At 42.0% G+C, this 72,089-nt stretch overlaps 2 protein-coding genes across 2 annotated transcripts; one reads left to right on the top strand and one right to left on the bottom strand.

Moving 5' to 3' along the window:
• The first annotated feature begins 16,464 nt into the window (after positions 1-16,464).
• On the top strand, positions 16,465-50,336 carry LOC139367409 (zinc finger CCHC domain-containing protein 24-like). The gene is made up of 4 exons (XM_071105612.1): positions 16,465-16,944; positions 23,656-23,856; positions 46,411-46,575; positions 48,973-50,336. The coding sequence occupies exons 1-4, from the start codon at positions 16,705-16,707 to the stop codon at positions 49,084-49,086; spliced, it is 720 nt and encodes a 239-aa protein (XP_070961713.1). The 5' UTR covers positions 16,465-16,704; the 3' UTR covers positions 49,087-50,336.
• A 12,335-nt stretch (positions 50,337-62,671) lies between these two features.
• Positions 62,672-65,921, bottom strand: LOC139367877 (peptidyl-prolyl cis-trans isomerase A-like). The gene is made up of 6 exons (XM_071106228.1): positions 65,635-65,921; positions 65,283-65,313; positions 65,075-65,163; positions 64,851-64,947; positions 64,245-64,320; positions 62,672-63,459 (listed from the first exon to the last, which is right to left on the bottom strand). The coding sequence occupies exons 1-6, from the start codon at positions 65,794-65,796 to the stop codon at positions 63,324-63,326; spliced, it is 591 nt and encodes a 196-aa protein (XP_070962329.1). The 5' UTR covers positions 65,797-65,921; the 3' UTR covers positions 62,672-63,323.
• Between the last annotated feature and the right edge of the window lie 6,168 nt (positions 65,922-72,089).

The raw sequence follows: 72,089 nt of genomic DNA, 5'->3' as shown, positions 1-72,089 counted from the left end.
AGTCATGGCGATGATCCTAGAGCTTCCAAACTACTTGATCCTAATGTTCTATGAAACTGTGTTGACAGACACCCCCAGACTATGGGGTTGGGTATTGGGTACTATGGGGTTGGGTATTGGGTACTATGGGTTGGGTATTGGGTACTATGGGTTGGGTATTGGGTACTATGGGCTGGGTATTGGGTACTATGGGGTTTGGTATTGGGTACTATGGGTTGGGTATTGGGTACTATGGGTTGGGTATTGGGTACTATGGTTGGGTATTGGGTACTATGGTTGGGTATTGGGTACTATGGTTGGGTATTGGGTACTATTGGTTCTCTGGACTCTGGGGTGGGGAGTACTAGTCGTCATGGTGATGATCCTAGAGCTTCCAAACTACTTGATCCTAATGTTCTATGAAACTGTGTTGACAGACACCCCCATACTATGGGGGGGGGGGGGGGGGGCTTTAACAGAATGTGACTGGCAGCTACTATGGGGTTGGGTATTGGGTACTATCCTTTAACAGAATGTGACTGGCAGAACGGGTGTTGTCTGTGGAAGATGAGCACCAGGCAGAGCACGTACTCCAGGATGCTTGGTAAAGGGTCCAAAGTTGACCATGACAGGAGTAGACGGGTTACTGAGGGTCCAAAGTTGACCATGACAGGAGTAGACGGGTTACTGAGGGTCCAAAGTTGACCATGACAGGAGTAGACGGGTTACTGAGGGTCCAAAGTTGACCATGGCAGGAGTAGACGGGTTACTGAGGGTCCAAAGTTGACCATGACAGGAGTAGACGGGTTACTGAGGGTCCAAAGTTGACCATGGCAGGAGTAGACGGGTTACTGAGGGTCCAAAGTTGACCATGACAGGAGTAGACGGGTTACTGAGGGTCCAAAGTTGACCATGACAGGAGTAGACGGGTAACTGAGGGTCCAAAGTTGACCATGGCAGGAGTAGACGGGATACTGAGGGTCCAAAGTTGACCATGACAGGAGTAGACGGGTTACTGAGGGTCCAAAGTTGACCATGACAGGAGTAGACGGGTTACTGAGGGTCCAAAGTTGACCATGACAGGAGTAGACGGGTTACTGAGGGTCCAAAGTTGACCATGACAGGAGTAGACGGGTTACTGAGGGTCCAAAGTTGACCATGACAGGAGTAGACGGGTTACTGAGGGTCCAAAGTTGACCATGACAGGAGTAGACGGGTTACTGAGGGTCCAAAGTTGACCATGACAGGAGTAGACGGGATACTGAGGGTCCAAAGTTGACCATGACAGGAGTAGACGGGATACTGAGGGTCCAAAGTTGACCATGACAGGAGTAGACGGGATACTGAGGGTCCAAAGTTGACCAAGGTAATGTTTAAGGCCACATATTGGATGGTGTGAGGATTTAAAAATCAAATCAAATAAATTGTTATTTGTCACATACACATGCTTAGAAGATGTTAATGCGAGTGTAGAGAAATGCTTGTGCTTCTAGTTCCGACAATGCAGTAATAACCAACGAGTAATCTAACCTAACAATTCCAAAACTACTACCTTATAGACACAAGTGTAAAGGGATAAAGAATATGTACATAAAGATATATGAATGAGTGATGGTACAGAGCGGCATAGGCAAGATGCAGTAGATGGTATAGAGTACAGTATATACATATGAGATGAGTAATGTAGGGTATGTAAACATTATATAAAGTGGCATTGTTTAAAGTGGCTAGTGATACATTTATTACATAAAGATGGCAAGATGCAGTAGATGGTATAGAGGACAGTATATACATATGAGATGAGTAATGTAGGGTATGTAAACATTATATAAAGTGGCATTGTTTAAAGTGGCTAGTGATGCAGTAGATGATATAGAGTACAGTATATACATATGAGATGAGTAATGTAGGGTGTGTTAACATAATATTAAGTGGCAAATAGGGGGACGAAAGCCACAGGTTCCTGAAAAGACTAAACCAACCAAACCAACCAACGCTAATGCATAAAATGTGTAGGAGAGTTGGTGAAAGACACCGATTATTCAAACTCAAGGAAGAATACAGAACATATACCGTATAGGTACGGCCAAGTTTTCTGTACCCGATAGTGGCGGGTCTAGAGGAGACAGTCAGAGCGACAAGAGATCAGAAGGAGAGCCTTGCCACAGGAACAGAAACAGAATCTCACCAGCTATGAAAAGACAGCATATTATGTGTTGGAGCAGGAAGAGGCTGAGTTACCATGTCGCATGTAGCATATAGATTGGCGATACCGGGGCCGTGCCATCACCACACGTGTCCCCGGGCTTGTACTGTTTGAACAAGTTCAAGGCTTACAGTGATGGTGTGACGTGGACGGTAGAGATATGCGCGGTAAGGGGGGCACGACCACAAGGTCGTACCGGAGGAAGAATTGCCCCAAGTGTAGTCACAAGGCTTGCAAACCCCAAGACACAGACTCAGGAAGAGGTTGAGTACTTGAATGTGTTAACTAGAGAGTTGTGTGAGCATAAAGATGAGAGACTAGTAGCAAGGCTAGTTATGCAGAGAGAAATAGAGGATGGAGTGACTGGTACAAGGAGCATTTTGCAAACAGACAATCACCAAAAAAGACAGGGGAGGGAAGTTTCCGGTGGAGGTGAAGATGGAGAGGGGCAGAGGACCCCAGGGGGGGGGGGGGGGGGGGGGGGGGGGTTAGTGAGTCGTCTGCCACCTCATAGAGCAGGCTTTGTGGGAAAGGGAAACGTTGGGAAATGAGAGAGCAAAAGTTTGGGAAAGAACTAGGGTAAAGAGAGCTCTCTACGAAGACCATGGGATTAATGTAACTCTGTTACGGTTGCAATTAAATAATCCAACACATTGAATCAGATAACGTACATACATACATAAAATAACTGGAGATGATGACCCCATATCACCACGTCTGCCTAGAGATGGATATGGATAGATGGGAACATGTCAGATCTGGGGTGGGGATCTGGGAGCATTTTCTGGAAGTTTCTGAACCTAAGGCAGGAACCTGATGGGGAGGATGTACAGGTCACAGACACCCTGCTAGATGGCCTGGATCCACCGGGGGGAGGGGTGGGGGTTGTGCTACTGGGACCCTGATCCCAGTCCCGACTAAAAGTCCGCTGATTGGCTTGGACCCTCAGGTAACTGAGGATGGTGCTGTTGGAGCCTTCAACTGAACTATCACAGGAGAGCATCAGTTAAGGGAAAGGCCGAAGAGGACCTATCAGGAGATCAGTGTTGGTGGAAGGGAATAGATGGGCTAGGATAGAGGCTGACGAGCTAGAGGACCTATCAGGAGATCAGTGTTGGTGGAAGGTAATAGAAGGGCTAGGATAGAGGCTGACGAGCTAGAGGACCTATCAGTCAAAACAGCAGAAGCGTTGGAGATCTTAACAGAACTCCTGGCCTATAAGGCAAATAAAGGCCCTTGCTGAGCTAGACACTGAGACTCGGTTGGAGGGAGAAACTGAGGTTGAGTCACTGGATATACTGAGTTTTATTGACTCGTCAGGGGGAGGGCACGGGATAAGGTTGTGTTTTGTTTTGTTAGGGTTTTGAGTTACTTAAAACTGGCTATGTTTTGATTTTATGTTTAAGTTGAAAAGGGAGAAAAAAATGATGATAAAATGACAGGAAAAAATAGTATGTTTAGATGTTTTATATTTGTTATATTTTAAGGAAAAATAAATGAAAAAATAAAGACAAGAAAATGGTGAAAAATTTAATTAAATGATAATGTATGTGTACTGGACTCTTGCAAGGAGAATGTGGCCAATGTGGGAGATGGAAGATGGAAGTTTGGACAATATAGCTGACAGAGGATTAGGCCTATTTCAACGGATGCCGAGAGAACTATGAAAATCCCAGAGAGCCACCAATAGAGGGGCCCGGGGGACCTGTCAACAGGGGAAATTCGCAAGTACAACAGGATGCAGGTGGAAAGTTTCATGTTAGGTTTACCTAGTGTTCAGGGTATGTTCATTCTAATTTTGAATTTGTTTAAATTTTATTTTACCTTTAATTAACTAGGCAAGTCAGTTTAAGAACAAATTCTCATTTTCAATGACGGCCTAGGAACAGTGGGTTAACTGCCTGTTCTGTCCTGATCCAAACCAATTTGGCAGTGTTTACCCTGTGAGTGTATTTACTTGGGGCACACCCTATCATGTTAAAGTATGAACCGTACATGATGGAACAGGAAGAATGGTATATATTGATAACTCCAAGGGGAAACGTGTGTCCAGTGTGAGGGCAAGTCTAAAGAGAGTGAACGAGCAACAGGTCAAGGAAGAGGGTGTCGTGAATGAGCCTAGTCAATATGACCCGATTACTCCTCCAGAGCCCGGACAGAACTCTGGTAATGATGAAAACAAGAAAGATCAAGAAGAGGAAGAAGGGCAGGAAGAGGCCTCAACCACAAGCAGCTAGACAACAGCGAAACCCAGTCAATGGCAGAGAGGAAGTGACGGGTGTGGGTAGACTGTAAACAGATGGTCCTCTGTCAGAGGGTGAAGGTAGACTGTAAACAGATGATCCTCTGTCAGAGGGTGAAGGTAGACTGTAAACAGATGATCCTCTGTCAGAGGGTGAAGGTAGACTGTCAACAGATGATCCTCTGTCAGAGGGTGAAGGTAGACTGTCAACAGATGATCCTCTGTCAGAGGGTGAAGGTAGACTGTAAACAGATGATCCTCTGTCAGAGGGTGAAGGTAGACTGTAAACAGATGATCCTCTGTCAGAGGGTGAAGGTAGACTGTCAACAGATGATCCTCTGTCAGAGGGTGGTGGTTCATGAAAAATCTATAAAATCCATCAGTTGTGAAGCTATTGAACCAAAATACTTTAGAATTGTTGCTGGTTTTCATAATGAATTTATTTATTGAATAGAGGGTTAGTAGAAGTAAGTAAGTAAGAAAAGTAAGTAAGTAAGAAGTAAAGTAGCATTGTAACAACTACAGGCTCAGGGGGTTCACCTTAGGTGTCCTGGGGACAGACCATGTGACTCGTTTCAGGAAACTAGGCTATGTCGCAGGTCACTACTTTGGAGTAGACCAAAGCGCAGCGTGGTTAGAATACATTCTTCTTTATTGAAGGAAGAACACAAAGAACACTTGAACAAAAACGATAAGACGACCGTGACTGCTAACGAAACACAGCGCTAACGTGCAACATAACATAGACAATAACCCACCAAATACCCAAAAGAAGATGGCTGCCTAAATATGGTTCCCAATCAGAGACAACGATAAACACCTGCCTCTAATTGAGAACCAATCTAGGCAACCATAGACCAACATAAACACCTAGATTGTAAACAACCCCATAAATCTACAAAAAACCCTAGACAGTACAAAAACCTAGATGATAAAAAAACACACATACCACCCTCGTCACACCCTGACCTAACCAAAATATATAAAGAAAAACAAAGAATACTCAGGTCAGGGCGTGACACATGAGCCTAGTTGGTTTAGCCACAGAAAAAGTCTGCAACGTTCCCACTAGCCATGATTGGCTGAGATAATGAGTGGGCTGGACATGCCGAGAGATGAGTTCGGATTGGACTGCCATATAGAGGCTTCTGTCTCTTTGAACTGGTCAGTGTGTGTATTAGGTAATCCTGTCTAATGTGGCTTTTCATTTTTTTTATTATCTTGTAATAGAACTGCATAAGTGTTATTCTCCACTTTCTGGAGGACCGATTTTTGAAATCAGTGGAATTAGAGTATGACAGCTAAGGAAATGGAGAAAAAATGAAATCTTCAAACTAAGGCATCCGTGACAGGGAGAATCGTTCATTCATGATGCATACGGGTAAGAAAGTCTAGCTAGATATATTTTCAGATATTACACGTTTCTAATTTTGACAGAAAGTCGTTTTCATTTCAAGTTAAAGTGTACTGTTAGCTAGCTAGCTAATGTTACGTGTATGATATTATTATTCATATCTCAGAGCCATTTGCTTTGTAAATTATAGCTTAATGTTAGCTAGCTTACATTGAACCTGGTTGGTTAGCTAACTGCAGATTCATGCAGGGTAGTAACGTCATGAGTTGGGATTATGGTTCATTGTTAATCTAGCTAGCTAGCTACAGTGGGGCAAAAAAGTATTTAGTCAGCCACCAATTGTGCAAGTTCTCCCACTTAAAAAGATGAGAGAGGCCTGTAATTTTCATCATCGGTACACTTCAACTATGACAGACAAAATGAGAAAAAAAATCCAGAAATTCACATTGTAGGATTTTTTATGAATTTATTTGCAAATTATGGTGGAAAATAAGTATTTGGTCAATAACAAAAGTTTATCTCAATACTTTGTTATATACCCTTTGTTGGCAATGACAGAGGTCAAACGTTTTCTGTAAGTCTTCAGAAGGTTTTCACACACTGTTGCTGGTATTTTGGCCCATTCCTCCATGCAGATCTCCTCTAGAGCAGTGATGTTTTGGGGCTGTTTTGGGGCTGCTGCTGGGCAACATGGACTTTCAACTCCCTCCAAAGATTTTCTATGGGGTTGAGATCTGGAGACTGGCTAGTCCACTCCAGGACCTTGAAATGCTTCTTACAAAGCCACTCCTTCGTTGCCAGGGTGGTGTGTTTGGGATCATTGTCATGCTGAAAGACCCAGCCACGTTTCATCTTCAATGCCCTTGCTGATGGAAGGAGGTTTTCACTCAAAATCTCACGATACATGGCCCCATTCATTCTTTCTTTTACACGGATCAGTCATCCTGGTCCCTTTGCAGAAAAACAGCCCCAAAGCATGATGTTTCCACCCCATGCTTCACAGTAGGTATGGTGTTCTTTGGATGCAACTCAGCATTCTTTGTCCTCCAAACACGACGAGTTGAGTTTTCACCAAAAAGTATCTATTTTGGTTTCATCTGACCATATGACATTCTCCCAATCTTCTTCTGGATCATCCAAATGCTCTCTAGCAAACTTCAGACGGGCCTGGACATATACTTGCTTAAGCAGGGCGACACGTCTGGCACTGCAGGATTTGAGTACCTGGCGGCGTAGTTTGTTACTGATGGTAGGCTTTGTTACTTTGGTCCCAGCTCTCTGCAGGTCATTCACTAGGTCATGTGGTTCTGGGATTTTTGCTCACTGTTCTTGTGATCATTTTGACCCCACGGGGTGACACAATTTAATTTTATTGACTGCAATTTGAATGCACAGAAATAACGTGATGAGATCCTGCGGCTCATTGTTGTTCCATTCATCCACCGCCTTCACCTCATGGTTCAGCATGATAATGCACAGCCCCATGTCACAAAGATCTGTAGTCAATTCCTGGAAGCTGAAAATGTCCCAGTTCTTCCATGGCCTGCATACTCACCAGACATGACATCCCATTGACTGACTGGTTTTCTGATCCATGCCCCTACTTTTTGTTTTAAGGTATCTGTGACCAACAGAGGCATATGTGTATTCCCAGTCATGTGAAATCGATAGATTAGGGCCTAATTAATTTATTTAAATTGACTGATTTCCTTATATGAACTGTAACTCAGTGAAATCTTTGAAATTGTTGCATGCATATTTTTTGTTCAGTGTATAAGACTGCTAAATAGTTATTTAAATTGTTAACCAATAGCTACTCGGAATATCTGCACGGATAATTTTTGCACTAATCTCTCATCACAAATACTTAATGTTAATGTTTATTATATGTCCCGTTGCCTTGTCACCTTGTTTTTAGAAGCAAATAATATTTGGTTAGAGTCACCTGTGTCACTTTATCCCTACCTATATGTACATACAGAATCTAGTTAAAGTTATCTCTACCAATCAAATTGGTGTATAAAAGTCATATAACTTGTGTTTCTTGTATTATTATTTTTCTTTCATTCTATTTTCTCTACTATTTGTATTTTCTCTCTGCATTGTTGGTAAGGGCCCGTTAGTAAGGATTTCACTGTTAGTCTACACCTGTTGTTGTTTGTAAAGCATGTGACACACTTAGTGATTGGCAGCATACTATAGCAGCGACAGCCTATCAGGAGATTGCAGGTGTGGCTAATTGGGGGGTGTGGCTTTCATGAGAGGGAACGTCATCTCAGTTAATGTGCTCAGTTATATTCTGTTCATAACGATTACGCTTGTATACTGTTAGTTAAGTGCCTGTGATACCAAATATTTTATAGACAGACTGTCAGATCAGTGAATGTGATGGATTATCTACAGTAAATTACTGTGAATTTTACAGTAACCCACTTGCAACTAGTTGATAGTAAGTTATTGAAAATTAAACATTAACTTATTGTGAACCAACTGCCATTAGGCGACTGGAAAAGCAGAGAAACCTCTTAACAGTGCAGCTCTTGATTTTATTTAAGTTATTTTTTTCTTAGGTTCCCGTTCACGAAAATGGTTTGCTCCTACAGACAGTGAGTCACATGGCCATGGCTTGCGATATAAAACAGGCAAACAGGCATCGAGGCATTCAGTTACTGTTCGATTGAACGTTAGAATGGGCAAAACGAGTGACCTAAGCGACTTTGAGGATGGTATGATCGTCGGTGCCAGGCACGCCGGGTCAAGAATCGTGCAAACTAACAGGCGTGCCACAAACAGTCAAATAACAGCGTGTCATCTCGGAACGCACAACTCGTCGATCCTTGTCATGGATGGGCTATTGCAGCAGACGACCACACGGGGCTCCACTCCTATCAGCTAAACACAAGAAGAAGAAGCAGCAGCTACAGTGGACACGCCATCACCAACGCTGGACAATGAGGAGGAGAAATACATCTCCTGGTCTGACGAGTCCCACTTCCTGTTGCGTCATGCTGATGGCAGAGTCAGGTTTTGGCATCAGCAGCATGAGTCCATGGTCCCATCCTGCCTGGTGTCAACGGTACAGATTGGTGTTATAGCGCCAGGCACTATGAATCTGACAATGTTTATTTTATAGGCATTTTCCATGACGTTCGCAGAGATCATTTCATGGTAAACACTGTGCATGTAGTCGGCTGCGACATAACGCAACATAAAATTGAATCCCAGCCTATGTCTATAATATCTGTGTGTTTATTGGTAGATCATCTGTAGAGAATTTGATATCTGTGTGTTTTATCGGTAGGTCATCTATAGAGAATATGATATCTGTGTGTTTTATCGGTAGGTCATCTATAGAGAATGTGACATGGACAAGTCGGGATCCATGAGCTCCTATGAGATGTGACTTGCTGTGGAGTCGGCAGGTATAGTTACACACACACACACACACACACACTACTGACTCTGCCGTCTTCCCTCAAAGGTTTTAAACTGAACAACAGGCTGAATCAGGTCCTGGTGGCTCGCTATGCTGAGAACGAGGCCATAGACTTTGACAACTTCATCTGCTGTCTGGTGAAACTGGAAGCCTTGTTTAGTAAGTACTGTACTGGTAGTTAATCAAGATGGATGTACTGTGTGTAGACCTAATGTATGCTAAACCAGTTACCTGGGCAACCGTTAATGCTTTAAAACCCTTCTTCTCATTGCACAAGTCTAGGTAGTCCCTCCTTGTTTTCTTCCATTTGGTGTCTAATCGACATGACACTGGTCATATCCAACAAAGTCATCATTCATAAATGTACTTACTATTGTAACAGGATCTTTCCAGCAGCTAGACAAAGAGGGAGAAGGAGTGGCTGAGATGAACATCGCTGAGGTGAGTCCTTTATCTGAGATGGGTCCTTCATCTGAGATGAATATCTCTGAGGTGGGTCCTTCATCTGAGATTAATATCTCTGAGGTGGATCCTGGATCTGAGATTAATATCTCTGAGGTGGGTCCTGGATCTGAGATGAATCTCTCTGAGGTGGGTCCTGGATCTGAGATGAATCTCTCTGAGGTGGGTCCTGGATCTGAGATGAATCTCTCTGAGGTGGGTCCTGGATCTGAGATGAATCTCTCTGAGGTGGGTCCTTCATCTGAGATGAATCTCTCTGAGGTGGGTCCTGGATCTGAGATGAATCTCTCTTGAGACATTCGACAAACTGACTTTTTTGGAAAGGTGGCAGTCTATGGCGGTACCACGTTGAAAGTCACAGCTCTTCAGTAAGGCCATTCTACTGACAATGTTTGTCTGTGGAGATTACATGGCTGTGTGCTCGATTTTATACACCTGTCAGCAACGGGTGTGGCTGAAATAGCCGAATCCACTAATTTGAAGTAGTGTCCACATACTTTAGTGTAAATAGTACATATGTATATGTATATATATATATATCTTTCTAATATCATTATTAGTGAACTTTTATTTATGTATTATTTATTTTATTATTGATGCACACACCATCTAATTGGATGCTAATAAAATAATTTAATACAAAATAAAAATGTAAATTTTCATGAAATAACTGTCACTAACAAAATACCGTTCTTGAACCATCTTTGGAAAAATTAAGATCTATTCTTGTATTTTGTCTTTGTTATTCCAAATCAAATAAATATGAGGTGATATATTATGTTTATATACAATTAACTAGGATAGTAACGCTTGCTTATGGAAATTGGCTATTATATGGGGAATTGTATTTAGTTATATTTTAGGAGAAATTCAATGCCAACCTTTTCGAACACAGCATCCGACATGGTTGTGTTGGAAGCAGAATCGATGACGTCACTTCCTACACGATATCTTTCGCGTGAACAGTAGATGGCGGTCATTTCACGGCTGAGAGAAGTGTGTCTGTAGGCTTCTGTAAATTGAGTCACGAATTGAAATGCAACTTGTTTTTGAGTTATAATGAAAATATTTTATTGTACGGTGAGTCATTTGTTATTTAATTGTAAATTGTACAGGTTACATGTGTTTGCCCCTCTCAGTGGAAATGGCTTTGAAGCACGGCCCCACAGGTTTTCAGTCACTCAATACAATTTTCAAATGTTTCTAATTTGCAAATCTCTCATTTACAATTAACTTTTAATATAACACAGTCATATGAATACTGTGCAAACTTAAACTAAGTAATTTACTTCCTTTTATAGTTATTATTGTATCACTGTATTCAGTAGCTGATATGTTGGTTTTGCATCAGCAGTTTTTCTCTTGTTATGTCACTCACTCGCCAGGTTTCCATAGAAACGATGGCGACAGATTTTCATACGAATATTCTAACATATGCATTAATAAAATATGCACATTTTCCCCACCAGAGATGTGTTTCCATGCAAAATGACTTGGTGCGGATTTAAAACAAATCTGTGCGTAATGATGTAGTGCACATAGAATACCTTTTTGCAGTTAATGTCCCACGTGCCGAATAAAAAAACACAAGTTAAATGGGTTTCCATATAATTGTTAAATGTTTTCCATTATATAGTGAATGTGCCCACTCTGGTATTGGCAGGTGTGCTCGAGCCAACAGTTCGCAGATACGGTGTGGGTAGACTAGTCTACATGATGAGATTACTACGGACAAAAGAGCGAGATTATTTTTAATTTGTCAAACGGCAGCCAAGCATCGATCATCATGTCACCAGAATAAGACCATGGATATTTATTAGAAATCAGCATCAAGCTTGTCACCGTGCACTTTCACCACCCTGTGAAGTTCATCGTAATTTATTTCATAAGCCTAATAAACTGCATGGTTTCCTGAGTCGCAGTGGGACGACCACACAACATATCATCTCGTGACTCTATTTTACTTCGATATGATGGTTATTGTATCAACAGTCGTGCATAAAATCGTTTCCACCACCATTTATCGTATCATTTATTTTACTAACAGAAAAAAGTACTTTGGTTTGACAAAACGTTGAAAGTTTACCGAGAATTTAGCTGTTTCCATTAGGTTTATGACCTTGTTTAATCCGATATGTAGGTCTACTTTACTCGCATAAAAAGGTTGAATGGAAATCGGCCTATCCCATCCATATCATTCAATACCCACTACACAGGAATGGGAAAAGTACCCAATTGTCTTACTTGAGTAAAAGTAAAGATACCTTAATATAAAGTTACTCAAGTTATTGTGAAAGTCACCCAGTAAAATACTACTTGAGTAAAAGTTTAAAAGTATTTGGTTTTAAATATACTTAACGATGCACTATGCAGAAATCCCTCTGCTATTTCCTGTTTCCTAAAATTCAAATAGTTTGCTTAATTTCAGTTTATGTGGCAAAACAAGCAAGTACAGTGTTGAGAATCCTTATACCATCTAAATGGTATAAATATATTTTCCATAAACACAAATATTTTATTTTCTGTTGTTTTGAAGCTGGTGTACAAAACTGAAAGTAAAAGACACAAAAACAAAACTTAAGAACAGGGAAGCATAGAAATAGCGCACATAGAACAGATCTACCGCTTCGTACACTTGGTTTCAATGAGAACGACAGATCTATAACTCACATGTCTATATGAAATTTTGCAGCTTTAAGTATCCCGAAGTAAATGTAATTGCTCAAAAATACTTAAGTATCAAAAGTAAAAGTGTAAATAATTGGAAACCAGATGGCACAATTGTTGTCTCCCAACACAAAGTATTTGTGTTTAGTGAGTCTGCCAGATCAGAGGCAGTAGAGATGACCAGTGATGTTCTCTGTTTAGTGAGTCCGCCAGATCAGAGGCAGTAGAGATGACCAGTGATGTTCTCTGTTTAGTGAGTCTGCCAGATCAGAGGCAGTAGAGATGACCAGTGATGTTCTCTGTTTAGTGAGTCCGCCAGATCAGAGGCAGTAGAGATGACCAGTGATGTTCTCTGTTTAGTGAGTCTGCCAGATCAGAGGCAGTAGAGATGACCAGTAATGTTCTCTGTTTAGTGAGTCCTCCAGATCAGAGGCAGTAGAGATGACCAGTAATGTTCTCTGTTTAGTGAGTCTGCCAGATCAGAGGCAGTAGAGATGACCAGTGATGTTCTCTGTTTAGTGAGTCCGCCAGATCAGAGGCAGTAGAGATGACCAGTGATGTTCTCTGTTTAGTGAGTCTGCCAGATCAGAGGCAGTAGAGATGACCAGTGATGTTCTCTGTTTAGTGAGTCTGCCAGATCAGAGGCAGTAGAGATGACCAGTGATGTTCTCTTGATAAGTGTGTAAATGGGACCATTTCCCTGTCCTGCTAAGCGTTCATTCAAAATGAACTTTTGGGTGTCAGGGAAAATGTATGGAGTAAAATGTACGCTATTTTAATTAGGAATGTAGTGACGCAAAAGTCAAAGTTGTCCAAAAATTATAAATAGTGAAGTAATGTACAGAAAACTGCATAAGTACTAGTCTACTTTAAATTATTTTTTTGTTAATTAATTAGCCTACGTTATACCACTGCCACTACAACTCTCCAGCATCGGTCACGAAAACCTGACCCTACTGTAGCTATCGAGACTACTCTAGCATAGATTACAACATAATACCCATAAAACCTAGCGGTCAAACAAGGAAATGGTTCCAATCTTTTTTCCACCATACATTTTTCCCATTGGGGATATTAGAAACGCTTAAAATAAGGGACGTGTTTTGTGGAGTCTTACACTGGCGTGATGTTTTAATAACCGTGTAAATCTCTCTAGGACAAGGTGACTTTTATCAATATATTCATCTGTATTTACCCCCCCCCCCCAAAAAAAAAATGCTAATTAACTACTAATGTGGCTATCATAAAGAATTACATATGCCATGATGATCTGGATGAGACGGACGAATCGAGGCAAAGGTAAGAACCTCTGGATGAACTATCTAATGTTAGCTAAATGTAGTAGGGAATAAATAGGCTATATTTCTTTAAATTAACAATTCTGTGAACTGTCTTGTGCAAGTTTTAAATTGACACAATACCTGTTAGTAAAGGTGTCAGCTAGAGATGACATGCAGGAGCATGCTGGGATTTGTAGTTTTGCAAGATGTTTACTTTGATGCTAATTGGCATTTTCGAATCTGAGTGTAAATAGAGCTGAATATACTAAACAAAAGTCACCTTTGTCCGAAATAGATTTACATGGTTATCAAAACTACAGGCCAGGCCTACACGAAACACAGCCTTTATGTTAAATGTTTGTAAAATCCCCTATGGGAAAAATTATTGGAACCATTTTCCTGATTGACCGCAAGGTTTCATGGGTATTGTGACATCTCCACTGTGGGGCTCTATCAGACCTCCTAGCTATTCACAATGAAGCACTCCAATGACCGAGAGAGAATATGCAATGAGCTGAGCTCATCCCAGCTGTGGTCTACGGTGAGTGGAGATGGGCTACAGAGTGGAGTCCACATATATTTTGACTGGCACAAACGTTTTACCCTGACATGCCTTTATCACGGTTCTCCCGTGACCGTGAATGCAAGGATCTTTTTTTTATCAGGTTAAAGAGGTCGAAAGGATTTATTTTTGTATCAGGTTTAGGTGATTTGGTTTTGGTAGCCTAATTCTGCAGCAATAACTCCGGAGGCGCTTTAACTTCAAAGACGCGCTGTGCGTTCCTCTTCCAAAGATCAACATGATGTCTGCCATAGATACGGGTACATCTGTGTACCAACCAGCACAACTACTGAACTGGATCTATATGTCTCTACAAGACTCCCACCAGACCAATGACTTCGAAGCGTTCAGACCGGATTCTGAGAGTTCTCCACCGGACGAGAACAACTATAAACAACGGTCCGCTGCTGCTGTCGACCTGAGCTCTGCGCTCAACTCAAACTATCTTAACAATTTCTTGCAACTTCAGAGGAATGAGGTAAAGTTGTGAAAAGTTTATTTAAAAAAAAACAACTATGGAATATGTGATTTGCACAAACCGCACAGTGTGTCATGCCAAACAACTTTGATTGAATGAGAACGACAGATCTATAACTCACATGTCTATATGAAATTTTGCAGCTTTAAGTATCCCGAAGTAAATGTAATTGCTCAAAAATACTTAAGTATCAAAAGTAAAAGTGTAAATAATTGGAAACCAGATGGCACAATTGTTGTCTCCCAACACAAAGTATTTGTGTTTAGTGAGTCTGCCAGATCAGAGGCAGTAGAGATGACCAGTGATGTTCTCTGTTTAGTGAGTCCGCCAGATCAGAGGCAGTAGAGATGACCAGTGATGTTCTCTGTTTAGTGAGTCTGCCAGATCAGAGGCAGTAGAGATGACCAGTAATGTTCTCTGTTTAGTGAGTCTGCCAGATCAGAGGCAGTAGAGATGACCAGTGATGTTCTCTGTTTAGTGAGTCCGCCAGATCAGAGGCAGTAGAGATGACCAGTGATGTTCTCTGTTTAGTGAGTCTGCCAGATCAGAGGCAGTAGAGATGACCAGTGATGTTCTCTGTTTAGTGAGTCTGCCAGATCAGAGGCAGTAGAGATGACCAGTGATGTTCTCTTGATAAGTGTGTAAATGGGACCATTTCCCTGTCCTGCTAAGCGTTCATTCAAAATGAACTTTTGGGTGTCAGGGAAAATGTATGGAGTAAAATGTACGCTATTTTAATTAGGAATGTAGTGACGCAAAAGTCAAAGTTGTCCAAAAATTATAAATAGTGAAGTAATGTACAGAAAACTGCATAAGTACTAGTCTACTTTAAATTATTTTTTTGTTAATTAATTAGCCTACGTTATACCACTGCCACTACAACTCTCCAGCATCGGTCACGAAAACCTGACCCTACTGTAGCTATCGAGACTACTCTAGCATAGATTACAACATAATACCCATAAAACCTAGCGGTCAAACAAGGAAATGGTTCCAATCTTTTTTCCACCATTCATTTTTCCCATTGGGGATATTAGAAACGCTTAAAAAAGGGATGTGTTTTGTGGAGTCTTACACTGGCGTGATGTTTTAATAACCGTGTAAATCTCTCTAGGACAAGGTGGCTTTTATCAATATATTCATCTGTATTTACCCCCCCCCCCCAAAAAAAAAATGCTAATTAACTACTAATGTGGCTATCATAAAGAATTACATATGCCATGATGATCTGGATGAGACGGACGAATCGAGGCAAAGGTAAGAACCTCTGGATGAACTATCTAATGTTAGCTAAATGTAGTAGGGAATAAATAGGCTATATTTCTTTAAATTAACAATTCTGTGAACTGTCTTGTGCAAGTTTTAAATTGACACAATACCTGTTAGTAAAGGTGTCAGCTAGAGATGACATGCAGGAGCATGCTGGGATTTGTAGTTTTGCAAGATGTTTACTTTGATGCTAATTGGCATTTTCGAATCTGAGTGTAAATAGAGCTGAATATACTAAACAAAAGTCACCTTTGTCCGAAATAGATTTACATGGTTATCAAAACTACAGGCCAGGCCTACACGAAACACAGCCTTTATGTTAAATGTTTGTAAAATCCCCTATGGGAAAAATTATTGGAACCATTTTCCTGATTGACCGCAAGGTTTCATGGGTATTGTGACATCTCCACTGTGGGGCTCTATCAGACCTCCTAGCTATTCACAATGAAGCACTCCAATGACCGAGAGAGAATATGCAATGAGCTGAGCTCATCCCAGCTGTGGTCTACGGTGAGTGGAGATGGGCTACAGAGTGGAGTCCACATATATTTTGACTGGCACAAACGTTTTACCCTGACATGCCTTTATCACGGTTCTCCCGTGACCGTGAATGCAAGGATCTTTTTTTTATCAGGTTAAAGAGGTCGAAAGGATTTATTTTTGTATCAGGTTTAGGTGATTTGGTTTTGGTAGCCTAATTCTGCAGCAATAACTCCGGAGGCGCTTTAACTTCAAAGACGCGCTGTGCGTTCCTCTTCCAAAGATCAACATGATGTCTGCCATAGATACGGGTACATCTGTGTACCAACCAGCACAACTACTGAACTGGATCTATATGTCTCTACAAGACTCCCACCAGACCAATGACTTCGAAGCGTTCAGACCGGATTCTGAGAGTTCTCCACCGGACGAGAACAACTATAAACAACGGTCCGCTGCTGCTGTCGACCTGAGCTCTGCGCTCAACTCAAACTATCTTAACAATTTCTTGCAACTTCAGAGGAATGAGGTAAAGTTGTGAAAAGTTTATTTAAAAAAACAACAACTATGGAATATGTGATTTGCACAAACCGCACAGTGTGTCATGCCAAACAACTTTGATTGAACTTCATCCAATATTGTATTCTGTCATTCATAGAACAATTATAATGTTGTCATTGCAATGAACACTTTTAACCATATATTTTTGTTGTCTCAAGTTGAACATAAAAGCTGTATACTGTATGCTTACCCCATTCACTTGAAGCATGCACAGATATGTTCTTATATAATTTGCTTTTGATTATAATAATAATTATACTCAACCCATAAGGCTACAAATCTTACGGTCCCATTTTAAGAATGAAAGCAGAGCCCCTGCGGTCTAAGGCACTGCATCTCAGTGCTAGAGGCGTCACTGCAGACCCTGGTTCGAATCCAGGCTGTATCACAACCAGCTGTGATTGGGAGCCCCATAAGGCGGCGCACAGTTGGCACAGCGTCGTCTGGGTTTTCCCGGGGTAGGCCGTCATTGTAAATAAGAATTTGTTATTAACTGACTAGCCTAGTTAAATAAAGGTTCAATTTAGAAATAATTAGAATAATTTACCAATCCAATGTGCCATCCTACATATTTTAATGCATGACCCACTTACAATATTATTTTAGTTGGACGTACAGCAACGTACAGTAATATACAGTAACGTACAGTAACATACAGTAACGTACAGTAACGTAGAGTAATGTACAGTAAACGTACAGTAACATACAGTAAACGTACAGTAACGTACAGTAACACATTAAACGTACAGTAAACGTACAGTAACACAGTAAACGTACAGTAACAGAGTAACGTACAGTAAACGTACAGTAACGTACAGTAATGTACATTAAACGTTCAGTAAACGTACAGTAACGTACAGTAAACGTACAGTAACATACAGTAAACGTACAGTAAACGTACAGTTAACGTACAGTAACATACAGTAAACGTACAGTAACGTACAGTAATGTACATTAAACGTTCAGTAACGTACAGTAACGTTCAGGAAACGTACAGTAACGTACAGTAACGTACAGTAATGTACATTAAATGTTCAGTAAACGTACAGTAACGTACAGTAAACGTACAGTAACATACAGTAAACGTACAGTAAACGTACAATAACGTACAGTAACGTACAGTAACGTACATTAAACGTTCAGTAAACGTACAGTAATGTACAGTAACGTACAGTAACGTACATTAAACGTACAGTAAATGTACAGTAAACGTACAGTAACATACAGTAACATACATTAAACATTCAGTTAACGTACAGTAACGTACAGTAAACGTACAGTAACGTACAGTAACGTACATTAAACGTTCAGTAACGTACATTAAACGTACATTAAACGTTCAGTAACGTACATTAAAAGTACAGTAACGTACAGTAAAGTACAGTAACATATAGTAAACGTACAGTAAACGTACAGTAACGTACAGTAACGTTCAGTAAACGTACAGTAACGTTCAGTAAACGTACAGTAACGTACAGTAAAGTACAGTAACATACAGTAAACGTACAGTAAACGTACAGTAACGTACAGTAACGTACAGTAAAGTACAGTAACATACAGTAACGTTCAGTAACGTACATTAAACGTTCAGTAAACGTACAGTAACGTTCAGTAAACGTACAGTAACGTAAAGTAACGTAGAGTAACGTACAGTAAACGTACAGTAACATACAGTAACATACATTTAACGTACAGTAACGTACAGTAACGTACAGTAGCGTACAGTAAACGTACAGTAACGTACGGTAACGTAAAGTAACGTACAGTAACGTACATTAAACGTACAGTAACGTTCAGTAAACGTACAGTAACGTAAAGTAACGTACAGTAACGTACATTAAAAGTACAGTAACGTACAGTAACGTACAGTAACATACATTAAACATTCAGTAAACTTACAGTAACATTCAGTAAACGTACAGTAACGTAAAGTAACATACAGTAACGTACAGTAACGTACATTAAACGTACAGTAACATATAGTAACGTACAGTAACGTACATTAAACATACAGTAACATATAGTAACGTACAGTAACGTACAGTAACGTACATTAAACGTACATTAAACGTACAGTAACATATTGTAAACGTACAGTAACATATAGTAACGTACATTAAACGTACATTAAGCGTACAGTAACATATAGTAAACGTACAGTAACATATAGTAAACGTACAGTAACATATAGTAACGTACAGTAACATACAGTAAACGTACAGTAACATATAGTAACGTACAGCAACGTACAGTAAACGTACAGTAACGTACATTAAACGTTCAGTAAACGTTCAGTAAACGTACAGTAAACGTACAGTAAACGTTCAGTAAACGTACAGTAAATCCCTAGCTCTGACATACCTGCCTCCATTGGGCCACAACAGTGTGGTGACTGGTGATTAGCTGCATGCAGGCTATAGTATGAATGAGCCCCTCTTTCACAGTACATAGTGCCTGGTGTGTGTTGAGACCGTTCTGATGTCAGTGTGCTGCCAGGGGGAGGTAGGGCAGGTTGAAAAAGTCTAAATTCCCAAACGGCACCCTATTCCCTAAGTAGAGCACTATTTTTGACCGGGGACCGTAGGGCTGCGGTCAAAAGTAGTGCACTATATAGGCAATAGGGTGCCGTTTGGGACGTAGACCCTATGCAATGTTTCTACACTGCATGGGGCCTGCTGACGCTGGTGGTGGTGGTGTCTCAATTTGATTACCATCCCTCTCAGGAGAAGTCAGGAGAAGTCTGACACATAGACCGGTACAGTATGTCAAGTAGAATAACACATTCATCCGGCGCGGTGAGGAAGAAACTAGGATTTTATTTGGCTTGTGAGATATGCTACAGAAAGCTAGGCTGTATCTTATTCGCTATATACTGCTTTTTTTTTGGGGGGGGGGGGGGGGGGGTCGCAAAAAACATCAACGTGAAGTTTCTAGAAGCATATCAAATTTGGTGTCAAATGAAAGTCAAATCAAGGCTTCCGTTCAACCATTTTCCAACCTAAAATAAAACAGATTTATGTTGACACAGATGGAAAAGGGGTCTTGAAAAACATCTTGTAGAGAAAGTAAGGTATTAAAAGTAAGGTATTAAAAGTAAGGTATTAAAAGTAAGGTATTAAAAGTAAGGTATTATTGTTAAAGGTATCAGAAATACATTTAAAAAAAACACAATCATTTTGAAGTAAAGACTCCTGACAACTAATATCAACATTTATATTTAGTTTTGCAGAAATTACTTTGAGTTCTGTAAGTTAAAAAAAATATTACCTAATGTCTTGTCATTCTGTGAACCAAAAACCCACATATTTTAAATATATTTTCTAATTTCTCTCCCTTATGAGGAGGGAGGATCATGAAAGTTCAACATGTAAAGGTAGACCTACCAATTTTTTTTTTTTTTTTTTACTGATATCAAGTTTTTTTCTGAATTTTTAAATTACTAAAATGCTTCACTCTGTTACCAAAATGGGAACAGAGTGACTGAAAAATAAGTTACACAATGACTGCAATTGAATTGGCCAAATCATAGTAGTCACAAAGCACAATTGCAGTATAGCACATTACAGTATAGTTCAGTACAGTAGAGTTCAGTTCAGTACAGTAGAGTCCAGTTACAGTACAGTATAGTTCCTTAGTGCATAGTTCAGTAGAGTAGAGTACAGTAGAGTATAGTAGAGTTCAGTAGAGTTCAGTACAGTATTGCTCAGTGGCAATTGTTAAAAGTAAACTTTTGCATATACTGTAGGTGTAAGGTGTGTTTAACTTTGCGATCAATGGTAATTTGCTCGGCGTACATTTTTTAAAGTGTAAAAGTGAGTCTCAGCGTCACGCTGTCACTGTGTAATTGCCCATTTCATACATGCTTGAATGTGTTCTAGTAGCTGTCATGATTAAGACAGTGGAGTTATGACGATATCCACGAGAGCATTCATTAAATACTTGATTATTCTATATGCTGTTTGAAGTTGTAGCTGCTATGGTGACCCTGAGTTAGTGTATGACCCATGGTTAGTGTATGAACCATGGGTAGTGTATAACCCATAATCTATATAAGTGTAACGGCTGTTGGAAGGAGAGAACCAAGATGCAGCGTGGTATGTGTCCATATTTATTTAATGAACACTGAAATCACAAAAATAACAAACCGAACGACCGAAATAGTTCTGGCTGGTGCAGACACACAACAGAAAATAACTACCCACAACACATAGTGGGAAAACAGGCTGCCTAAGTATGGTTCTCAATCAGAGACAACGATAACCAGCTGCCTCAGATTAGGAACCATACCAGGTCTAAACATAGAAACACAACACCTAGACATACAACATAGAATACCCACCCACATCACACCCTGACCAAACGAAAAATAGAAACATACAAAGCAATCTAGGGTTAGGGCGTGACAGCACCACCCCCAGATCCATTCCTGATCCACATCCTGATCCAGATCCATTCCACATCCCGTTCCAGATCCATTCCATTCCACATCCTGATCCAGTTTCATTCCACATCCAGATCCATTCCATTCCACATCCTGATCCAGTTCCATTCCACATCCTGATCCAGTTCCATTCCACATCCTGATCCATTCCACATCCAGATCCATTCCATTCCACATCCAGATCCATTCCATTCCACATCCTGATCCAGTTCCATTCCACATCCCGTTCCAGATCCATTCCATTCCACATCCTGATCCAGTTTCATTCCACATCCAGATCCATTCCATTCCACATCCTGATCCAGTTCCATTCCACATCCAGATCCATTCCATTCCACATCCTGATCCAGTTCCATTCCACATCCTGATCCAGTTCCATTCCACATCCTGATCCATTCCACATCCAGATCCATTCCATTCCACATCCAGATCCATTCCATTCCACATCCTGATCCATTCCACATCCAGATCCATTCCATTCCACATCCAGATCCATTCCATTCCACATCCTGATCCATTCCACATCCAGATCCATTCCATTCCACATCCTGATCCATTCCATTCCACATCCTGATCCATTCCATTCCACATCCAGATCCATTCCATTCCACATCCTGATCCATTCCACATCCAGATCCATTCCATTCCACATCCTGATCCATTCCATTCCACATCCTGATCCATTCCACATCCAGATCCATTCCATTCCACATCCTGATCCAGTTCCATTCCACATCCTGATCCATTCCACATCCAGATCCATTCCATTCCACATCCTGATCCATTCCATTCCACATCCAGATCCATTCCATTCCACATCCTGATCCAGTTCCATTCCACATCCTGATCCAGTTCCATTCCACATCCTGATCCATTCCACATCCAGATCCATTCCATTCCACATCCTGATCCATTCCACATCCAGATCCATTCCATTCCACATCCTGATCCAGTTCCATTCCACATCCTGATCCAGTTCCATTCCACATCCAGATCCATTCCACATCCAGATCCATTCCATTCCACATCCTGATCCAGTTCCATTCCACATCCTGATCCATTCCACATCCTGATCCAGTTCCATTCCACATCCTGATCCATTCCACATCCAGATCCATTCCATTCCACATCCTGATCCAGTTCCATTCCACATCCTGATCCAGTTCCATTCCACATCCTGATCCATTCCACATCCAGATCCATTCCATTCCACATCCAGATCCATTCCATTCCACATCCTGATCCAGTTCCATTCCACATCCTGATCCATTCCACATCCTGATCCAGTTCCATTCCACATCCTGATCCATTCCACATCCAGATCCATTCCATTCCACATCCTGATCCAGATCCACAACACATAGTACGTAAGGACTTTTATTTAATAAAATAGCACAACAGCCTGTTGCTTCTTCACACACTGGTGCCATAGTCAGGGTTCATATCCGGATCATAGATACAATGGTACTGATTGTGCCAACCCAAAAGGGGGAATTAGAAAATGATCCTTGACAAAGGCATTCTGTTCCTCTCAGGAAATGGAATTCTTTCTGCTCGTAGAGGGAATGACAACACATCTGGAAAGATAAAATAATGTCCACTTCTGTTGTGCAGAGTGTGGAGACTAGCAGACAGGAAAATCTATCAAGTTGTGGCACAGACAGATAGATAGGCAGTACTGTAATGGCACAGACAGACAGACAGACAGACAGACAGACAGACAGACAGACAGACAGACAGTCAGTCAGTCAGTCAGTCAGTCAGTCAGTAAGTACGGTAGGAGCCCTGCCAAGTATCTATCTAAACTCTGTCAGTTAATTGGCACAATCCTGTTTAGGCCTAATATCACAGATTTGACCTTTTAACATGCTCTAAACCATGTGTTATTCACTCAATGCAGTGTTAGAGACAGGCTCGTCTGTAATTGACATTTTCAGCAAGATTCAATTCTTTCCCATTACTTTAATGACATATTGAGAAAATAAAAAAAATGGTTATCAACTAAATTTCAAGCCCATATTTCACTCAGGGCTCTATTCAATCCGTATCGCCGAAGTATCGTGGAAGGTCTGTGTTAAAATGTAAAGGTGATTTCCGGTTGAGCAGGCACATGCTGCGTTTACCGGGAATGCAGTCTTCTCGGCCGTGGCGACGTTGCCTTTAATTTTCCATTGCTGCTATATAGTGGAAGTTCACTGCTACAGATTCACTAGAGTCCTCATTGTTTTCTGTTCTCAGGCCTTAAACAACCATTTGTATAGAAGGTCCTCTCCTTACGGCTCACTTAGCAACATCGTAGACGGCCTGAGTTCTCTGACGGACCACTTCTCTGACCTCTCCGTCTCCTCTGAGTCACACAAACCCAGCAAGCGACCTCCGCCCAACTACCTGTGCCATCTCTGCTTCAACAAAGGACACTACATCAAAGATTGCCCGCAGGTGAGCAGAGCATTGCCCCTACACACACACACACACACACACACACACACACACACACACACACACACACACACACACACACACACACACACACACACACACACACACACACACACACACACACACACACACACACACACACAATCAAAGACTAACCCCAGCTGAGCTGGTTCTTGCGCCATCTGAAACCAAGCAGCTTCCCCTCTCCTTTTGGCAAAGCTACAGTCCGATGAAGGCCTGCACAGAACATTGCAGCCACCTTGCAAAACAGATGCCTTCTTTATTTATTTTGGCATATGTATCACTATTGAAGTAATGTTGAAGTGGTGAGGAAAGATCAGGACATACTCACCGCTCTCTGACCTGTGTGTCAGGACATACTCACCGCTCTCTGACCTGTGTTACAGGACATACTCACAGCTCTCTGACCTGTGTGACAGGACATACTCACAGCTCTCTGACCTGTGTTACAGGACATACTCACCGCTCTCTGACCTGTGTCAGGACATACTCACAGCTCTGTGACCTGTGTGTCAGGACATACTCACCGCTCTCTGACCTGTGTGACAGGACATACTCACAGCTCTGTGACCTATGTGACAGGACATACTCACAGCTATGTGACCTATGTGACAGGACATACTCACAGCTCTGTGAACTGTGTGACAGGACATACTCACAGCTCTGTGACCTGTGACAGGACATACTCACAGCTCTGTGAACTATGTGACAGGACATACTCACAGCTCTGTGAACTGTGTGACAGGACATACTCACAGCTCTGTGACCTATGTGACAGGACATACTCACAGCTCTGTGACCTATGTGACAGGACATACTCACAGCTCTGTGACGTATGTGACAGGACATACTCACAGCTCTGTGACCTATGTGACAGGACATACTCACAGCTCTGTGACCTGTGTGACAGTAAAGTCATTAAATAAGAGACAGTGACTGGTCCAGTGGTGGGACTGGGCTGGGACTGGGACTGGGACTGGGACTGGGCTGGGGCTGGGACTGGGAATGGGACTGGGCTGAGGCTGGGACTGGGAATGGGCCTGGGACTTGGCCTGGGAATGGGAATGGGAATGGGCCTGGGAATGGGAATGGGACTGGGCTGAGGTTGGGGATGGGACTGGGCTGAGGTTGGGCCTGGGAATGGGACTTGGAATGGGACTGGGAATGGGACTGGGCTGAGGTTGGGGATGGGACTGGGCTGAGGTTGCAAATGGGACTGGGTTGAGGCTGGGACTGGGACTGGGAATGGGACTGGGCTGGGAATGGGACTGGGCTGAGGTTGGGAATGGGACTGGGCTGAGGTTGGGATTGGGCTGAGGCTGGGACTGGGACTGGGCTGAGGTTGGGACTGGGCTGAGGCTGGGACTGGGCTGGGACTGGGCTGAGGCTGGGACTGGGCTGAGGCTGGGACTGGGACTGGGCTGAGGTTGGGACTGGGCTGAGGCTGGGACTGGGCTGGGACTGGGCTGAGGCTGGGACTGGGCTGAGGCTGGGACTGAGCTGAGGCTGGGACTGGGCTGAGGCTGGGACTGGGACTGGGCTGAGACTACATAAGGACTCTATTGTTTCTCTAAAGGCTCCGCGGACAGAGAGGTCAGAGAGTAACGGCTGGTATTGTTCACTCAGAGGGTTGTTACCTAACAGATCTGGATTCAAATACTAGCGTTTGTTAAAGCCTTCTTGGATTGACAGATTGGTCTGGGTTCTCTCGACTGTTCTGTTGGTTTCGTTGGGCCAGGCAAGCTCAATCAAGCCCAGATAAAGTTCTTGAAATGATTTCAAATACTATATGAACCCAGGTCTGCTGGCCTAGAGTCATTAAGTCATCGCTGTGTGTCACAGGAAAATCAAAATGTATTTGTCACATGGTTTGTAATCAACAGGTTTGGAGACTAACAGTGAAATTCTTACTGACAGGTCCTTTTCCAACAACGCAGAGTTAAAGATGAAATAATATAAATAGATGAATAACAATAACAAGTTAGAATAACATGGCTATATACAGGAAGTACCAGGTAATAACATGGCTATGTACAGGGAGTACCAGGTAATAACATGGCTATATACAGGAAGTACCAGGTAATATTTACTATATACATGAAGTACCAGGTAATAACATGGCTATATACAGGAAGTACCAGGTAATAACATGGCTATGTACAGGGAGTACCAGGTAATAACATGGCTATATACAGGAAGTACCAGGTAATATTTACTATATACATGAAGTACCAGGTAATAACATGGCTATATACAGGGAGTACCAGGTAATAACATGGCTATATACAGGGAGTACCCGGTAATAACATGGCTATATACAGGCAGTACCCGGTAATAACATTTCTATATACAGGGAGTACCAGGTAATAACATGGCTATATACAGGAAGTACCAGGTAATATTGACTATATACAGGAAGTACCAGGTAATAACATGGCTATATACAGGGAGTACCAGGTAATAACATGGCTATATACAGGGAGTACCAGGTAATAACATGGCTATATACAGGAAGTACCAGGTAATAACATGGCTATATACAGGAAGTACCAGGTAATAACATGGCTATGTACAGGGAGTACCAGGTAATAACATGGTTATATACAGGAAGTACCAGGTAATAACATGGCTATATACAGGGAGTACCCGGTAATAACATTTCTATATACAGGGAGTACCAGGTAATAACATGGCTATATACAGGAAGTACCAGGTAATATTGACTATATACAGGAAGTACCAGGTAATATTGACTATATACAGGGAGTACCAGGTAATAACATGGCTATATACAGGAAGTACCAGGTAATAACATGGCTATATACAGGAAGTACCAGGTAATAACATGGCTATATACAGGAAGTACCAGGTAATAACATGGTTCTATACAGGAAGTACCAGGTAATAACATGGCTCTAAACAGGAAGTACCAGGTAATAACATGGTAATATACAGAAAGTACCAGGTAATAACATGGCTATATACAGGGAGTACCAGTACTCAGTCGATGTGTGGGGGTAAGAGGTAATTGAGGTAGCTATGTACAGTGCCTTACAGCCTTATTCTAAAATTGATTCAATCGTTTTTTTCCTCATCAATCTACACACAATTTTTGCAAATGTATAATTTTTTAAAAAAGGAAATATTGCATTTCCGTAAGTATTCAGACCCTTTACTCAGTACTTTTTTGAAGCACCTTTGGCAGCGATTACAGCCTTGAGGCTCTGCACACCTGTATTTTGGGGCGTTTCTACCATTCTTCTCTGCAGATCCTCTCAAGCTCTGTCAGGTTGGATGGGGAGCGTCACTGCACAGCTATCTTCTGGTCTCTCCAGAGATGTTTGATCGGGTTCAAGTCAAGGCTCTGGCTGGGCCACTCAAGGACATTCAGAGACTTGTCCTGAAGCCACTCCTACGTTGTCTTGGCTGTGTGCTTAGGGACATTGTCCTGTTGGAAGGTGAACCTTCGCCCCAGTCTGAGGTCCTGAGTGCTCTGGAGCAGGTTTTCATCAAGGATATCTCTGTACTTTTCTCTGTTCATCTTTCCCTCGATCCTGACTAGTCTCCCAGTCCCTGCCGCTGAAAACCTTCTCCACAGCATGATTCTGCCACCACCACCATGCTTCACCGTAGGGATGCTGCCACCACCACCATGCTTCACCGTAGGGATGCTGCCACCACCACCATGCTTCACCGTAGGGATGCTGCCACCACCACCATGCTTCACCGTAGGGATGCTGCCACCACCACCATGCTTCACCGTAGGGATGCTGCCACCACCACCATGCTTCACCGTAGGGATGCTGCCACCACCACCATGCTTCACCGTAGGGATGCTGCCACCACCACCATGCTTCACCGTAGGGATGCTGCCACCACCACCATGCTTCACCGTAGGGATGCTGCCACCACCACCATGCTTCACCGTAGGGATGCTGCCACCACCACCTTGCTTCACCGTAGGGATGCTGCCACCACCACCATGCTTCACCGTAGGGATGCTGCCACCACCACCATGCTTCACCGTAGGGATGGAACCAGGTTTCTTCCAGACATGACGCTTGGCATTCAGGCCAAAGAGTTAAATCTTGGTTTCATCAGACCAGATTATATTGTTTCTTATGGTCTGAGAGTCTTTAGGTGCCTTTCGGCAAACAGGCTGTCATGTGTCTTTCACTGAGGAGTAGCTTCCGTCTGGCCACTCTACAATAACAGCCTGATTAGTGGAGTGTAGCAGAGATTGTTGTCCTTCTGCAAGGTTCTCCCATCTACACAGAGGAACTCTGGACCTCTGTCAGAGTGACCATCTGGTTATTGGTCACCTCCCTGACCAAGGCCTATCTCCCCCGATTCTTGGTGGTGTCGTGTCTTTGGCTATGCCGGATTAAGTGATATGACATGCTATTCTATAAAATAATTTATCCGGAATTAATATTACCTGATTGAGCTAATCATGTAAATGTAATTAACTAGAAAGTCGGGGTACCATTATATTTATAGAGCTGTTATCTACCGAATAAACTCTTAAAGACCTCGTAATATTTTAGGTCAATAGCAGTCAATAGTAATTGTCACCTTAATTCAGTCTCATCTGAATGTTGTCAATTCTTGGTTATCTTCACGAACCCTGGCTAACAAGTTGAATCAGCAATACAAAATTGGGTTTAATCATTTATTTACTAAATACCTAACTAATCATACAGAATTACATAATTAATCATAACTTGATTACAAATTATGTCATAAAGGAAAACGTCCCTAGCAGAGGGAACAGATATGACAGCTTGTTACACAAAAGAAAAGGGGCTGGGTTTGAGTGAAAGAGCAGGAAGACTGAGAAACAAAGGGCGAAGCTGTGCTATCGTAAATACAGTATCTTATGCATTCTAAATTACCGCCCATTTGGAATAGGGAAATGCAATAAATATTTACTCTGAGCTGCGCTTCGGTAGGTTGGTGGTAGATGGAAGGCCGTGTTGCCCAACCGAGTCCTTTGTCCTTTGAAGAATGTCTCTGCTGGTAAATTGGATATGTTGTAGTAACGTCGTTGTGTGGTAGGAGGGATACTCTGTCTGTTCCTTCCTAACCTGCGTTTGCAGCTGCTGTTGCTAACTCAACGGCTAGAAGGTATCACTTCTGTAGTGAATAAGAGTTCAAAGTTCATACCATTCGCAACCAAAGCTCACGCTGATGTTGGCTTCTTTCTGTAGTTTTTATCTGAACCATTCTGAAATCGGACCGTCGTCCTCACATCCTTGGAACAGGAGGTTACATTGTCGTCAAGGCTTTATATAGGAAGGAAGAGGAGGGCGTGTTTGAACAGTTTTATAGCCCATGTCCCTTCACAGGGCGGGCCACTGATGGAGCAGCCCTATCTTATGAAAACCCACATCTCACATTTTAGAAGCTAAAATCACATTTCATCCCATCACGAATAATTTCATATTTAAACATTTAAATTGAACAACAATTCCATGTGAATCCTATAACTCTGATGTGTAGACTTTCCACTGTAGAGTTTATGTCATCTTATCATTGATGAGAATGTCTCAGATGACAACCGAACTGATGTCATATTCATTAGGTACCACCGCATATGTTCAATTGGTCGCATTACCAGAATATAGTTCATTTCCCCCCAACTTCTGATGTTCCCAGAACCTCTATGTTAACCAAAGGGGTTTGCAAATGTAACATCAGTAGGGTAGAGAGAGAAAAAGGGGGGAGAAGAGGTATTTATGACTGTCATAAACCTACCCCCAGGCCAACGTCATGACAGTGGTTTCAAACTTCTTCGATTTAATAATGATGGAGGCCACTGTGTTCTTGGGGATCTTCAATGCTGCAGAAATATTTTGGTACCCTTCCCCAGATCTGTGCTTCTACACCATCCTGTCTCAGAGCTCTACAGACAATTCCTTCGACCTCATTGCTTGGTCTGTTTCTCTGACATGCACTGTCAACTGTGGGACCTTACATAGACAGGTGTGTGACTTTCCAAATCATGTCCAATCAATTGAATTTACCACAGGTGGAGTCCAATCAAGTTGGAGAAACATCTCAAGGATGATCAATGGAAACAGGATGCACCTGAGTTCAATTTCGGGTCTCATAGCAAAAGGATCTGAATACTTATGTAAATACGCTATTTCTGTTTTTTATATTTAATACATTTGTAAACAAAAAATAACTGTTTTCGCTTTGTCATTATGGGATATTATGTGTAGATTAATGAGGGGAAAAAAATATTGAGTCAATTTTAGAATAAGGCTGTCATCATCGGGTATTGTGATGTCATTATGGGGTTTTGTGATGTCAATTATAGGGTATTGTGATGTCATTATGGGGTATTGTGATGTCATTATGGGGTATTGTGATGTCATTATGTGGGTATTGTGATGTCATTATGGGGTATTGTGATGTCATTATGGGGTATTGTGAGTATATTTATGAGGAACACATTTAATTGGATCAATTTTAGAATAAGGCTGAAACGTAACAAAATGTGAAAGAAGTCAAGGGGTCTGAATACTTTCCGAATGGACTGTACATATAGGTAGGGGTAAAGTGACTAGGCATCAGGTTAGATGAGTGTGTGTATGGGTGTCAGTGTCAATGTGTGATACACTGTAATGAATATGAATTTAGAGGGCAGAATTGATTACATATTAAAGCATTAGACCTCTCACTAAAGGCGTCAGTCATACAAAAACTAGTTACACTTAAAACGCAAACTGGTTCTCCAGCAGATTAGTAAGAATGTGTCACCCTGCGTTCAAGAATGACTTTTTTCCCTTTATCCAGATAACAACCTCTCACTTTCGGGTTATCTGAAAATGAAATAATCTCCAAAATGTCGTTATTTCTTAAAACAAGCCATAGAAAGTTTGTTGCAATTTCAGTTTAATCCACCAGAAAAGACAGAATAAATAATACAACAAATGTTATGGTTTAACTCAAATAAACTATACTTTTTTATTTAAAAAAAAATTATATCATAAATAGGACTGGATATGTCACACATGCAGCTAACACAGACATATGGAAATGTCTGCTCTACCCAAAATTACAGGAAGTCCTGCTGTGACACTATGTTAAGAGACTAACCTGGAGGTGGAGGAAGTGTGTGTGTGTGTGTGTGTGTGTGTGTGTGTGTGTGTGTGTGTGTGTGTGTGTGTGGTGTGTGTGTGTGTGTGGAGAAGATATCTCTGAGATAACCAATGGTTCTGTCCACAACGGTAAAAATAACATGTATGGATGGGAAAGAATGTTTTGTTAGACATGTCTTGGTTAAGTTGTTGTAGTCAAAATAGTTACAGCAAATTCTTTCTAATTTCTGTTGATTAATGTTTTCTCATCCCATCTCAGTGGTAACTACTACCTCGTTCTCTAGTCCCATCTCAGTGTGAACTACTACCTCGTTCTCTTATCAACTCCTATGGTTATTGCCATATGAGTTGGCAAGACAGCACAAAGAGATCTGGGACCAGGCTAGAATTAATTTAGCACGGTCTGGTTTTGAAAACAGATCTTTTCATCCAGGAAACAGGGTTACTGACTTCACATCTGCTACATCGTAAAAAAGGCAGACAACTACTTTTCCTCTCCACCATAAAGTTTTGATATCCCTGGCCTGTCTTACATCTCACTCGCTCTCCCATTTTTTTTTTTAAATATCCTTTTTTTTTTTTAAATGCTTTTGAATTTTTTTTGTGTTACTTGATTCAACCATAAAGTTTTGATAAACTCTGTATTTGAATCTCAGTCACCCTCCCATGTTTTGAAATGTAAAGCTAGCCCACAGCTGTACAAGTCATCAACTAGACCATGGCCAACAACCTGACCACTGTTGGTTTGTGGACTAAGGCAATGTGTGATATAGCGATCATTGATTCACTTTGATATATTAACCTAGGTCAATAAAGACAGCTCCATGTGATAGACTATCCTGGGTCCATAAAGACAGCTCCATGTGATAGACTATCCTGGGTCCATAAAGACAGCTCTATGTGATAGACTATCCTGGGTCCATAAAGACAGCTCCATGTGATAGACAATCCTGGGTCCATAAAGACAGCTCCATGTGATAGACTAACCATAAAGACAGCTCTATGTGATAGACTATTCATAAAGACAGCTCCATGTGATAGACTATCCTGGGTCCATAAAGACAGCTCCATGTGATAGACTATCCTGGGTCCATAAAGACAGCTCCATGTGATAGACTATCCTGGGTCCATAAAGACAGCTCTATGTGAAAGACTATCCTGGATCCATAAAGACAGCTCTATGTGATAGACTATCCATAAAGACAGCTCTATGTGATAGACTATCCTGGGTCCATAAAGACAGCTCCATGTGATAGACTATCCTGGGTCCATAAAGACAGCTCCATGTGATAGACTATCCATAAAGACAGCTCCATGTGATAGACTATCCTGGGTCCATAAAGACAGCTCTAAGTGATAGACTATCCTGGGTCCATAAAGACAGCTCTATGTGATAGACTATCCTGGGTCCATAAAGACAGCTCTGTGTGATAGACTATCCTGGGTCCATAAAGACAGCTCTATGTGATAGACTGTCCATAAAGACAGCTCTATGTGATAGACTATCCATAAAGACAGCTCCATGTGATAGACTATCCTGGGTCAATAAAGACAGCTCTATGTGATAGACTATCCATAAAGACAGCTCTATGTGATAGACTATCCTGGGTCCATAAAGACAGCTCTATGTGATAGACTATCCATAAAGACAGCTCCATGTGATAGACTATCATGAGTCCATAAAGACAGCTCTATGTGATAGACTATCCATAAAGACAGCTCTATGTGATAGACTATCCACAAAGACAGCTCCATGTGATAGACTATCCTGGGTCCATAAAGACAGCTCTATGTGATAGACTATCCATAAAGACAGCTCTATGTGATAGACTATCCTGGGTCCATAAAGACAGCTCTATGTGATAGACTAACCATAAAGACAGCTCTATGTGATAGACTATCCATAAAGACAGCTCCATGTGATAGACTATCCTGGGTCCATAAAGACAGCTCCATGTGATAGACTATCCTGGGTCCATAAAGACAGCTCTATGTGATAGACTATCCATAAAGACAGCTCCATGTGATAGACTATCCTGGGTCCATAAAGACAGCTCTATGTGAAAGACTATCCTGGATCCATAAAGACAGCTCTATGTGATAGACTATCCATAAAGACAGCTCCATGTGATAGACTATCCATAAAGACAGCTCCATGTGATAGACTATCCTGGGTCCATAAAGACAGCTCTAAGTGATAGACTATCCTGGGTCCATAAAGACAGCTCTATGTGATAGACTATCCTGGGTCCATAAAGACAGCTCTGTGTGATAGACTATCCTGGGTCCATAAAGACAGCTCTATGTGATAGACTATCCATAAAGACAGCTCTATGTGATAGACTATCCATAAAGACAGCTCCATGTGATAGACTATCCTGGGTCAATAAAGACAGCTCTATGTGATAGACTATCCATAAAGACAGCTCTATGTGATAGACTATCCTGGGTCAATAAAGACAGCTCTATGTGATAGACTATCCATAAAGACAGCTCCATGTGATAGACTATCCTGAGTCCATAAAGACAGCTCTATGTGATAGACTATCCATAAAGACAGCTCTATGTGATAGACTATCCACAAAGACAGCTCCATGTGATAGACTATCCTGGGTCCATAAAGACAGCTCTATGTGATAGACTATCCATAAAGACAGCTCTATGTGATAGACTATCCTGGGTCCATAAAGACAGCTCTATGTGATAGACTATCCTGGGTCCATAAAGACAGCTCTATGTGATAGACTATCCATAAAGACAACTCTGTTTGAGGAATCCATGCGTGTGTTTCCTTGTACACATGTTTTTTTAGGGAGGAGGTATAGTATCCATGGAAACAAGGGACAGACTATATCATCACAACATAAACAAACAGACTTTGTTCTCATCCTTCTCTGATTAAAAAGCATTGCACTTGTAATATGTATTAAAAGCTGAATTTAACCCTTTAACGAAACAAGTTTAAACTGAAAATATGTTCCTTTTCAGGTGACCCAACCAAAATTCACATAGAAATGTGAGTTAATAGATCTGTAATTCTCATTGACCGTAAACTCAAAAGAAACAGTAGATCTGCTCTATGTGAACAATTTCTATGCTTCACGTTCTTAAGTTTAGATTGTTGTTGTTGTTGTTGTTGTTGCATCTTTTACTTTTTTTTTTTGCACACTGTGTAATATTTTGGGGCAAAAGTTAAGGAAAAGATGGAGTGTAATCTAGTGTTAAGTTAAACAGTCAACTCCTCTGTGTGTGTGTGTGTGTGCCTTGTAGTTTCCTTTCAGCAGACTGCACTCCCATCATGGATAGTAAGAGGAAATGCCAAACAGGACACAACCTGCTTCAATTGACTGGAAATGAGAAGCTTCTCGTGTGTGTGTGTGTGTGTGTGTGTGTGTGTGTGTGTGTGTGTGTGTGTGTGTGTGTGTGTGTGTGTGTGTGTGTGTGTGTGTGTGTGTGTGGCATTGCCTTTGGGAAAATACTGTCTTATAGCTTCACATAGACAGGTCTTTAGACACCCATATAGAGAGTGGGGAGAGAGTGGGGAGGATTGATCCATTTTCAACCTGAAGACTGATTCTGATGTGTGATTTGTTTCAGTAACATACTAGCTGGGTTTGTGGTATTTTGCATTAGCAAATGTCTAATGGTTGTAATGAAGTAAACCTTTAGCAACATACCTCAGTGCTAACGGCCCAGAAAGAACAGCTGTACATGTGCTGCAGGACAAAAGGAAGGGCCTATCTAGTTGCTGTGTTGGTTTTTATACATTATAGTACATTTCAACTCCTGGTGTTGTTGTCTGTCGGGGACTACAGGTACCAGTTAGACAGCTATCTCTCGTGAATAGAGAGGCATGTAACGTAAATTATGCAATTATGTGAGATTTTAAAGTGCCTCGTCCTGAACTAAACAGCCGGCTCAATGGGAAACCTCCATCGAAAAAAACATTTTTAGTCCGGAACTTAATCTGTGTCCGGGAAACCAGTCCATAGAGAACCAAGAGGCATTGAAAAAGTAGAGAGAAGGAGGACTTTAGTCATTGTGGACTTGTCATCTGGTTTGGGTGGGATGTCAGTTGGTTACCTAGGTAATACTGTTTGTATGTCTTCCCATGAACACAAAGCATATAATATGTATCAGGTTTACTGGAGTGTGTATTTGTCCCAAGGGTGCTCATGGCCATATGTTATAGCTATTTTATTGGCACTACCCACAAGTGACGTATTGTGATTCTCAAAATATAAATATAAAATCCCTAAGAGCCAATCTGTTGAGGCTGTTGTTTGAGATTTTTTTTAGAAAACTTTAAATATACAAATAACACATTTGATCAAGTACAATTTTCGAGAGAGAGAGAGAGAGAGAGAGAGAGAGAGAGAGAGAGAGAGAGAGAGAGAGAGAGAGAGAGAGAGAGAGAGAGAGAGAGAGAGAGAGAGAGAGAGAGAGAGAGAGAGAGAGAGAGAGAGAGAGAGAGAGAGAGAGAGAGAGAGAGAGAGAGAGAGAGAGAGAGAGAGAGAGAGAGAGAGAGCATTGTTTATCATGATGGTTCCCAGATGCTGAGGGAGCTAACCTCCAGGGGGCCAGGCCCTTTCTCTCACCAGGCAGGAATAAGGAAGTGGGCCATGGTTCTTTACATTAGGCACCAAACGAAGAAAACCGGTTTAAAATGATAGTTTTAGTCAAATACTGTATTTGGGCTTCTTGCTGTCAATTCAAGTCTACAAATGATTTGCAATTATGTTCCAGACCTCCGACCACTGAAGAAACAAATCTGTCCGCGGCCGTAGTTGAGAAAGGACTCGCTCTTGTCTGTATCTCTTAGGTTTTGGAAGGACTTGGGAGTTTGCTGCTCAAGGTTTCTGCATCTTGTGTGTGTGTTGTTTCCTTGTGTGCTCATGCTTTGAAACATCAGAGCAGACAGGTAGTTTGTTAATAACAGAATGAATGATGCCTCATGTTCCCAAGTTGAAGCTGTTACATGTTCAAACCAGTCAGTGCTTTTGATTTATATGTACATCTGGTTTGGTTTCTTTCTGATTACAATCGCCACATTGATCGCCATTCTTTCTGATCACAATCACCACATTGATCTCCATTCTTTCTGATCACAATCACCACATTGATCTCCAAGCAGAGAAATAAATAGATGTTTCACCTTTTAAGGTCCAACATTGCCTTTTTATTTTTTTACCTTTATTTAACTAGGCAAGTCAGTTAAGAACACATTCTTATTTTCAATGACAGCCTAGGAACAGTAGGTTAACTGCCTTGTTGCACCGTCCCTACTCTCTAACCACTAGGCTACCTACCTCCTCTACACTCTAACCACTAGGCTACCTACTGTCCCTACACTCTAACCACTAGGCTACCTACCGTCCCTACACTCTAACCACTAGGCTACCTACCGTCCCTACGCTCTAACCACTGGGCTACCTACCGCCCCTACACTCTAACCACTAGGCTACCTACCGTCCCTACACTCTAACCACTAGGCTACCTGCCGTCCCTACACTCTAACCACTAGGCTACCTGCCGTCCCTACACTCTAACCACTAGGCTACCTGCCGTCCCTACACTCTAACCACTAGGCTACCTGCCGTCCCTACACTCTAACCACTAGTCTACCTGCCGTCCCTACACTCTAACCACTAGGCTACCTACCGTCCCTACACTCTAACCACTAGGCTACCTGCCGTCCCTACACTCTAACCACTAGGCTACCTGCCGTCCCTCCACTCTAACCACTAGGCTACCTGCCGTCCCTACGCTCTAACCACTAGGCTACCTGCCGTCCCTACACTCTAACCACTAGGCTACCTGCCGTCCCTACACTCTAACCACTAGGCTACCTGCCGTCCCTACACTCTAACCACTAGGCTACCTGCCGTCCCTACACTCTAACCACTAGGCTACCTGCCGTCCCTACACTCTAACCACTAGGCTACCTGCCGTCCCTCCACTCTAACCACTAGGCTACCTGCCGTCCCTACACGCTAACCATTAGGCTACCTGCCGTCCCTACACTCTAACCACTAGGCTACCTACCGTCCCTACACTCTAACCACTAGGCTACCTGCCGTCCCTACACTCTAACCACTAGGCTACCTACCGTCCCTACACTCTAACCACTAGGCTACCTACCGTCCCTACACTCTAACCACTTATCAAATAACGTTTTTCCAAAATAGTCTTCTGTCGTTGCTAAAGAAAACCAGATTTATCAAGTTGATACCTATTACATTATGCGAAATAAGCTATACATCACTCATATTTAGAAGACGATATGTCAAATGTTAGCAGGCTTATTTCAAGTTATCTCTGACCACGTTTCCATCCACAGTTTTTCCACGGTTTGATGGAAACAGGAAGTTGGAAACAGGAAGTTTCAGTACAAATTTATAAATGGCGACAGATCATTTGATCGTGCGACATGGTGTGATCTTTTTGTATCTGTAAAATTAATTATTGGAGAAAAAGGAGGTGGAAATGTTGATATAATAGCAATCATATAGTAATCATATCGAAGTAAACTCAGTCACGAGATGATACTTATTTTGTACATGATGTCACCGTGGACTAGCAGAATCCTTTTTTTCCTTTAACGAGTCTGACAAGCACGACGCGAATGATATACTGCTTTCTCAGGAACAGGCCCAGATCCCTGTGATTTGTGTGAAGAGGAGGCGGAGAAAAAGCTGCTTTCTGAGATTTCGTAGACGAGGGAATAAACCCCCGCTTCCTTCCATTCTGCTAGCACACGTGCAAACTTTGCGCTCCTGGTGGGGACTTTAATGCAGGGAAACTTTAATCAGTTTCACCAAATTTCTATCAGCTAAATGTGCAACCAGAGGAAGAAAACCTCTGGACCACCTATTCTCCACACACAGAGACGCGTACAAAGCTCTCCCTTGCCCTCCATTTGGCAAATCTGACCATAATTCTATCCTCCTGATTCCTGCTTGAAGAAAAAATTAAAGCAGGAAGCACCAGTGACTAAGTCAATTAAAAAGTTGTCAGATGAAGCAGATGCTAAGCTACAGGACTGTTTTGCTAGCACAGACTGGAATATGTTTGGGATTCATCTAATGGCATTGAGGAATGCACCACATCAGTTATTGGCTTCATCAATAAGTGCATTGATGATGTCGTCCCCACAGTGACTGTACGTACATACCCCAACCATGAATTACAGGTAACATCCGCACTAAACTAAAGGCTAGAGCAGGACTCTAACCCGGAAGCTTATAAGAAATCGCGCTATGCCCTCCAACGAACCATCAAACAGGCAAAGCTTCAATACAGGACTAAGATCGAATCGTACTGCACTGGCCCAGATGTGGCAGGGCTTGTAAACCATTACAGACTCCCAAGGGAAGCACAGCCGAGAGCTGCCCAGTGACACGACCCTACCAGACGAGCTAAACTACTTCTATGCTCGCTTCGAGGCAAATAACACTGATACATGCATGAGAGCAGCAGCTGTTTCGGAAGACTGTGTGATCACTGCGCTCTCCGCAGCCGATGTGAGTAAGACCTTTTAAACAGGTCAACATTCACAAGGCCGCAGGGCCAGACGGATTACCAGGACGTGTACTGCGAGCATGCGCTGACCAAGTGTCTTCACTGATATTTTCAACCTCCCTCTGCAACTGAATCCTGGACTTACTGACGGGCTGCCCCCAGGTGGTAAGTATAGGTAACAACACATCCGCCACGCTGATCCTCAACATGGTGGCCGCTCAGTGGTGCATGCTCAGTCCGCTCCTGTACCCTCTGTTCACTCATGACTGCACGGCCAGGCACGACTCCAACACCATCATTAAGTTTGACGATGAATACAACAGTGGTTGTATCACCGACAACGATGAGACAGCTTATAGAGAGGAGGTCAGAGACCTGGCCGTGTGGTGCCAGGACAACAACCTTTCTTCAACGTGATCAAGACAAAGGAGATGATTGTGGACTACAGGAAAAAGAGGACAGAGCACAACCCCATTCTCATCGATGGGGCGGTAGCGGAGCAACAAACTATTATGGTCCAAGCACACCAAGACCGTTGTGAAGAGGGCACGACAAAACCTATTCCCCTGAAAAGATTTGGCATAGGGTCCTCAGATCCTCAAAAGGTTCTACAGCTGCACCATCGAAAGGATCCTGACTGGTTGCATCACCGCCTGGTATGGCAACTGCTCGGCCTACAACCGCAAGGCACTATAGAGGGTAGTGCGTGCGGCCCAGTACATCACCGGGGCCAAGCTTCCTGTTGTCCAGGACCTCTATACCAGGCGGTGTCAGAGGAAGGTACTAAAAATTGTCAAAGACTCCAGCCACCCTAATCATAGACTGTTCTCTCTGCTACCGAACGGCAAGCAGTACCGGAGTTCCAAGTCTAGGTCTAAGAGGCTTCTAAACAGCTTCTACCCCTAAGCCATTAGACTTCTGAACATCTAATCAAATGGCTACCCAGACTAATGACTACCCAGACTATTTGCATTGCCCCCCCCCCCCCCCCCCCCCCTCTTGTAAACAGCTGCTACCCTCTGTTGGTATCATCTATGCATAGTCAATTTAATAACTCTGCCTTCATGTACATACAGTGGGGCGAAAAAGTATTTAGTCAGCCACCAATTGTGCAAGTTCTCCCACTTAAAAATATGAGAGAGGCCTGTAATTTTCATCATAGGTACACTTCAACTATGACAGACAAAATTAGAAAAAAATCCAGAAAATCACATTGTAGGATTTTTAATTAATTTATTTGCAAATTATGTTGGAAAATAAGTATTTGGTCACCTACAAACAAGTAAGATTTCTGGCCCTCACAGACCTGTCACTTCTTCTTTAAGAGGTTCCTCTGTCCTCCGCTCGTTACCTGTATTAATGTCACCTGTTTGAACCTGTTATCAGTATAAAAGACACCTGTCCACAACCTCAAACAGGTATTGGACAAAGAGGAGCGGGAGGAATAACCTGATTTGGTTTTCCTGTTATCTGACAGGTGTGGCATGTCCGACAGAACTGCGCCACATCTTGTTTTAAACCCGGCCAAAAGAAATGTCGAAGGATCCGATCATACGTCTTTGTAATTCCTAAATGACCAGACCACTGGTGATCATGAGCAAGGGATAACACATTTTGTCGAAAGGCTGTAGGAATCACTATTTGGTAAACAGCATTCCAATCTCCACCCGCGTCAACATGGGATTTCCATTTACGCATGAGGAGATGGGACCAAAGTAACAAAGCCTACCATCAGTAACACACTACGCCGCCAGGGACTCAAATCCTGCAGTGCCAGACGTGTCCCCCTGCTTAAGCCAGTACATGTCCAGGCCCGTCTGAAGTTTGCTAGAGAGCATTTGGATGATCCAGAAGAAGATTGGGAGAATGTCATATAGTCAGATGAAACCAAAATATAACTTTTTGGTAAAAACTCAACTCGTCGTGTTTGGAGGACAAAGAATGCTGAGTTGCATCCAAATAACACCATACCTACTGTGAAGCATGGGGGTGGAAACATCATGCTTTGAGGCTGTTTTTCTGCAAAGGGACCAGGACGACTGATCCGTCTAAAGGAAAGAATGAATGGGGCCATGTATCGTGAGATTTTGAGTGAAAACCTCCTTCCATCAGCAAGGGCATTGAAGATGAAACGTGGCTGGGTCTTTCAGCATGAAAATGATCCCAAACACACCACCCGGGCAACAAAGGAGTGGCTTTGTAAGAAGCATTTCAAGGTCCTGGAGTGGCCTAGCCAGTCTCCAGATCTCAACCCCATAGAAAATCTTTGGAGGGAGTTGAAAGTCTGTGTTGCCCAGCAACAGCCCCAAAACATCACTGCTCTAGAGGAGATCTGCATGGAGGAATGGGCCAAAATACCATACCAATTTTCAAATTTTGTCTGTCATAGTTGAAGTGTACCTATGAAGAAAATTACAGGCCTCTCTCATCTTTTTAAGTGGGAGAACTTGCACAATTGGTGGCTGACTAAATACTTTTTTGCCCCACTGTATTACCTCAACGAACCGGTGCCCCCGCACATTGACTCTGTACCGGTACCCCCTGTATATATTGTTATTCGCTTCGCTATTGTTATTTTACTACTGCTCTTTAACTACTTTATACTTTAATTTCTTATTCTTATCCAGGTTTTTTTTGTTGATTAGGAGCTCGTAAGTAAGCATTTCACTGTAAGGTGTACACTTTTTGTATTTGGCGCATGTGACTAATACAATTTGATATGTTGTATGGTCCTCCCTCTACGACTCAGGAAACCATGCAGTTTATTAGGCTACAGATGAAATAAATGATGATGAACTTCACAGGGGGGGTGACAGTTTACGGTGATGAGCTTGATGCTGATTTACAATAAATATCCAGGCTCTTATTCTGGTGACATGATGATTGATGCTTGGCTGCCATTTTGACAAATACAATTCTTGCTCTTATCCATAATAATCTCATCATGTAGAGTAGCCTACCCTTACTGCCTACTGTATCTGCGAGCTGGTGGCATGAGCACACGTGCCAAGACCAGAGTAGACAGATTTTGCTATTTAACGCAACAGTGTTTATGACAAAACTATCAGTAGAGTTGAAAATGCGATGAAAACAAATTTGAATTTTTTATTATTATTCGGTGCATGAAAACTTAAGCGAAAAAGTACATTTTGTGTACACTACATCGTCGAACAAGTTAGCTTGGTAGAAACACACCACAGGTGGGAAAATTAGCATATTCTTGAATATTTGCATGAAAATCTGTCGCTAATTGGATGGAAACCTTAGCTACTGTTTGAGGAGATCTTCATTTACCCTACACAGGTTATAGAACACTGTAGCCATCCTATTGCATTCTCAGGACATTTTAAGAGATTGTCTCTTGTCAGCTTTTGTGCGTCTTTCATCAGTTGTCCCTGTCCGTGCCATGCGCCTTCGTTGGACCGGGTGGAAACTGTGAAGTGTGCAGTGCTCTTTGACACCATATGTGTGACACTGTGTGTTTTGCTGTGTGGAGGGAAAGCTGTTTCCTCCGGCAGCAGGAAGATCATGGCTCTTTCTCTCTCTCTGGGCTGTCCCAAATGAACTCTAGTCCTCCCAAATGAACCCCATTCCTCCCAAATGAACCCTATTCCTCCCAGATGAACCCTATTCCTCCCAAATGAACCCTATTCCTCCCAAATGAACCCTATTCCCTCCAAATGGAACCATAATCGTCCCAAATGAACCACAATCCTTCCAAATGAACCCTATTCCTTCCAAATGGAGCCCTATTCCTCCCAAATGGAACCATAATCCTCCCAAATGAACCCTATTCCCTCCAAATGGAACCATAATCCTCCCAAATGAACCCTATTCCCTCCAAATGGAACCATAATCCCCCCAAATGAACCCTATTCCTCCCAAATGAACCCTATTCCTTCCAAATGGAACCCTATTCCTCCCAAATGAACCCTATTCCTCCCAAATGAACCCTAATCCTCCAAAATGAACCCTATTCCTCCCAAATCGAACCATATTCCCTCCAAATGGAACCCTAATCCATCCAAATGGAACCCTAATCCTCCAAAATGAACCCTATTCCTCCCAAATGAACCCTATTCCCTCCAAATGGAACCCTATTCCTTCCAATTGGAACCCTATTCCTCCCAAATGAACCCTATTCCTCCCAAATGAACCCTATTCCTCCCAAATTAACCCTATTCCTCTCAAATTAACCCTATCCCTCTCAAATGAACCCTATTCCTTCCAAATGAACCCTATTCCTTCCAAATGAACCCTATGCCTTCCAAATGAACCCTATTCCTCCCAAATTAACCCTATTCCTCCCAAATGGTACCCTATTTCCTCCAAATGGAACCGTATTCCTTTCAAATGGAACCCTATTCCCTCCAAATTCCCTCCAAATGGAACCCTATTCCTTCCAAATGGAACCCTATTCCTTCCAAATGGAACCCTATTCCCTCCAAATGGTACCCTATTCCCTCCAAATGGAACCCTATTCCTTCCAAATGGAACCCTATTCCTTCCAAATGGAACCGTATTCCTTCCAAATGGAACCCTATTCCCTCCAAATGGAACCCTATTCCTTCCAAATGGAACCGTATTCCTTCCAAATGGAACCCTATTCCCTCCAAATGGAACCCTATTCCTTCCAAATGGAACCGTATTCCTTCCAAATGGAACCCTATTCCCTCCAAATGGAACCCTATTCCCTCCAAATGGAACCCTATTCCCTCCAAATGGAACCCTATTCCCTCCAAATGGTACCCTATTCCCTCCAAATTCCCTATCTGTCAAAAGTAATGGACCAAATAGGCCATCATCACTAACTACAGACAGCGCCTAGCATCAGAACAACAAGGGGACTCTTCTTGGAGTTTGGATATGGAATGCAACGTGTTGGATGGATAAATGTATTGAAAAAGTGGGGTACAATGTATTTAATCACATTTTGAAATATATTCACTGTTACTGTGATACATGGCTGCAGAAAAGCCAACACTCATATTCATTCCTAGAAAGGTTTGTCTCTGCTCTGAGGGAGTCCTAATGACAACAGATCAATGTCATTTGGCTGGTTGCCCCACCTCCTTTAACCTCCAAAAGGGGTGTTTTTAATTTAAACCAGTCGATGTTGAAATAATTTCTTTATGTTGGGTTTAGGATTTTTCTCCAGTTATACAAGTGGAGTGAAGCTCATCTGGGGTTGATTTCCTCCTCCTCCCCCCCCCCCCCCCCCCACCCCAAGTCCTGATTGGCCGACAGAGGCCAGCTGGGAGGGAAGGATGACAGAGAGGCTGAGGTATGTGTCCTGTAGAGGAGGAGGGCTGTGATTGGTCCATCACTGGGCTGGGCCTCCGCTATGCTCCTCAGGGAGCATTGCTGGACCATAGAACACTCCATAGAACTAGAGAACTCCATGTTCTATAGGAATTCACTTTATGTTCTATTGGAACTCACTTCATGTTCTATAGGAACTTCCTTCATGTTCTATAGGAACTCACTCCTTGTTCTATAGGAACTCACTCCTTGTTCTATAGGAACTCACTCCTTGTTCTATAGGAACTCACTTCATGTTCTATTGGAACTCACTTCATGTTCTATAGGAACTCACTTTGTGTTCTATAGGAACTCACTCCTTGTTCTATAGGAACTCACTCCTTGTTCTATTGGAACTCACTTCATGTTCTATAGGAACTCACTTTGTGTTCTATAGGAACTCACTTCATGTTCTATTGGAACTCACTTCGTGTTCTATAGGAACTAACTTTGTGTTCTATAGGAACTCACTCCTTGTTCTATAGGAACTCACTCCTTGTTCTATTGGAACTCACTTCATGTTCTATTGGAACTCACTTTGAGTAGTGTTCTATATAGTGAATAGGGGTCCATAGGACTCTGGTCAGAAGTAGTGCTCTATATAGTGAATAGGGGTCCATAGGGGATACTGCCTTATTTCTCAATATGCAGTTTGACAGAAACTTACACCAACATTCAATGTGATTATGCTTTTCCCTTCATCTTAACCTTAACGAGGCTGTTATCAAATCTCTTCATAATTCTGCTTCAGTGATTTGAGCTGGCAATGCTCCACAGAAACCCAATATGTTATCTCCTCCTGCTAAAGTTGAGAAACACAATATGTTATCTCCTCCTGCTAAAGTTGAGAAACCCAATATGTTATCTCCTCCTGCTAAAGTTGAGAAACCCAATATGTTATCTCCTCCTGCTAAAGTTGAGAAACACAATATGTTATCACTCCTGCTAAAGTTGAGAAACACAATATGCTATCTCCTCCTGCTAAAGTTGAGAAACACAATATGTTATCCCCTCCTGCTAAAGTTGAGAAACACAATATGTTATCTCCTCCTGATAAATCTCCTGCTAAAGTGATGGGAGGCGATTTGATTTATTTATACACATTATGTGCATTTGGCAATGTAATGTATTTCTAAATATACAATATGTGGACCAAGAGTCAAGACCAGTGGCCAGTGGTCGTAAAGCCACCTAGAGTCAAGACCGCGGTCAGTGGTCGTAACGTCACTTAGAGTCAAGACCAGTGGCCAGTGGTCCTAACGTCACCTAGAGTCAAGACCGCGGTCAGTGGTTGTAACGTCACCTAGAGTCAAGACCAGTGGTCAGTAGTCTTCACGTCACTTAGAGTCAAGACCAGTGGTCAGTGGTCGTAACGTCACCTAGAGTCAAGACCAGTGGTCAGTAGTCTTCACGTCACTTAGAGTCAAGACCAGTGGTCAGTGGTCGTAACGTCACCTAGAGTTAAGACCAGTGGTCAGTGGTCGTAACGTCACCTAGAGTCAAGACCAGTGGTCAGTGGTCTTCACGTCACCTAGAGTCAAGACCAGTGGTCAGTGGTCGTAACGTCACCTAGAGTCAAGACCGCGGTCAGTGGTCGTAACGTCACCTAGAGTCAAGACCCACCTAGAGTCAAGACCCACCTAGAGTCAAGACCAGTGGTCAGTGTTCGTAACGTCACCTAGAGTCAAGACCAGTGGTCAGTGGTCGTAACGTCACCTAGAGTCAAGACCAGTGGTCAGTGGTCGTAACGTCACCTAGAGTCAAGACCAGTGGTCAGTGGTCGTAACGTCCCCTAGAGTCAAGACCGCGGTCAGTGGTCGTAACGTCACCTAGAGTCAAGACCCACCTAGAGTCAAGACCCACCTAGAGTCAAGACCAGTGGTCAGTGGTCTTCACGTCACCTAGAGTCAAGACCAGTGGTCAGTGGTCGTAACGTCACCTAGAGTCAAGACCACGGTCAGTGGTCGTAACGTCACCTAGAGTCAAGACCCACCTAGAGTCAAGACCAGTGGTCAGTGGTCGTAACGTCACCTGGAGTCAAGACCAGTGGTCAGTGGTCGTAACGTCACCTGGAGTCAAGACCAGTGGTCAGTGGTCGTCACGTCACCTGGAGTCAAGATGGCAGGTAGCGGTTAAGCGATTTGGGCCAGAAACTGAAATGTCGCTGGTTGGAATCCCTGACCCGACTCGGTGAAAAATATGTCGATGTGTTGAGCAAGGCACTTAACTTTCCTACGAGTCACTCTGGATAAGAGTGGCTGCTGAAATGTTAGACCATTGTCAGTGGTCGTAACGTCAGTGGTCGTAATGCCACTGTCATTCAGTGACACCGAAGAAAGTCGTATGTGGAACATTGTTAGTTGATTCACGGCATTTTACAAATAAATAGAAGTGAAGGTCGGTCTGCGTTTTTTTTTTTAAACAGTTTGCAGTTTTTACACTGTTTTTCTGGGTACTTGTTGTATCTGCCAAAAGCAGCACCTGGATGCAGAGGGCCTGCTGAGCACAGAGACTTCTCTCTGTATACTAAAATGAAATAGGACCATTTGATGTTGTTTCATCTGTAAATTCGGTGCAATGCTTCTATATGCTTTGTCTCCAGGCTCGGCCCAAAGGGGAAGGCCAGACCCCATATCAGGGCAAGAAGAGATGTTTCGGGGAATACAAGTGCCCTAAATGCAAGAGGAAGTGGATGAGTGGGAACTCCTGGGCCAACATGGGACAAGAATGTATCAAGTGCCACATCAACGTTTACCCTCACAAGCAGGTGAATACTTCCATTTAGTTTATCATCCATGATATTAGCCTGGTCCCCGATCTGTTTGTGTTGTCTTGCATATAGGCCTACATATAAGACCAGGCTACCATGACGTACCTCCATCCAATTGTTCTATTGTCTCAAGGACATTATTTCAACTGATTGTGTAACTTTGAAGTGTTTATTACTGATTTATAAACTAATAATTAACCATTTATAAACCTTTTAAATATCGGTGGCCGGGCCTGCCGGGTGGCGCCACCAGAGACTCTGGGTTCGAGCCCAGGCTCTGTCGCAGCAGGCCGCGACCGGGAGGTCCGTGGGGCGACGCACAATTGGCCCAGCGTCGCCCGGGTTAGGGAGGTTTTGCCCGGTAGGGATATCCTTTTCTCATCGCGCACTAGCGACTCCTGTGGCGGGCCGGGCGCAGTGCACGCTGACCAGCTCGCTAGGTGTACGGTGTTTCCTCACACATTGATGCGGCTGGCTTCCGGCTGGCTTCTGGGTTGGATGCGCGCTGTGTTAAGAAGCAGTTCGGCTTGGTTGGGTTGTGTTTCGGAGGACGCATGGCTCTCGACCTCCGTCTCTCCCGAGCCCGTACGGGGGTTGTAGCGATGAGACAAGATAGTAACTACTAACAATTGGATACCACGAAGTTGGGAGAAAAAAATAAAAAAAATATCGGTGGCCACTCCCTTGTAAAAGCGATCCTCGGACGTCAATGGGACCTGGATACATAAAAGGTTGAATACAGTGTGTTTTAAATAGCTTAATGTTACCCGTGTTTCTCTGTGTTTTAAATAGCTTAATGTTACCTGTGTTTCTCTATGTTTTAAATAGCTTAATGTTACCTGTGTTTCTCTGTGTTTTTAAATAGCTTAATGTTACCTGTGTTTCTCTGTGTTTTTAAATAGCTTAATGTTACCCGTGTTTCTCTGTGTTTTAAATAGCTTAATGTTACCTGTGTTTCTCTATGTTTTAAATAGCTTAATGTTACCTGTGTTTATCTGTGTTTTTAAATGGCTTAATGTTACCTGTGTTTCTCTGTGTTTTTAAATAGCTTAATGTTACCTGTGTTTCTCTGTGTTTTTAAATAGCTTAATGTTACCTGTGTTTCTCTGTGTTTTTAAATAGCTTAATGTTACCTGTGTTTCTCTGTGTTTTAAATAGCTTAATGTTACCTGTGTTTCTCTGTGTTTTTAAATGGCTTAATGTTACCTGTGTTTCTCTGTGTTTTTAAATAGCTTAATGTTACCTGTGTTTCTCTGTGTTTTTAAATAGCTTAATGTTACCTGTGTTTCTCTGTGTTTTTAAATAGCTTAATGTTACCTGTGTTTCTCTGTGTTTTTAAATAGCTTAATGTTACCTGTGTTTATCTGTGTTTTTAAATAGCTTAATGTTACCTGTGTTTCTCTGTGTTTTAAATAGCTTAATGTTACCTGTGTTTCTCTGTGTTTTAAATAGCTTAATGTTACCTGTGTTTCTCTGTGTTTTAAATAGCTTAATGTTACCTGTGTTTCTCTGTGTTTTTAAATAGCTTAATGTTACCTGTGTTTATCTGTGTTTTAAATAGCTTAATGTTACCTGTGTTTCTCTGTGTTTTTAAATAGCTTAATGTTACCTGTGTTTCTCTGTGTTTTTAAATAGCTTAATGTTACCTGTGTTTCTCTGTGTTTTAAATAGCTTAATGTTACCTGTGTTTCTCTGTGTTTTAAATAGCTTAATGTTACCTGTGTTTCTCTGTGTTTTAAATAGCTTAATGTTACCTGTGTTTCTCTGTGTTTTAAATAGCTTAATGTTACCTGTGTTTCTCTGTGTTTTTAAATAGCTTAATGTTACCTGTGTTTCTCTGTGTTTTTAAATAGCTTAATGTTACCTGTGTTTCTCTGTGTTTTTAAATGGCTTAATGTTACCTGTGTTTCTCTGTGTTTTTAAATAGCTTAATGTTACCTGTGTTTATCTGTGTTTTAAATAGCTTAATGTTACCTGTGTTTCTCTGTGTTTTTAAATAGCTTAATGTTACCTGTGTTTCTCTGTGTTTTTAAATAGCTTAATGTTACCTGTGTTTCTCTGTGTTTTAAATAGCTTAATGTTACCTGTGTTTCTCTGTGTTTTTAAATAGCTTAATGTTACCTGTGTTTCTCTGTGTTTTAAATAGCTTAATGTTACCTGTGTTTCTCTGTGTTTTTAAATAGCTTAATGTTACCCGTGTTTTTCTGTGTTTTTAAATAGCTTAATGTTACCCGTGTTTCTCTGTGTTTTAAATAGCTTAATGTTACCCGTGTTTCTCTGTGTTTTAAATAGCTTAATGTTACCTGTGTTTCTCTGTGTTTTTAAATAGCTTAATGTTACCCGTGTTTCTCTGTGTTTTAAATAGCTTAATGTTACCCGTGTTTCTCTGTGTAGAGACCTCTGGAGAAACCTGATGGGTTAGATGTTTCAGACCAGAGCAAGGAGCACCCACAGCACCTGTGTGAAAAATGCAAGGTCCTCGGGTACTACTGTCGTCGCGTGCAATAATAACCTGTCGTTATCTGGCCGCAAGTTCATGGAGTTGCCCTCTAGACACTGATCTTGGGTCAGTTTAGCATTTTCTACACTAATGTTTAAGGTCGGGTCTGGGGGAGGGGAAGCTGATCCTAGATATCTACCTACAGTAGGGTAAACTTCACCTCGAAGTCAAGTTGACTTCCCTGGTTCACTTCCCTGGCCTTAAGTTGACTTCCCTGGTTCACTTCCTTGGCCTTAAGTTGACTTCCCTGGTTCACTTCCCTGGCCTTAAGTTGACTTCCCTGGTTCACTTCCCTGGCCTTTAGTTGACTTCCCTGGTTCACTTCCCTGGCCTGTAGTTCACTTCCCTGGTTCACTTCCCTGGCCTGTAGTTCACTTCCCTGGCCTGTAGTTCACTTCCCTGGTTCACTTCCCTGGCCTTTAGTTGACTTCCCTGGCCTTTAGTTGACTTCCCTGGTTCACTTCCCTGGCCTTAAGTTGACTTCCCTGGCACTTCCCTGGCCTTAAGTTGACTTCCCTGGTTCACTTCCCTGGCCTTAAGTTGACTTCCCTGGTTCACTTCCATGGCCTGTAGTTGACTTCCCTTGTTCACTTCCCTGGTCTTAAGTTGACTTCCCTGGCCTTTAGTTTTCTTCCCTGGCCTTAAGTTGACTTCACTTCCCTGGCCTGTTACCTGGTTCACTTACCCCTCCAGTGGTTAATGAAGAGTTGAGGCTCGTCTAATGTGTTGTGTCAGTAAAATAGGCCTGATCAACCGTCAATACTCTGTTGTTATTGTTATTATGTTTATATATTTTGACCTGTTTCTCTGTTCCCTACATGTGTGAATTGGGGACAATTCCATTTCACTTAAGTCTTGTCAGGATTCAATTACTTCCTGAATTGAAGTGGAATTGACCCCAAACCTTGTGTGTTTTATGACATAGTAGCTTCTACCCACTTACCCAATGTTAAGCTGTACCTCTAGCCTTTTCTTCATACCATTAACATTTTTATTTTTTTACCTTTATTTAACTAGGCAAGTCAGTTAAGAACAAATTCTTATTTTCAATGACGGCCTAGGAACATTCAGGGGCAGAACGACAGATTTGTACCTTGTCAGCTCGGGGGTTTGAACTTGCAACCTTCCGGTTACTAGTCCAACGCTCTAACCACTAGGCTACCCTGCCGCCCCATTTTGGGTTGTCCGCATTCTTATTGTGCTAACATTTTCTGAAAATATGTCTACACATGGTATTAAAAATGTATCATATCCCGTCCACTGTGTCCGCATTGTGACCAGATTGATTCCCTGGGTTCCATCCCTGTATCCTCATGATTCTGACAGGCGTTCTTTCAAAGTAGTATTTGTTTATTTATTTTAAGACACAATTTGATGCCGTAAGTCAATGGTGCCACCTGTGAAATATTTTTAGAAGGCGGGGGATACCGACGATTTTAAATGGTCGTCTACCTCCGAGCGTGGTCAGGAAGATCAGATCACAGTGCATCTTTTAATCGTCTACACCTGTCTGAAAATGTTGACACAATCAGAACGTGGACAAGATCATGACAAAGGATGCATGTTAGAACCAGGTATAAATGGGGCTTAAGTGACATCTGTTAGGCTGGGTTTAGACAGGTCTTTTGACCAATCACATCACATCTTTTTACGTCAAATCCTTTTTTCAGAGGTGATCTGATTGGTTAAAAGACCAATTAGTGAAAAGAAATATCAAAATTGGGCTGCCTGTCTAAACGCAGCCTCTGTGTTTACAGGATTCGTTCATTTAGTAATTTGTTATAACAGTGGAAGTCGGAAGTTTACATACACTTAGATTGGAGTAATTAAAACTCGTTTTTCAACCACTCTACACATTTCTTGTTAACAAACTATAGTTTTGGCAAGTCGGTTAGGACATCTACTTTGTGCATGACGCAAGTAATTTTTCCAACGATTGTTTACAGACAGATTATTTCACTTATAATTCACTGTATCACAATTCCAGTGGGTCAGAAGTTTACATACACTAAGTTGACTGTGCCTTTAAACAGCTTGGTTAAATTCCAGAAAATGATGCCATGGCTTTAGAAGCTTCTGATAGGCTAATTGACATAATTTGAGTCAATTGGAGGTGTATCAGTGGATGTATTTCAAAGTCTACCTTCAAACTCACTGCCTCTTTGCTTGACATCATGCGGAAATCAAAAGAAATCAGCCTAGACCTCAGAAAATTGTACCCAAGTGTAAACACCATGGGACCACGCAGCCGTCATACCGCTCAGGAAGGAGACGCGTTCTGTCTCCTGGAGATGAAAGTACTTTGGTGAGAAAAGAGCAAATCAATCCCAGAACAACAGCAAGGGACCTTGTGAAGATGCTGGAGGAAACAGGTACAAAAGTATCTATATCCACAGTAAAATGAGTCCTATATCAACATAACCTGAAAGGCCGCTCAGCAAGGAAGAAGCCACTGCTCCAAAACCGCCATAAAAAAAGCCAGACTACGGTTTGCAACTGCACATGGGGACAGATTGTACTTTTTGGAGAAATGTCCTCTGGTCTGATGAAACAAAAATAGAACTGTTTGGCCATAATGACCATCGTTATGTTTGGAGGAAAAAGGGGGAGGTTTGCAAGCTGAAGATCACCATCCCAACCGTGAAGCACGGGGGTGGCAGCATCATGTTGTGGGGGTGCTTTGCTGCAGGAGGGACTGGTGCACTTCACAAAATAAATGGCATCATGAGAGAGGAAAATTATGTGGACATGATGCAACATCTCAAGACATCAGTCAGGAAGTTAAAGCTTGGTCGCAAATGGGTCTTCCAAATGGACAATGACCCCAAGCATACTTCCAAAGTTGTGGCAAAATGGCTTAAGGACAACAAAGTCAAGGTATTGGAGTGGCCATCACAAAGCCCTGACCTCAATCCTATAGAAAATTAGTGTGCAAAACTGAAAAAGCGAGTGCGAGCAAGGAGGCCTACAAACCTGACTCAGTTACACCAGCTCTGTCAGGAGGAATGGGCCAAAATTCACCCAACCTATTGTGGGGTGCTTGTGGAAGGCTACCCAAAACGTTTGACCCAAGTTAAACAATTTCAAGGCAATGCTACCAAATAGTAATTGAGTGTATGTAAACTTCTGACCCGCTGGGAATGTGATGAAAGAAATAAAAGCCGAAATAAATCATTCTCTCTTCTATTATCCTGACATTTCACATCCTTAAAATAAAGCGGTGATCCTAACTGACCTAAGACAGGACATTTTTTACTAGAATTAAAATGTCAGGAATTGTGAAAAACTGAGTTTAATAAATGTATTTGGCTAAAGTGTATGTAAACTTCCGACTTCAACCGTACCTGTACTAGTACTTGAGTAATGTTTCAGCTTTTACTGTATGTTGATGTGTTCATTCATTTCATTTCTTAATAAAATAAAAAATATTCTTAATAAAATCACCAAGGCTGGGATTCCATCAAAGGTGTGTTTGTCAACAAACAACAACAAAACAAACGCGTAGCACTTTTAAAAGTAATTTATGCTTGAGTGGTCATCCGCACTGTTTACCGAGATCTCCGTTAATGTCGGGGAAATGTGCCTTTAATAAAAGGTGCGTTTGTCAACAGTGCAATGCACATTTGATTGAATCCTGGCTCCTGGTGAAGTGGATTATGTTGTTGGGGGTCAACAGCATATCTTATCAACTGTGAATTAACTAAAAAAGTGACTATAAAGATGTCAGACCTGGATTTCACATGACCTGTTCATATATTTATTACTTTACATCTAACATGTTTCATTGGAAATATAGAACATGGACTAGTTACTGTATGTTTTTATCAGAGACTGCTGTGGGTCAGAACCATATCTTCCCAGACTGCTGTGGGTCAGAACCATATCTTCCCAGACTGCTGTGGGTCAGAACCATATCTTCCCAGACTGCTGTGGGTCAGAACCATATCTTCCCAGACTGCTGTGGGTCAGAACCATATCTTCAGAGACTGCTGTGGGTCAGAACCATATCTTCCCAGACTGCTGTGGGTCAGAACCATATCTTCCTGCTGTGGGTCAGACTGCTGTGTGGGTCAAAACCATATCTTCCCAGACTGCTGTGGGTCAAAACCATATCTTCAGAGACTGCTGTGGGTCAGACTGCTGCTGTGGGTCAGAACCATATCTTCCCAGACTGCTGTGGGTCAGACTGCTGCTGTGGGTCAGAACTGCTGTGGGTCATATCTTCCCAGACTGCTGTGGGTCAGAACCATATCTTCAGACTGCTGTGGGTCACTGCTGTGCTGTGGGTCAGAACCATATCTTCCCAGACTGCTGTGGGTCAGAACCATATCTTCCCAGACTGCTGTGGGTCACTGTTGTGTGGGTCAGAACCATATCTTCCCAGACTGCTTTGGGTCAGAACCATATCTTCAGAGACTGCTGTGGGTCAGACTGCTGCTGTGGGTCAGAACCATATCTTCCCAGACTGCTGTGGGTCAGAACCATATCTTCAGAGACTGCTGTGGGTCAGAACCATATCTTCCCAGACTGCTGTGGGTCAGAACCATATCTTCCCAGACTGCTGTGGGTCAGAACCATATCTTCCCAGACTGCTGTGGGTCAAAACCATATCTTCAGAGACTGCTGTGGGTCAGAACCATATCTTCCCAGACTGCTGTGGGTCAGAACCATATCTTCCCAGACTGCTGTGGGTCAGAACCATATCTTTCCAGACTGCTGTGGGTCAAAACCATATCTTCAGAGACTGCTGGGGTCAGAACCATATCTTCCCAGACTGCTGTGGGTCAGAACCATATCTTACAAGACTGCTGTGGGTCAGAACCATATCTTCTCAGACTGCTGTGGGTCAGAACCATATCTCACAAGACTGCTGTGGGTCAAAATATTCAGTATCAGTAGCTGTTGAAAGCACATATTGCAGTATCGCATACCCACTGTACACACAGTGCCTTCAGAAATTATTGAGACCCTTTAAACTTATTCTAAAAATGGATTAAAAAAAATGACATCCTCAGTAATCTACAGTACACACTACACCATAATGACAAAGCAAAACAGTTTTTTTTGTCAAATGTATTAAAAAAAATAAAAAAAACAAATACCCTATTTAAATAAGTATTCAGACCCTTTGCTATGTGACTCAGGTGCATCCTGTTACTATTGATTATCCTTGACAGGTTTCTACAACTTGATTGGAGTCCACGTGTCGTAAATTCAATTGATTGGACATGATTTGAAAAGGCACACACCTGTCTATATAAGGTTCCACAGTTGACAGTGCATGACAGAGAAAATACCAAGCAATGAGGTCTAAGGAATTGTCAGTAGAGCTCCGAGACAGGATTGTGTCGAGGCACAGATCTGGGGAAGGGTACCAAAAAAATTCTGCAGCATTGAAGGTCCCCAAGAACACAGTGGCCTCCATCATTCTTAAATGTAAGAAGACTCTTCCTAGAGCATGGCCAAACTGAGAAATTGAGGGAAAAGGGTCTTAGTCAGGGAGGTGACCAAGAACCTGATGGTCACTCTGACAGAGCTCCAGAGTTCCTCTGTGGAGATGGGAGAACCTTCCAGGAGGACAACCATCTCTGCAGCACTCCACCAATCAGGCCTTTATGGTAGAGTGGCCAGGCGGAAGCTACTCCTCAGTAAAAGGCACATGACAGCCCGCTTGGAGTTTGCCTAAAGACTCTCAGACTATGAGAAAAAAGATTATCTGGTATGATGAAACCCAGATTGAACTCTTTGGCCTGAATGCCAAGCGTCACATCTGGAAGAAACCTGGCACTATCTCTACGCTGAAGCATGGTGGTGGCAGCATCATGCTGTGGGGATGTTCTTCAGGGACTGGGAGACTAATCTGGATCAAGGCAAAGATAAACGGAGCAAAGTACAGATAGATCCTTGATGAAAACCTGCTCCAGAGCGCTCAGGACCTCAGACTGGGGCGAAGGTTCACCTTCCAACAGGACAACGACCCTGATCACACTGCCAAGACAACGCAGGAGTGCCTTCGGGACAAGTCTCTGAACGTCCTTGAGTGGCCCTGCCAGAGCCTGGACTTGAACCCGATCGAACATCTCTGGAAAGACCAGAAAATAGCTGTGCAGCAACGCTCCCCATCCAACCTGACAGAGCTTGAGAGGATCTTCAGAGAAGAATGGGAGAAACTCCACAAATACAGGCGTGCCAAGCTTGTAGCGTCCTACCCAAGAAGACTCAAGGCTGTAATCGCTGCCAATGGTACTTCAACAAAGTACTGAGTAAATGGTCTGAATAATTATGTAAATGTGATATTTCTGTTTTCTTTTTTTTTTATGAATGCAAAAATGTCTAAAAGCCTGTTTCTTCTTTGTCATTATGAGGTATTGTGTGTAGATTGATGAGGGAAAAAACTATTTCATACAATTTTAGAATAAGGCTGTAAAGTAACAAAATGTGGAAAAAGTCAAGGTGTCTGAATATTTTCTGAAGGCACTATACATGCAATGTATTCTGGGTGTTGTCTGACAGAAACGTTTCTGTCCAATACCTTTATGAAAACAGAACCAAACAACTGCACATGATTCATTTGAATCAATTCATTGATTATTCATCTCACTTGATTCAATCGATTCATTCAAGTTGACTCCGATCTCTTATTGTAGATCCTGTCAATCATACAGTTCATCTTTCTATTTTATACACCACCTTTCCTGCATTTATTATTCTGATATATATTATTAAATGGGGTCATTTTATAAGTATGCTTTCTGTTATGTTTGATGTATTTTACAGTAATAATTAATGGAAAAATATAGATTTTCTGAACTGGGATTTTGTTTGTAATATCCAACAAATATCTAGTACGAAGGAAATATTAATGTATAATTACTATAAACTGTATAATTAGTATAATATATATTAGTATAATCTGTATAATTAGTGTAACCTGTATAATTAGCATAATATGTATTAGTATAATCTGTATAATTTGTATAATCTGTATAATATGTATTAGTATAATCTGTATAATTAGTATAATCTGTATTAGTATAATTTGTATAATCTGTGTAATTAGTATAATCTGTATTAGTATAATCTGTATACATATAATCTGTATAATTTGTATAATCTGTATAATCTGTGTAAATAGTATAATCTGTATAATCTGTATAATTTGAATAATCTTTGTAATCTGTGTAATTAGTATAATCTGTGTAATCTGTATAATTTGTATAATCTGTGTAATTAGTATCGGTATTAAAGGATGGTTCATACTTTTTTGATTATCTATAATGAAAATTCATTATAATGGTTTTGTTTATTATTTTGTAATAACAAGTAAGTGCCTTATATATTGTTATCTGTGAAAATATATGCTTATTGTGCTTATTGTGGACGGTATCTACAGTGGGGAGAACAAGTATTTGATACACTGCCAATGTTGCAGGTTCTCCTACTTACAAAGCATGTAGAGGTCTGTAATTTCTATCATAGGTACACTTCAACTGTGAGAGACGGAATCTAAAACAAAAATCCCATTCAATCACATTGTATGATTTTTAAGTAATTAATTTGCATTATATTATATATATATATATTATTGCATGACATAAGTATTTGATACATCAGAAAAGCAGAATTTAATATTTGGTACAGAAACCTTTGTTTGCAATTACAGAGATCATACGTTTCCTGTAGTTCTTGCCCAGGTTTGCACACACTGCAACAGGGATTTTGGCCCACTCCTCCATACAGACCTTCTCCAGATCCTTCAGGTTTCGGGGCTTCTGTACCAAATATTAAATTCTGCTTTTCTGATGTATCAAATACTTATGTCATGCAATAAAATGCAAATTAATTACTTAAAAATCATACAATGTGATTTTCTGGATTTTTGTTTTAGATTCCGTCTCTCACAGTTCAAGTGTACCTGTGATCAAAATTACAGACCTCTACATGCTTTGTAAGTGGGAAAACCTGCCAAATCGGCAGTGTATCAAATACTTGTTCTCCCCACTATATGTTACCATTCCGAAGATGTATTTGACAAGAGTTTTTGTTAAACCCAATGTAATATTGAAGCTCTAATGGTATTATAAATGCAAATTGGCTTATATAATTATATTATATATTATAGCCTCTTTTCGAACACCAAAAACTAGATAGTTATTCACCACAGTGCTATATGAAATAAAACTATTTTTAATGCTGCAGTGGCTATTCTCTTTGTCTACAAGATCATTACTTGTTTTTAACTTTTTGTGTTCTTTGTATGAAATAAAATGTTTCATCCCACCTAGTAGAACGAATTAATTTACAGTGATAGGATAGGCTACATGTGTATACTTTACTTCCTGAATGTATCTACAGTTATAGGATAGGCTACATGTGTATACTTTACTTCCTGAATGTATCTACAGTTATAGGATAGGCTACATGTGTATACTTTACTTCCTGAATGTATCTACAGTTATAGGATAGGCTACATGTGTATACTTTACTTCCTGAATGTATCTACAGTTATAGGATAGGCTACATGTGTATACTTTACTTCCTGAATGTATCTACAGTTATAGGATAGGCTACATGTGTATACTTTACTTCCTGAATGTATCTACAGTTATAGGATAGGCTACATGTGTATACTTTACTTCCTGAATGTATCTACAGTTATAGGATAGGCTACATGTGTATACTTTACTTCCTGAATGTATCTACAGTTATAGGATAGGCTACATGTGTATACTTTACTTCCTGAATGTATCTACAGTTATAGGATAGGCTACATGTGTATACTTTACTTCCTGAATGTATCTACAGTTATAGGATAGACTACATGTGTATACTTTACTTCCTGAATGTATCTACAGTTATAGGATAGACTACATGTGTATACTTTACTTCCTGAATGTTTCTACAGTTACAGGATAGACTACATGTGTATACTTTACTTCCTGAATGTATCTACAGTTATAGGATAGACTACATGTGTATACTTTACTTCCTGAATGTATCTACAGTTATAGGATAGACTACATGTGTATACTTTACTTCCTGAATGTATCTACAGTTATAGGATAGGTTACATGTGTATACTTTACTTCCTGAATGTATCTACAGTTATAGGATAGACTACATGTGTATACTTTACTTCCTGAATGTATTTACAGTTATAGGATAGGTTACATGTGTATGCATTACTTCCTGAATGTATCTACAGTTATAGGATAGGTTACATCATTTTTCCACCTCTCCCACACTAACTTTACAAAATTCAAACTTGTAATGCTTTTCATTCATCATTCGTTTTTTTTTTTTAATGCATGAATACGATGGCTCACTGTTCGTTGTTGCCATTTCCTGCCTAAGTTTGACCACTTTTCCAATGAGGTAATCATTAAAATAATTGGCAACATCAAATGGTTTTGTGATGAATAAGCCATCTGATTCGATGAAAGACGGAGTTGAATTGGTCTTTCTGCCCATAATTTCATTTAAAGCACTAAAGTTTTTTCTTCCATCATTATTTATATCATTGATCTATAGCCTGGTCCCAGATCTGTTGTCTCCTTCTGTAGCCTGGTCCCAGATCTGTTGTCTCATCCTATAGACTGGCTTGGCAATGACATATGACAACAATTGGCTATAGGAGGAGACAACAGATCTGGGACCAGGCTACAGAAGGAGACAACAGATCTGGGACCAGGCTATAGAAGGAGACAACAGATCTGGGACCAGGCTATAGAAGGAGACAACAGATCTGAGACCAGGCTATATAAGGAGACAACAGATCTGAGACCAGGCTATAGGAGGAGACAACAGATCTGGGACCAGGCTAGATCCTACGGCCTCAGAATGTAGATGTGCTGTAGAAATGGGAACGTTCTAATGGAACTGTGAATGTGTTCTAATGGAACTGTGAAGGTGTTCTAATGGAACTGTGAATGTGTTCTAATGGAACTGTGAAGGTGTTCTAATGGAACTGTGAATGTGTTCTAATGGAACTGTGAAGGTGTTCTAATGGAACTGTGAATGTGTTCTAATGGAACTGTGAAGGTGTTCTAATGGAACTGTGAAGGGTAATACAACTCTTTAAAGCAACAGAGCCTTGTTTGCTCTTAGTCGATCTGAAACAGAGTTTCTGTAGTACTTTGAGGGATATTTGTATTCAAATGTATAAATAGATCAAATTTGTTGTATAATTTAGTTTTCCCCCAGTTTATAACATAGATTGAATATCTGTCATTAACCAGGTTTCCATCCAACCTTTTTAAGTGAGAAAAGTAAACAGACAGGCCTGATGGAAACAGCAAATCAGTCGGTAGGCTAAACTATCCAAACGTTGACAAAACAAAAATCGGCTAGACAAGGTTGGATCTTTTTGTGTCGGTTAAATCAATTACGGGAGAGATGATGGAAATGCCTTTATGCACAAGAGTTGATATAATAACCATATTGAAGTATGTCTAGGATATTTTGTTTTGTCAACTTTTTTGAAAATTCACCGATCAATTTGCCGTTTCCGTCAGGCCTGTCGTGCCATTTTATTCCCGACATTCTTCACTCACGTCTTTCCCACTACACAATAACAAAGAAATGATCCATTCAGACGATTAGCTACTGAATCTTCAGCAACATTTGTATAAACTGCCTTAATTTTGCTGAACCCCAGGAAGAGTAGCTGCTGCCTTGGCAGGAACTAATGGGGATCCATAATAAACCCCAGGAAGAGTAGCTGCTGCCTTGGCAGGAACTAATGGGGATCCATAATAAACCCCAGGAAGAGTAGCTGCTTCCTTGGCAGGAACTAATATCACCCCAGGAAGAGTAGCTGCTGCCTTGGCAGGAACTAATGAGGATCCATAATAAACCCCAGGAAGAGTAGCTGCTGCCTTGGCAGGAACTAATGGGGATCTATAATAAACCCCAGGAAGAGTAGCTGCTGCCTTGGCAGGAACTAATGGGGATCCATAATAAACCCCAGGAAGAGTAGCTGCTGCCTTGGCAGGAACTAATGGGGATCTATAATAAACCCCAGGAAGTGTAGCTGCTGCCTTGGCAGGAACTAATGAGGATCCATAATAAACCCCAGGAAGAGTAGCTGCTGCCTTGGCAGGAACTAATGAGGATCCATAATAAACCCCAGGAAGAGTAGCTGCTGCCTTGGCAGGAACTAATGGGGATCCATAATAAAGCCCAGGAAGAATAGATGCTGCCTTGGCAGGAACTAATGGGGATCCATAATAAACCCCAGGAAGAGTAGCTGCTGCCTTGGCAGGAACTAATGGGGATCCATAATAAACCCCAGGAAGAGTAGCTGCTGCCTTGGCAGGAACTAATGGGGATCCATAATAAACCCCAGGAAGAGTAGCTGCTGCCTTGGCAGGAACTAATGGGGATCTATAATAAACCCCAGGAAGTGTAGCTGCTGCCTTGGCAGGAACTAATGAGGATCCATAATAAACCCCAGGAAGAGTAGCTGCTGCCTTGGCAGGAACTAATGGGGATCTATAATAAACCCCAGGAAGAGTAGCTGCTGCCTTGGCAGGAACTAATGGGGATCCATAATAAACCCCAGGAAGAGTAGCTGCTGCCTTGGCAGGAACTAATGGGGATCTATAATAAACCCCAGGAAGAGTAGCTGCTGCCTTGGCAGGAACTAATGGGGATCCATAATAAACCCCAGGAAGAGTAGCTGCTGCCTTGGCAGGGACTAATGGGGATCTATAATAAACCCCAGGAAGTGTAGCTGCTGCCTTGGCAGGAACTAATGAGGATCCATAATAAACCCCAGGAAGAGTAGCTGCTGCCTTGGCAGGAACTAATGGGGATCCGTAATAAACCCCAGGAAGAGTAGCTGCTGCCTTGGCAGGAACTAATGGGGCTCCATAATAAACCCCAGGAAGAGTAGCTGCTGCCTTGGCAGGAACTAATGAGGATCCATAATAAACCCCAGGAAGAGTAGCTGCTGCCTTGGCAGGAACTAATTGGGATCCGTAATAAATACAAATATTAAATCAGAACCAGCCCAAAACAAAATGGTTGTTTCTGATATACAGTGGGGCAAAAAAGTATTTTGTCAGCCACCAATTGCTGCCTTGGCAAGTTCTCCTGCCTTGGCAGGAACTAATTGGGATCAATAAATACAAATATTAAATCAGAACCAGCCCAAAACAAAATGGTTGTTTCTGATATACAGTGGGGCAAAAAAGTATTTTGTCAACCAATTGTGCAGATGAGAGAGGCCTGTAATTTTCATCATAGGTACATTTCAACTATGACAGACAAAATGAGGGGGAAAAAAAAAATCCAGAAAATCACATTGTAGGATTTTTAATGAATTTATTTACAAATGATGGTGGAAAATAAGTATTTGCCCCACTGTAACTGGCTAGCTAGTCAGCTGTGCTGTAGTGTTTCAATCAGGGACGTCACTCGCGCTGTGACCTTGAAAGTAGTTGTCTTTCTTGCTCGGCAAAGGGACATGGCGTTTGTGGAGCGATGGGTAACGATGCTTCATAACTATTGGCAATGTGTTCAGAGGGTCCATGGTTCGGGTCAAGGAGGAGGGTCACACAGGACATAAGATCATCGGTGAGTCAAGCTCATGTTCCTCAACGAGAAGAAATGAAAACATTCATCTTTACAATAACATGGATCATGGTCTTCGACTGAATGCTTTGTGAAAAAGTCTCATGTTAATGCTCATAAGGCTTCCCTACTCATTAAATATCAGTGATCTTAAATGTCTTGTGGCATGTGTGGCATGTGAGTTCTGAATTACAAATCAAATCAAAACTTCGTCACGTGCCAAATACAACAAGTCTTACCGTGAAATGCAAGCCCTTAACTCTTCTTGAACTGCACTGTTTAAGAAAATATTTACCAAATAAACAAACAAAAATGCAAAAAGTCTGGTGGCCATTTGATTAATTGTCCAGCAGTCTTATGGTTTGGGGTAGAAGCTGTTAAGGAGCCTTTTGGTCCTATGTAAGCTTGGCGCTCTGGTACCGCTTGCTGGGCGGTAGCAGAAAAAAAACGGTCTAGGACTAGTGTGGCTGGAGTCTCTTACAATTTTTTGGGCCTTCCTCTGACACCGCCTGGCATAGAGGTTCTGGATGGCAGGAAGCTTGGCTCCAGTGATGTACTGGGCCGTACGCACTAGCCTCTGTAGCGCCTTATGGTCAGATGTCAAGCAGTTGCCATACCAGGCGGTGATGCAACCTGTCAGGAAGCTCTCGATGGTGCAGCTGTAGAACATTTGATGATCTGAGGACCCATGCCAAATATTTTCGGTCTCCTGAGGGGGAATAGGTTTTGTCGTGCCCTCTTCACAATCGTCTTGCTATGTTTGGAAAATGATAGTTCGCTGGTCATGTGGACACAAAGGCACTTGAAACTCTCAACCCGCTCCACTACAGCCCCTAACCCGATGTTAGTGGGGGCCTGTTCGGCCCTCTTTTTTCCTGGAGTCCACGATCAGCTCCTTTGTCTTGCTCACATTGAGGTAGAGGTAGTTGTCCTGGCACCACACTGCCAGAACTTACGTGTGAAAATGTGCTGGAGCAAGAAAAGTATGAAGGCAAAGAAAACACACAAAAACCGCCAAAAAACCCATCTGAAGTTTATTCCAGATGTCACTGCCAGTCCCTGTTACAAAACATTTTTAGGCTTTCCTGAATCATTGTCCTTTTTTTCTTTCTTTTACAGACAAACTGGTTAACTGAGGTGTACGGACAGGCCTCAACTAGTTTATCAGATACGTTCACATTGAATGAGTTAGCTTAGCACTGGCCCAGTAAGTGGGTGGTTGAAAACTTTATCGAAAAGATCAAACCCACAGGATAAGTCTAACTTTCCCTTCCCTCATTAAAAACAGTGTTTGACATAATATCCCTGAAGAAACAAAACAAAAAACACTTGTCAACATGCCATACAGACACAATTGATGTGTTTAAAGACACAATCCTTTTCTGATATTTTGCTAATAATTGCTATTTTGATCAATGAGCTCAGATCTTTTACCAATAAAATTAGGCTGTGTTTACACAGGCAGCTATGTTCCAGTCTGTATTGTAAACAGTAGATCCACTGTAGATGATTTCACATTGAAAATCACAGTAGCAGGGGGTTCAGAAACCATCACACCTACTCCATAACAGTTCCCTCTATAGTGCACTATTAAGGCTCTGGTCAAAAGGACTCTGGTCAAAAGTAGTGCACTGTAGAGGGAATAAGGTGCCATTTGGCCGGTCCAAAGCTACTTAAGCTCTCCACAGTCTGCGATGGTGATCCTCTTGGAGGTACGCCCAGAACGGGATCCGAACGACTCCACTTTCCTGATCACATCCAGTCCCTCGGTCACACTGCCAAACACAACATGTTTGCCATCCAACCTGAGAGAGGAGAAGAAAAGTGAAGGGGAAAAAAAACGTTTATTATCACTGCCCCGGACTGGGAAAAGAGTCATTACGATATGGGTAAGTACTGTACTGATGAAGCATCTCAGTGTTGCAGTGCTGATCTAGGATCAGACCCCATGTCCATATAATATCTGTTGTTTATGATCTAAAAGGCAGAACTGAGCATCTCAGCGTTGCAGTGCTGATCTAGGATCAGACCCCATGTCCATATAATATCAGTTGTTTATGATCTAAAAGGCAGAACTGAGCGTCTCAGCGTTGCAGTGCTGATCTAGGATCAGACCCCATGTCCATATAATATCTGTTGTTTATAATCTAAAAGGCAGAACTGATCCTAAAATCAGCCCTTCTACTCTGAGACTCTTAATGACTATGAGCTGGGCAATATGGAGGGAAATCCGCAGCACGGTAAATTGGCTGATTTAACACAATGATATATAAAACGATACATCAACCTGCACCTCAGTTGCTTTGCTATGAATTTCTACTACTTTGAACATTGTAGTTATCAACTGTCCAAATTAGCATACATACATTTCTTTAGTATAAGGATAATTATTGTACAAATTGATATCAGTAAAATGTTTTCAGTTTATCGTCCCAGCTCTACTATGCGCCATGGTTTGCCCTAGTAAGATCTGTCTGTACGTACCACTGTCTCAAAAGGTCTGTCTGTCTGTACGTACCACTCTGTCTCAAAAGGTCTGTCTGTCTGTACGTACCACTCTGTCTCAAAAGGTCTGTCTGTCTCTACATACCACTCTGTCTTGTCGGTGCAGATGAAGAACTGAGAGCCGTTGGTGTTGGGCCCAGCGTTGGCCATTGACAAAATGCCTAAATGGACAAAGAAACATTACGTTATTTTAACTAAGTGACGCCTGTTAGCTGAGATACTGCACAGTTGAAGTCAAGCCAAGTTGCATTTGGGTAAGGAGAGTTACTATGACAATATTAAGATTGTCTAAAACAGGGCTGTTGAATGCCGGTTCTGGTTTATGCTTCTACCTGGTAGTTAATACCACACCCCTGGTGTCCCAGGTCTGAGTCAGTCCCTGATTAGAAGGAGAGAATGAAAACCAGAAGTGGCCCTCTAGGATCAGGGTTGAACAGCCCTGAACTAAAACATCAATAAGAGGCACTGCTTAATTACCTATCATGAAAAAAATAATAATAATAAAAGCAATATTTGGTCAATTGATTAACCCAGAATAATTCATCCTGCTAGACCACGTTGGGTTCATTATGCTGTTAAGCTCTCATTGAAATATGGGCAGTGCAATGCTGCCACCTAAGGGTTGAGAGGGGACATAACTTCAAAAAAAAATTACGCACACTATTTACCAAGAAGGGGAATTAATAATTACCAGGTCCTGTGTGCTTCAGCTTGAAGTTCTCATCTTCAAATTTGGTTCCGTAGATCGATTTCCCTCCGGTTCCATTGTGATTAGTAAAGTCTCCTCCCTGTAGGAGATGAATAAGAGACACATTTAGAGGGGTCGAGGACAGGCCTGTGAAAGACACAGAGACAGACGTCATGCTTTACCCCACGAAATGACATAACCCTTAACAGTCATTAGGCCAACCCTACCTGGCACATGAACTGAGGAATGACTCTGTGGAAGACGGACCCTTTGTAGCCAAAACCATTTGCTCCTGTGCACAGGACTCTGAAGTTCTCTGAGGGACAAAAACAAAAGTTTTGTTTACCCATCACAACAGGACCTAGTCTATGGATACAAAGTATGATGTCACATTATTGAATGTTGAATCGTTTTTTTCCCCCCCCACCCCTATACCTGCTGTTTTTGGTACCACATCAGCATTCAGCTGCAAAATAAAAATAGCATTGGTTATGATATAGTCTAGTCCGTTGCATGCAGCGTTAATAAAATAGACCTAGAGTAAGGTTGCAGAGCTGGCATGTTAATTCATTGTGTTTTAACTCCAACTGAGTGTGCTTCACGTTGGTTACAAGTTGCAGCATGTTGTCATGCTTTAATAACCTACTCCGTGTCCTAGTGCACCTCATGATAGCAAAGGACAGGCTACCCGTTATCTCATAAAGCCGAGCCCTAAACAATCAGAGAGAACATGTGTATAGCTACGCAACTCGCGGATCAAGTTCCTGGTCAAGATAACTGAACTCACCTCGAAGGTTACTCTCCCGAGGGACTGGTTGTCTGCAGCAATGTCAAAGTAGACAACTGGGTTAGTGGCTGCCGGGCCAGCAGAATACATCCGGGCGGCGGTGAACGCCAACGAACATCCTGAAATGAGCTTTATCCGACTCGATAAAGCGTTAAGTAGCATTTCAACGCAACGTGTTAACACACAAAATGCACTTGAGATGGAGTGAACTATCACGCAAGGCGCTGAAACACACAGCCGATGTCAAAGAGGAAGTTCACAAGAATATCAAGGACAGTGTGGTGTTTAAAGGAATCAGCGTTGCGTCGTGCTGCGCATTAACGCTATCAAGGAATCAGCGTTTCGCTCTGCTGCGCATTTGTGTTCTCTGGCATTCAGGGTTGTGCTGCAAGTATAGATAGGTTCCTGCGTACCAGGAGTGTGTCTGAAAGTGGACGTTGCAAAACAAGTGGGTGGATCAACAGCGACGGGGAGTAACATCAGAGCTCCATTATTGGTTAGACCGGGCATAGCTAGGTGCATTGCGGGTCAGCTTAATGTTTACATAGCAGGTTAAAGGAGCCATCATCGACTCAGTGGGTTTTGTCCAACATGTCTCTGGACCCACTCACTGTCACAGTCATACGCTGGACCTAGTTTTGTCCCATGGAATAAATGTTGTGGATCTTAATGTTTTTCCTCATAATCCTGGACTATCGGACCACCATTTTATTACGTTTGCAATTGCAACAAATAATCTGACCCCAACCAAGGATCATCAAAACTCGTGCTATAAATTCACAGACAACACAAAGATTCCTTGATGTCCTTCCAGATTCCCTCTGTCTACCCAAGGACGCCAGAGGACAAAAATCAGTTAACCACCTAACTGAGGAACTCAACTTAACCTTGCGCAATACCCTTGATGCAGTTGCACCCCTAAAAACTAAAAACATTTCTCATAAGAAACTAGCTCCCTGGTACACAGAAAATACCCGAGCTCTGAAGCAAGCTTCCAGAAAATTGGAACGGAAATGGCGCCACACCAAACTGGAAGTCTTCCGACTAGCTTGGAAAGACAGTACTGTGCAGTACCGAAGAGCCCTTACTGCTGCTCGATCATCCTATTTTTCTAACTTAATTGAGGAAAATAAGAACAATCCGAAATTCCTTTTTGATACTGTCGCAAAGCTAACTAAAAAGCAGCATTCCCCAAGAGAGGATGACTTTCACTTTAGCAGTGATAAATTCATGAACTTCTTTGAGGAAAAGATTTTGATTATTAGAAAGCAAATTACGGACTCCTCCTTAAATCTGCGTATTCCTTCAAAGCTCAGTTGTCCTGAGTCTGCACAACTCTGCCAGAACCTAGGATCAAGAGAGACGCTCAAGTGTTTTAGTACTATATATCTTGACACAATGATGAAAATAATCATGGCCTCGAAACCTTCAAGCTGCATACTGGACCCTATTCCAACTAAACTACTGAAAGAGCTGCTTCCTGTGCTTGGCCCTCCTATGTTGAACATAATAAACGGCTCTCTATCCACCGGATGTGTACCAAACTCACTAAAAGTGGCAGTAATAAAGCCTCTCTTGAAAAAGCCAAACCTTGACCCAGAAAATATAAAAAACTATCGGCCTATATCGAATCTTCCATTCCTCTCAAAAATTTTAGAAAAGGCTGTTGCGCAACAACTCACTGCCTTCCTGAAGACAAACAATGTATACGAAATGCTTCAGTCTGGTTTTAGACCCCATCATAGCACTGAGACGGCACTTGTGAAGGTGGTAAATGACATTTTAATGGCATCGGACCGAGGCTCTGCATCTGTCCTCGTGCTCCTAGACCTTAGTGCTGCTTTTGATACCATCGATCACCACATTCTTTTGGAGAGATTGGAAACCCAAATTGGTCTACACGGACAAGTTCTGGCCTGGTTTAGATCTTATCTGTCGGAAAGATATCAGTTTGTCTCTGTGAATGGTTTGTCCTCTGACAAATCAACTGTAAATTTCGGTGTTCCTCAAGGTTCCGTTTTAGGACCACTATTGTTTTCACTATATATTTTACCTCTTGGGGATGTCATTCGAAAACATAATGTTAACTTTCACTGCTATGCGGATGACACACAGCTGTACATTTCAATTAAACATGGTGAAGCCCCAAAATTGCCCTTGCTAGAAGAATGTGTTTCAGACATAAGGAAGTGGATGGCTGCAAACTTTCTACTTTTAAACTCGGACAAAACAGAGATGCTTGTTCTAGGTCCCAAGAAACAAAGAGATCTTCTGTTGAATCTGACAATTAATCTTAATGGTTGTACAGTCGTCTCAAATAAAACTGTGAAGGACCACGGCGTTACTCTGGACCCTGATCTCTCTTTTGAAGAACATATCAAGACCATTTCAAGGACAGCTTTTTTCCATCTACGTAACATTGCAAAAATCAGAAACTTTCTGTCCAAAAATGATGCAGAAAAATTAATCCATACTTTTGTCACTTCCAGGTTAGACTACTGCAATGCTCTACTTTCCGGCTACCTGGATAAAGCACTAAATAAACTTCAGTTAGTGCTAAATACGGCTGCTAGAATCCTGACTAGAACCAAAAAATTTGATCATATTACTCCAGTGCTAGCCTCTCTACACTGGCTTCCTGTCAAAGCAAGGGCTGATTTCAAGGTTTTACTGCTAACCTACAAAGCATTACATGGGCTTGCTCCTACCTATCTCTCTGATTTGGTCCTGCCGTACATACCTACACGTACGCTACGGTCACAAGACGCAGGCCTCCTAATTGTCCCTAGAATTTTTAAGCAAACAGCTGGAGGCAGGGCTTTCTCCTATAGAGCTCCATTTTTATGGAACGGTCTGCCTACCCATGTCAGAGACGCAAACTCGGTCTCAACCTTTAAGTCTCTACTGAAGACTCATCTCTTCAGTGGGTCATATGATTGAGTGTAGTCTGGCCCAGGAGTGGGAGGGTGAACGGAAAGGCTCTGGAGCAACGAACCGCCCTTGCTGTCTCTGCCTGGCCGGTTCCCCTCTTTCCACTGGGATTCTCTGCCTCTAACCCTATTACAGGGGCTGAGTCACTGGCTTTACTGGGGCTCTCTCATGCCGTCCCTGGAGGGGGTGCGTCACCTGAGTGGGTTGAGTCACTGATGTGGTCATCCTGTCTGGGTTGGCGCCCCCCCCCCCCCCTTGGGTTGTGCCGTGGCGGAGGTCTTTGTGGGCTATACTCAGCCTTGTCTCAGGATGGTAAGTTGGTGGTTGAAGATATCCCTCTAGTGTTGTGGGGGCTGTGCTTTGGCAAAGTGGGTGGGGTTATATCCTTCCTGTTTGGCCCTGTCCGGGGGTATCCTCGGATGGGGCCACAGTGTCTCCTGACCCCTCCTGTCTCAGCCTCCAGTATTTATGCTGCAGTAGTTTATGTGTCGGGGGGCTAGGGTCAGTTTGTTATATCTGGAGTACTTCTCCTGTCCTATTCGGTGTCCTGTGTGAATCTAAGTGTGCGTTCTCTAATTCTCTCCTTCTCTCTTTCTCTCTCTCGGAGGACCTGAGCCCTAGGACCATGCCCCAGGACTACCTGACATGATGACTCCTTGCTGTCCCCAGTCCACCTGGCTGTGCTGCTGCTCCAGTTTCAACTGACCTGAGCCATAGGACCATGCCCCAGGAATACCTGACATGATGACTCCTTGCTGTCCCCAGTCCACCTGACTGTGCTGCTGCTCCAGTTTCAACTATTCTGCCTTATTATAATTCGACCATGCTGGTCATTTATGAACATTTGAACATCTTGACCATGTTTTGTTATAATCTCCACCCGGCACAGCCAGAAGAGGACTGGCCACCCCACATAGCCTGGTTCCTCTCTAGGTTTCTTCCTAGGTTTTGGCCTTTCTAGGGAGTTTTTCCTAGCCACCGTGCTTCTACACCTGCATTGCTTGCTGTTTGGGGTTTTAGGCTGGGTTTCTGTACAGCACTTTGAGATATCAGCTGATGTACGAAGGGCTATATAAATAAATTTGATTTGATTTTTGATTTGATTTGATTTAAAGAGAACTAACGTAGCAGGTTAGGAAAAGGATTAGGTTTAGCTAAAATGCCAGTTGTCAACACTTGACTCGTCATGGTCTTGAGTGGAAAAAAATAAAGGGGAGTCCACATACATCTGTATATACAGTATAGTGTATATACAGGGTCAATGCCAATACCATATTTACAATGTGCAGGGCTAGATATGTATAGGGCTAAGGTGACTAGGCATCAGGATATATGATAAACGGAGTAGCAGCAGCGTATATGATGATTGAATGCGAGTGTGTGAGTTTGTGTAGAGTCAGTATTAAGGTCTGTGTACGTTACGCGTTTGTGAGCCAATGAAGTGGCGCAGTGGTCTAAGACACTGCATCTCAGTGCTAGAGGCATCACTACAGACCCTGGTTTGACTCTAGGCGGTACAACATGATTGGAAGTCCCACATGGCGGCACACAATTGGCCCAGCGTCGTCCGGGTTTGACCGTTGTAGGCCATCATTGTAAATAAACATTTGTTCTTAACTGACTTGCCTAGTTAAATAAAGGATGAATTTAAAAAAAGTGTGTTTTGGAATGTCAGTGCTTAAATACAACATCAATGCAGATAATCCGTAAAGCCATTTTCTTTATCTATGTAGAAGTCAATGATCCCAAACACACCGCCCGGGCAACGAAGGAGTGGCTTCGTAAGAAGCATTTCAAGGTCCTGGAGTTGCCTAGCCAGTCTCCAGATCTCAACCCCATAGAAAATCTTTGGAGGGAGTTGAAAGTCTGTGTTGCCCAGCAACAGCCCCAAAACATCACTGCTCTAGAGGAGAACTGCATGGAGGAATGGGCCAAAATACCAGCAACAGTGTGTGAAAACCTTGTGAAGACTTACAGAAAACATTTGACCTCTGTCATTGCCAACAAAGGGTATATAACAAAGTATTGAGATAAACTTTTGTTATTGACCAAATACTTATTTTCCACCATAATTTGCAAATAAATTCATTAAAAATTCTACAATGTGATTTTCTGAAAAAAAATTTCTCATTTTGTCTGTCATAGTTGAAGTGTACCTATGATGGAAATTACAGGCCTCTCTCATCTTTTTAAGTGATAGAGCTTGCACAATTGGTGGCTGACTAAGTACTTTTTTGCCCCACTGTATGTCTATATTTTTAAATCAAATAGACATCCAGGTAACTGCCAAAATAAAGGAAACACGTGGAGTAAATGAGGGAAACAAAGTACATTGAAAGCAGGTGCTTCCACACAGGAGTGGTTCCTAGGGTAATGCTTAAGGTTCCTGAGGTAATGCTTAAGGTTCCTGGGGTAATGCTTAAGGTTCCTGGGGTAATGCTTAAGGTTCCTGAGGTAATGCTTAAGGGTGACGTATAGAAATGCCGGGCAGGCCATTATTTTGGCTAGCATGGCAATGCTAACATAATACTTTATGTTGTACCTACTCATGTCTGGGGTCCTCCTGACGACTCAGGTATATGGTATAGGGTGGGCCTCGGGCCTCAACTTGGTTTATAATCCAGAAAAATAATTGACGACAAGAAAAACAATGGTATACAGATATCATCTGAATACATATTTATTAGATAAATATTAGCTTGTCACATCATCTAACTACATACAATAATTCTGCAAGACTAAAAATCACAATTAGTTCCTTTTATTTTTCTGACCAGTTTTTTAGAATATGAAATGATTGGACATACAATGTACAAACATGGAGACAAAATGGCCACATTTTCACCTTAGCTTGTACTATTTAGATTTCATTAAACAAAAAAATGCCCAAACTATGGATTTGGTTCAATTCCCCCTGGTATTTTCCTCAATATTTTCTTCTTCTGTTGTTTACAGTTGTAGCACCTCAGATACTCAGGTGATAGACTAGCACACGGAAGCTAATTATTAACATGTAGGTCAAACATAGCTGTCCCAGTCCCCTTTAAGTAACAAAAAAAGGTCAAATTACAGAGAAGGGTCACCCCCCCAAAAAATGCCAAGAAAATATTTTTCATACAGACCAGCATAACTAACACGTTTTTCATTTTCCCGTAAGTCAGGCCTTCTACCAATTGAAGAGGTTGCAAGCTTCTTCATATTCTGAATTAAAAAAAAAAAAAAAAACGATACACATTCGCAGGGAAAATGAAAAAAATGTCTCTATTCATTTACATTGTGTCCAGGTTTATCTTAGGGCCAACAGATATCCACTTTAGCAGTCTCCCATGCAGATCCTTCCCTAAAAGCCTAAACGGGTGGTGCGTCGCCTCTCAGTTTTAGTTTTTCCTTTTTGAAACCGTATTTTCCACAGAAACACTAAACTTCCGGGATGATTGTTACAGATTTAGGTTGCCCTCTACACAAACCTGTTCATATGTAAACATGGCAAAATGTGAAATGATAGCTATGCATCTCCTAGCTCT

This window comes from Oncorhynchus clarkii, chromosome 16 (genome assembly GCF_045791955.1).
Source record: "Oncorhynchus clarkii lewisi isolate Uvic-CL-2024 chromosome 16, UVic_Ocla_1.0, whole genome shotgun sequence".
Taxonomy (NCBI): domain Eukaryota; kingdom Metazoa; phylum Chordata; class Actinopteri; order Salmoniformes; family Salmonidae; genus Oncorhynchus; species Oncorhynchus clarkii.
This window is presented reverse-complemented; position numbering and strand designations above follow the sequence as displayed.

Bases quoted from the DNA above. Each gene is read 5' to 3' on its own strand.
- LOC139367409 (XM_071105612.1), top strand. From the start codon at position 16,705: ATGATGTCTGCCATAGATACGGGTACATCTGTGTACCAACCAGCACAA. The intron at 16,945-23,655 runs GTAAAGTTGTGA...TTCTGTTCTCAG, and splicing joins TGCAACTTCAGAGGAATGAG to GCCTTAAACAACCATTTGTA. The intron at 46,576-48,972 runs GTGAATACTTCC...TTCTCTGTGTAG, and splicing joins ACGTTTACCCTCACAAGCAG to AGACCTCTGGAGAAACCTGA.
- LOC139367877 (XM_071106228.1), bottom strand. From the start codon at position 65,796: ATGCTACTTAACGCTTTATCGAGTCGGATAAAGCTCATTTCAGGATGT. The intron at 65,164-65,282 runs GTATAGGGGTGG...TTTGTCCCTCAG, and splicing joins TGTGGTACCAAAAACAGCAG to AGAACTTCAGAGTCCTGTGC. The intron at 64,948-65,074 runs GTAGGGTTGGCC...CATCTCCTACAG, and splicing joins TTCCTCAGTTCATGTGCCAG to GGAGGAGACTTTACTAATCA.